At 55.0% G+C, this 69,173-nt stretch overlaps 3 protein-coding genes across 5 annotated transcripts in view; 1 reads left to right on the plus strand and 2 right to left on the minus strand.

Annotated features, from left to right (window-relative positions):
• Positions 1 to 224: 224 nt before the first annotated feature.
• Positions 225 to 31,892, minus strand: COLEC11 (collectin subfamily member 11). Of its 2 annotated transcripts, none has more exons than XM_001507415.5 (7): positions 31,694 to 31,892; positions 22,631 to 22,786; positions 18,241 to 18,312; positions 10,792 to 10,863; positions 3,525 to 3,578; positions 854 to 949; positions 225 to 645 (listed from the first exon to the last, which is right to left on the minus strand). In XM_001507415.5, exons 2-7 carry the CDS (start codon positions 22,758 to 22,760, stop codon positions 254 to 256), a joined length of 816 nt encoding a protein of 271 aa, XP_001507465.1. In that variant the 5' UTR covers positions 22,761 to 22,786; positions 31,694 to 31,892; the 3' UTR covers positions 225 to 253. The 2 variants fall into 2 exon arrangements, with proteins under 2 accessions (XP_001507465.1, XP_007671080.1); XM_007672890.3 differs by having other exon boundaries at positions 225 to 663.
• Positions 31,893 to 45,105: 13,213 nt separating this feature from the next.
• On the minus strand, positions 45,106 to 53,681 carry RPS7 (ribosomal protein S7). The gene is made up of 7 exons (XM_029051972.2): positions 53,591 to 53,681; positions 51,772 to 51,854; positions 49,851 to 49,922; positions 48,642 to 48,785; positions 48,073 to 48,137; positions 45,580 to 45,730; positions 45,106 to 45,222 (listed from the first exon to the last, which is right to left on the minus strand). Exons 2-7 carry the CDS (start codon positions 51,844 to 51,846, stop codon positions 45,145 to 45,147), a joined length of 585 nt encoding a protein of 194 aa, XP_028907805.1. The 5' UTR covers positions 51,847 to 51,854; positions 53,591 to 53,681; the 3' UTR covers positions 45,106 to 45,144.
• Positions 53,682 to 57,382: 3,701 nt separating this feature from the next.
• Positions 57,383 to 69,173, plus strand: part of RNASEH1 (ribonuclease H1) — a 12,103-nt gene continuing 312 nt past the window's right edge. The window contains exons 1-8 of one of the 2 annotated variants that reach the window (XM_029051396.2): positions 57,383 to 57,742; positions 58,968 to 59,074; positions 61,133 to 61,294; positions 62,240 to 62,339; positions 63,857 to 63,911; positions 64,497 to 64,581; positions 66,565 to 66,689; positions 68,523 to 69,173. The exon at positions 68,523 to 69,173 is cut by the window's right edge and continues 312 nt beyond it. In XM_029051396.2, coding sequence (XP_028907229.1) covers positions 57,693 to 57,742; positions 58,968 to 59,074; positions 61,133 to 61,294; positions 62,240 to 62,339; positions 63,857 to 63,911; positions 64,497 to 64,581; positions 66,565 to 66,689; positions 68,523 to 68,615 — 777 coding nt within the window. In that variant the 5' untranslated portion in view covers positions 57,383 to 57,692 and the 3' untranslated portion in view covers positions 68,616 to 69,173. The remainder of the gene's footprint in view (positions 57,743 to 58,967; positions 59,075 to 61,132; positions 61,295 to 62,239; positions 62,340 to 63,856; positions 63,912 to 64,496; positions 64,582 to 66,564; positions 66,690 to 68,522) is intronic. The other variant, XM_029051395.2, reaches the window with a different exon arrangement.

The raw sequence follows: 69,173 nt of genomic DNA on the forward strand, positions 1-69,173 counted from the left end.
GAGAGCGCTAACGCTTTTCCGGCCTCTAAATACCGAAGGTCGACCGGAGCGTGGGCCGACGAGGTCTCGTTTCCCGGAAGCCCTGCCCTCCCGAAGGGCGGAGGCCCTCGTCGGGAAGACCTCTCCCGCTGGCGGCCCCGCGACGTCCCGGGGGCTCCGGAGGGAGGCCGGCCGGCCCCGCCGTCGGCCGGATGAGCGGCGGGGCTCGCCGGCGGGCGCCCGGGGCCCGGCCCGGCGGAGGCCGCGGCGTCGCTCAGACGTTCTCCTTGTCGAATTCGCAGACGAAATACATGGTGATGTGACAGGACACGTCGTTCCAACCGCCCGAGGCGACCATTTCCACACAGTCCTCCTCGTCGTGAGAGTTATTGGGCTCCCCGCTTCGCCACTTGTTGAAGGTCTGCATGGGGGAACAGTCCGAGTAGACGAAACTCCCTTCCTTCTCCAGGTCGTTGAGGCCGATGAACACTCTGCTGAGCCCGGCTTGGTTGACGTAGGAGGCGATGAGGCCGTTGGTGGCCTCGTCCTTGGGCATGCAGAGGTTCCCGCCTCTCCCTTGGCAGTACAGCTGGGCGTCGACGAACCTCTTCTCTTCCTTCACCAGCAGGTAAATCTTATTATCTGTCTCACGCACACCAGCAATAGCTGCGGGGGAGGGCAGTGCTGAAAAGTGAGCACTCGCATTTCTATAAACAAACTTAATGCACACCACACAAAATAGACACACATCGAACAGGACAACACGGCAGCATTACTGAAGAGCAGACCGACCGTCGGTTAAATTCAAACGTGCGGCCCGGGGGCCGGGGGGGACGGCGGGGACCGGGGGGGCCCGGCGGGGGGGGGCACCTACCATTTTTGAGGAATCTTAACTCGGAGGTTAATTGGGTCACTTGGTTGTCCATCTCCCCGATGGCCTTCCGTAGCTGACTGCACTCGCAGGGGATGCCTGTGGGAAATACCGCCGACCGGTCGATCGCTTCGATGGGAGGACGACGGAAGCCCGGGGGCGACGAGAGCGAGGGAGCCGAGGAGGCCTTGGGATCGGAATGCCTTTCCCCGTGGCCCTCGGGAACGGGGGCAACGCGGCCCAGCGAACGGAGCCCGGGCCTGGGAGTCGGAAGGGCCTGGGTTCTAATCCCGGCTCCGCCACCTGTCTGCTGTGGGACCTCGGTCAACTCGCTTCGCTTCTCTGGGCCTCAGCTCCCTGTGTGACCCTGGGAAAGTCACTTCGCTTCTCTGGGCCTCAGTTACCTCATCTGTAAAAAATGGGGATTAAGAGGGTGAGCCCAAGGAAGGACGGGGACTGTGTACTGCCCCAGCGCTTAGAACAGTGCTTGGCACATAATAAGCGCTTAACAAGTGTCATTATTATTATTATCATTATTATTACCTCATCTGTATAACGGGGATTGAGACTGTAAAACCATGGCCCACCTGATTACCTTGTATCTATCCCAGGGTATAGAACAGTGCTTGGCACATAGTAAGAGCTTAACAGATACCATAAAAAAACAGCGTTGCCCAGTGGAAAGAACACGGGCCCAGGAGTCAGAGAACCTGTAAACTCACTGTGGACGGGTAACGTGCCTTCCAACTCTGTTGTTACTGCACTCTCCCAAGCGTCTAGTACAGTGCTTTATACATAGTAAGCACTCAACGGATACCATTGATTGATAATCCCCGCTTTGCCACTAGCCTGCTGTGTGACCTTGGGTAAGTCACTTGCCTTCTCTGCGCCTTAGTTCCCTCATCCGCAAAACGGGGATGCACTGCCCGCTCTCCTTCCTACTTGGACTGGGAGCCCCATGCGGGACCTAATGATCTGGTATCTAACCCAGTGCTTAGTACAGTGCTTGACATGTTCATATCTGTAATATATTTATATCATTTCTATTAAAAGTCTGTCTCCCCCTCTAGACCGTAAACTCACCGTGGGCGGGGAAAGGGTCCGTTTATGGTGGTATCGTCCTCTCCCCACCGCTTAGTACGGTGCTCTGCACGCGGTAAGCGCCCAGTAGAGACGATCGAAGTGAAATAAGCGCTTCGGCGATACCAAAAAAAGTGGCCGAATTCCGTCCTGAAATATGCCTACCGGAATTTGCATTCCGGATTAGACCGTAAGCCCGTCGGACGGCAGGGACCGTCTCTATCTGTTGCCGACTTGTTCGTTCCGAGCGCTTAGTACAGTGCTCTGCGCATAGTAAGCGTTCGATAAATACTATTGAACCTAAACAATGCGACGGAGCTAACGGAAGGAAACCTCTTTCCCTCTAAAGCCATCTGTAGGCCGAATCGTCTGAGGGGGTTTCGGACTGTCCCATAAATAATTCTGACTTCTAAAGCGTTTTGCGATATCCACAAGAATATGATGATGATGGTATTTGTTAAGCGATTACTATGTGCCAAGCACTGTTCTGAGCACTGGGGCAGATGATACAAGGCAATCAGGTTGTCCCCCGTGGGGCTCACGGTCTTAATCCCCATGTTACAGATGAGGGAACTGAGGCACAGAGAAGTTAAGCGGCTCGTCCAAGGTCGCCCAGCTGACAAGCGGCGGAGCCGGGATTAGGACCCATGACCTCTGACTCCCAAGCCCGGGCTCTTTCCACTGAGCCACGCTGCCTCTCTAATAATAATGGTAATTATTAAGCGCTTATTATGTGCTGAGCACTGTTCTAAGCGCTGGGGTAGATACAAGATAATCAGGTTGTCCCCCGTGGGGCTCATGGTCTTAGTCCCCGTTTTACAGAGGAGGTCACTGAGGCACAGAGAAGTTAAGTGATTTGCCCAAAGTCCCACAGCTGGCAAGTGGCAGAGTTGGGACTCGAACCCACAACCTCTGACTCCCAAGCCCGGGCTCTTGCCACTGAGCCATGACTGTAAGCCCGTCAGTGGACAGGGATTGTTTCTATCTGTTGCCGAATTGTACATTCCAAGCGCTTAGTCCATTGCTCTGCACATCGTAAGCGCTCAATAAATACTATTGAATTTCCAACGACTGGCACATCTCAGAGACGCCGGAGGGAACCTCAACAAAGGAAGTATTGTGGAGCCAAAAAGATTTCACAAGTCAGTAGGTTCTCCGGGTTCACTTTGCTCTTCATCTGCCTGCTGGAGGACTTTTTGAACTAGGACGGAAGGAAGGAAGGAAGGAAGGAAGGAAGGAAGGAAGGAAGGAAGGAAGGAAGGAAGGAAGGAAGGAAGGAAGGAAGGAAGGAAGGAAGGAAGGAAGGAAGGAAGGAAGGAAGGAAGGAAGGAAGGAAGGAAGGAAGGAAGGAAGGAAGGAAGGAAATGGAAGGAAGGGAATGGAATGGAAGGGAATGGAATGGAAGGGAAGGGAATGGAAGGGAAGGGAATGGAAGGGAAGGGAATGGAAGGGAAGGGAATGGAAGGGAAGGGAATGGAATGGAATGGAAGGAAGGGAATGGAATGGAATGGAATGGAATGGAAGGAAGGGAATGGAAAGGAAGGTAGGATTCTAAATGAAATTCTGCAGATCCTCGGCATTTTTGCGGTTTTACCTGGTTCTCCGTTTGGCCCGGTCGGCCCCACATCCCCCGGATCTCCCTTCTCACCTGGGAAAGGAAATACAGAGCTCAGCAAGGCCTCGCAGCAGCCCGCCACTTCCATCTCCTAAGGAAATCTCCGGGATGGAGTTTTTCTCGGTTCTTTAAGGCCCTCAAGTTTCTCTGGGCTCTGAGTTACATTCCCCATTTCACCCGAGGCAACTGGTGCGGGCCAGAGAAACTTCAGCTTCAAGTGCACTGGGAGAAGAAGCGGCTCCTTCGGTGGGTTTCAAACCTTGTGGCCCTGAGGTTGGGGGGCTGGATGAGCATCGACTCTCTGCTCCCCCGCTCTGCTCCTTCCACGATTTTTGGAGTATCAATCCTGGCCCCTCTCGGCTCTCTTTTTTTCCAGACTGAAGCGTCCCACTCTAACTTAGTGCTGCTCCTGAGCTTGTTGACCATGAGCCTCCTTAGCCCAAAATCTGACAGGGCCAGGCACGGGGCCAACCTTCCAGTCAATCGATCGGTCGGATTTACTGAGCGCTTACTGTGTGCAGAGCACCGTATTGAACGCTCGGGAGAGGACGATAGAACAGACGCATTCCCTGCCCGCAGCGAGCTTACCGTCTAGAGGGGGAAGACAGACATCAATAGAAATAAATAAATGATGGTTATGGACCCAAGTGCTGTGCGAAAGGACTCCGAGGAGTGGATGCTGTATTGAGCAGCGGGGGGACGGTACTCATTCATCCGATCGTATTTATTGAAGCGCTGTACTAAACGTTTGGGAGAGTACAGTACGCGCCTCCCACCAATCCGTGCAATGACTAATGGCCGGAGGATCGTAGTCCAGTCCGCCAGCCTGTAAGCTTGTGGTGGACAGGAGATGTGTCTGTTATATTGTTACGGTGTCCTCTCCCAAGCGCTTAGCACAGTGTCCTGCACACAGTAAACGCTCAATAAATATCACTGACTCATTACCAGCGTGGCGCAGTGGAAAGAGGCTTGGGAGTCCGAGGTCATGGGTTCGAAAGCCGCCTCTGCCACTTGTCAGCTGGGTGACCGCGGGCGAGTCACTTCACTTCTCGGTGCCTCAGTTACCTCATCTGTAAAATGGGGACTAACTGTGAGCCTCACGTGGGACGACCTGACGACCTCGTATCTCCCCCAGCGCTTAGAACGGTGCTCTGCACATAGTGAGCGCTTAACAGATACCAACATTATTATTACCAGCAGCAAAGGAGACAGGTCTGGGGTGGCTCTAGGAAGAGCAGTAACCCTTTTGTTAACTCTAGAGGTCCGTAATTCTAATAATAATTATTATAAGGAGGGTACGTGTTAAGCAATCACGATGTGCCAAGCCCTGTTTTAAGCACTGGAGTAGGTAGAAGTTAATCAGGTTGGACACAGTCCCCGTCCCACATGGGGCTCACGGTCTTAATCCCCATTTTACGGAAGAGGGAACTGAGGCACAGAGACGTGACTTGCCCAAGATCGCTCGGCAGACAAGTGGCGGAGCCGGGATTAGAACCCAGGTCCTTCTGGCTCCCAGGGCGGTGCTCTATCCCCTATGCGACCCCGCCGTCACGTGTATTCCTGCGGGATGATCAAAAGGAAGGCAGCAAGCCGAAGGCAGATAGTGGTCAAAGAAAGTAAATATTCCTCTCAGAGATCCCAGCTTCTTACCAGGTAGTGATTTAAGGATGGGGCAAAATAAAAACAGTGAGAAGCGAAATGTCACCGAGGGAGGACGGTAGGAAGGATAGAAAAAAATCTCCTGAGTTTTGGTCCCCTTTTTGATTCGATCCCACCCTCATGAATTTGGGAGCAGTCCGGCCTGAGCTTCTATAAGAGTACCAGCGTGGCTCAGTGGAAAGAGGCCAGGCTTCGGAGTCAGAGGTCATGGGTTCGACTCCCGGCTCCTCCACTTGTCAGCTGTGTGACTGCGGGCGAGTCACTTCACTTCTCTGGGCCTCAGTTACCTCATCTGTAAAATGGGGATTAACTGTGAGCCTCACGTGGGACCGCCTGATGACCCTGTATCTCTCCCAGCGCTTAGAACAGTGTTCTGCACATAGTAAGCGCTTAACAAATACCAACATTATTATTACCGATATTTTTTTTCTTATTCATTCAATAGCATTTATTGAGCGCTTACTATGTGCAGAGCGCTGTACTAAGCGCTCGGAATGTACAAATCGGCAACATTTCTTGTGGTAATTATTAAGCGCTTACTACACAGCCAACACTGTGTTCTACACCAGCCGGGTGGAGAAGGGTCCCCCTCCTCTAGCATTTGCACAGAACTCAAGTGTTTCCAGTTATATCAGTTGGTAATCGTGCTTCCTGATTTTCTTTTTAATGAGCGAGTGCCCCCAGAATGTCCAAAATTCTCGTTTGCTAAAAAAAGATTATGTTTCATTCCTCCTTAATTTATGGAAATCTGATTTTTAAAAATTGTATTCTTTCTAAGCCATTTCTCCTCTTGAAGGTCAGAGCAAAATCAGGAAACCAAATAAAGGTTTTCCCTCCTATTTAAAGACCCATGCCTCTGACTTGATTAACCTGCATCTATCCCAGGACTTTAGAACAGCGCTTAGCACATAGTGAGTGCTTAATAGTATCAAAATAACTTTTAAACGTTATTATCATTTAAATCTCCAGTCTGAAATAAAGTCCTTTTCTATCTTTATTAAATTCAAGGAGAGTGAATGTGTTAAAACTATTTGAAAAGGAGATGTGTTTTTCTTGCTGCGAAAGATAGGGAAGAAGGGATTTTAGGAAAATTCCTAGGTATACCCTGAGAGAAACAAACCTAAGAACAATCTAAGTTGGTTTCTATTTTGGGGGAGGAAAAAGAAGGTTTTTTTAAGATTCAGAGAAATCACAAAACGCAGATCTCTCACGGTTTGAATCGTTAGTATTCTCAATACTATCAAGATAATAGCGGAAGATATTAATGATCCCTTTGCTCTTTCGCTATGCACAGAAATCTCCAATTCTACAGTAAAATCCACTCGGTTGTTTCCGTGAAAATGCCGTTTTTTAAAACCTCTCACTAAAGGTGGAATAAATTGCCCAAATGCAGAAGTGATTCGAGATTTATATCTCACTAAAATTCATAAATATCCTCTCAGACGATATTAATAATAGAAAAGAATCGTCCGTCCGCTTGCCGGTGCAGTATCTGGGGAGAGAAGCCGCGTGACCTAATGGGTAGAGCACCGGCCTGGGAGGCAATAGGACCTGGGTTCTAATTCCGACTTTGCTACGACTCTGCCGGGTGACCTCGGGCGAGTCGCTTTGCTTCTCTGTGCCTCGGTGACCTCATCTGTAAAATGGGGATTGAGACTGTGAACCCTATGTGGGACAGGGACTGTGTCCAACCTGAATATCTTGTATCTACCCCAGCGCTTAGAAGACTCACTCATTCAACTGAATTTATTGAGCGCTTACTGTGTGCAGAGCACTGTACTAAGCGCTTGGAAAGTACAATCCGAACAGTGCCTGGTAGTAAGGGCTTAACAAATACCAGAAAAACAAGACAGAGGGTTTACCTGAGGACACATGGATCAAGTGGAGGCCAAACCCAGTCCTCTATGAGCACTGGGAGATTAGGAGGTTTCTAGTGAACATGTTCCAGCTCAAATAGTAATGATAATAATAATAGCGGTAATTCCACAGATGAAAAAACTGAGGCACACAGAAGTGAAGTGACTCACCAAAGGTGACACAGCGGGTAAGTAGCGGAGCCGGGATTAGAACGCAGGTGTCCCGACCGCTAATCCTGCGCACTCCCCATTAGGCCACACTGCTCCTCTGGCACCGTGATGGGATTCAGAAGTCTCGGAGTTTGAAGTGTCCATTCCACTCCCTGCCTCTTCTCCTCCCTCCCTCCGCCGGCATGAAAAACGCCCAAAGGGGAAACCCACAGTTGGGAAATAACAATAATGATAATAATAATAATAATAATAGTATTTGTTAAGCGCTTACTATGCCCCATGCTTACCAAGTGGGAGCAAGAAGCCGTACGGATCCTGAGGCTCAGCTGTATCCACACGTGTCCCAACGCTCCCCCTTAGCAAGGATTTATGGATCCATTTATGACATAGTCGTATCCCATATCTCCATGAATTTATTCTCTTTTCCACACCCCTGGCGGATACCGGGATTTCTGTGTTTTTCCTCCCACCCTCTGTATGTACGTGTTGGTGTGTGTGTGTGTGTGTATATACGTACACAGGTATTATATATAGTGTAGAGATATATACACACTCAAATTTTATACATAATGTATCTATAGTGTATACATACACACACATATATATACGTGTGTTTGTGTGTTAGAGAAGCAGCGCGGCTCAGTGGAAAGAGCCCGGGCTTGGGAGTCAGAGGTCATGGGTCGAATCCCATTTCTGCCACTTGTCAGCTGTGGGACTGTGGGCGAGTCATTTCACTTCTCTGGGCCTCAGTTACCTCATCTGGAAAATGGGGATTAACCGTGAACCTCATGTGGGACAACCTGATTACCCTGTATCTACCCCAGCGTTCAGAACAGTGTTCTGCACCTAGTAAGCGCTTAACGCATACCAACATTACTATACTGTCAGCTTGTATCTCCCATTAGACTGTCAGCTCTCCAAGGGCGGGGAATGAGATCTTTTATTTTTATTGTGCTCTCCCAAGCCTCAAGTTTAGTGATTTCTATAAGCTGGGTGCTCAGTAGATACTATCGAATGCTTACTGACTACCCACTGGGTAGAGAGCAAGGTACCCATGGGTTGGGAGGACACGGCCGGCTAAAATAAAAATGGCCCCAAGTGAAATAAACTGAGAGCGCTCACTCCACGTGGCTGTTCTGGTGGTTTGGGGGTAACCCCCGTCCGTCCTCTGAGCCCAGGCGGAGGCTCGCTATCCCCGAAAGAGCCAACCGTGCCTCTGCCCGGCACTGTGAGAAGCACTGTGGCCCAGTGGAAAGAGCAAAGGCCAGGGAATCGGGAGATAAGCCTTCGAATCTCGGCTCCTCCGCTTATCGGCTGATGACGGGGGGCAAGTGGCTAACATCTCTGGGGCTCATCTGTAAAATAGATCAGGAAAGATCTATTCCTATGGGCTCCGTCCCTCCTATTTTGTGAGCCCTGTGTGGGATGAGGACTGTGTCCGATCCGTTTTGCTTCTAGCGCAGTGCTTGTCGGATAGTAAGTGTTCACCACGTCAGTATTATTACTCAGTCACTCCCTTTCGGTAAGCACCAAAATTTATCCAGAGCGAACGAATCATAAAATGGAAGTCCAAGGAAAGGGGGAACTCGAGATCTTCAAAGAGAAAACTAAAAGTTGGACATGTATAGAGCCAAATAATTGAATATTTCCATCTCGCTGGTCTTAATGATGATCTCTTTACCAAACACGGAGAATGAAACCGACGATAATCTCGAACGAGGGAGGGAAACGGTGTTTGTTCTTTTTAGGCGGCATTTAATATGACGGAGAGCCCCCTTCCAATTTCAGAATCTCGGGGGAAATTGCGACTAGGGACTCAGCGGAAAGATATCTCGTGAAGACGGTCCGGTGGTTGACTCAATCGCATTTTAAACGTGTAGATTTGTAAAAAGGAGGCCGTACTTGATAAGAGGACACTCTGCCTTGACCACAAAAGGAGTTTTTTAAAAGATCAGACTCCCCGAAGCAGCACGGCCCAGTGGACAGAGTCCAGGCCGGGGAGTCAGAAGGACCTGGGTTCTAATTCTGCCACTTGTCTGCCGGGTGACCTACGACAAGTCACTTCACTTCCCTGTGCCTCGGTTACTCCATCTGCAAAATGGGGATTAAGAGCCCCGTGAGAGTCAGGCTCTGTGTCCGAGCTGATTTCTTTGTATGTACCCCAGGGTTTAGAACAGTGCCTGGCACATAGTAAGTGCTTAACAAATACCATGCGCAGAAGGGACTTTCAAAAGTCTAACACGGAAAGCTCGGGAGATACCGAGGTGTTCGATCTGGCCGGATTTCCCAGTTGTGTCTAAGTAGCGCGGATCTATTCGCTATAGCCACCCGAAGTCTTCAAACATCTGATGCTTAAATCCTCCAGACTTTAAGCTTGGCTCAGTGGAAAGAGCATGGGCTTTGAGTTCGAATCCCAGCTCTGCCACTTGTCGGCTGTGTGACTGTGGGCAAGTCACTTAACTTCTCTGTGCCTCAGTTGCCTCATCTGTAAAATGGGGAGTAAGACTGTGAGCCCCACGTGGGACAACCCGATTCCCCTACGTCTCCCCCAGCGCTTAGAACAGTGCTCGGCACATAGTAAGCGCTTAACAAATACCAACATTATTATTATTATTATTAAGCTCCTTATGGGCAGGGAACGCGTCTGCTCATTCTATTGTACTGTACTCTCCCGAGCACCCAGTAAAATAACAACGGCATTTGTTAAGCGCTTACTATGTGCCAAGCACTGTTCTAAGAGCTGGGGGAGATGCAGAGTAATCAGGTGGTCCCACGTGGGGCTCATCGTCTTAATCCCCATTTTACAGATGCTGTAACTCAGGCACAGAGAAGTTAAGTGACTTGCCCCAGGTCAACACAGCTGACAAGTGGTGGAGGAGCGGGGATTAGAACCCACGACCTCTGACTCCCAAGCCCGGGCTCTTGCCACTGAGCCACGCTGCTTCTCTAGTACGTGCTCAATAAATACAGAGAAGCAGCCTGGCGTAGTAGCGAGAGCCCGGGCTTGGGAGTCAGAGGTCATGGGTTCTAATTCCGGCTCCGCCACTTGTCAGCTGTGTGACCTTGGACAGGTCACTTTGCTTCTCTGGGCCTCAGTGACCTCTTCCGTGAAATGGGGATTAAGAACTGTGAGCCCTACGCGGGACAACCTCGTTACCTTGCATCTCTCCCAGCGCCGAGAACAATGGTTGGCACATAGTAAGCGCTTAACAAATACCAACGTTATTATTATTATTAAATGCCACTGATTGATTGACAAGTACAGGACGGCAAATTCTACCCTTCAGGATGGACCAAAACAGAAAGTGTTCCAAGTCTCCCCCGATTGGACCGTACGCCCATCAGTGGGCAGGGATTGTCTCTATCTGTTACCCATTTGTCCATTCCAAGCGCTTAGTACAGTGCTCTGCACATAGTAAGCGCTCAATAAATACTATTAAATGAATGAATGAATTTCAGCAGCAACTGCTGCACTCATCTCGAAGAACCGAAGCGGCGGTTTTCCCCGTAGCCCCTCGAAGGGGGGAAGCGAGAGGGGAACAAAATGGAACCGAGAATACCTTTCGACCCAATGGGACCGATCTTTCCATGGCGACCCACGGTGCCCTTCTGTCCTTGGTCTCCCATATCTCCTGGGCAAAGCAAGACAATGACAGGCATTTAGAAGATTATCCCACCCTTGAAAAGAGAATCACAATCCCGAGAAGCAGCACGGCGAAGTGGCTAGAGCCCGGGCCTGGGAGTCGCGGGTTCCAATGCCGGATCGGCCGCTTGTCTGCTGTGCGACCTTGGGTAAGTCATTTTACTTCTCCGGGCCTCAGTTACCTCATCTGGCAAAGGGGGGTGGAGACTGTGAGCCCCACATGGGACAGGGACTGTGTCCAACTCGATTTGCTGGTGTCCACCCCAGCGCTCAGTACGGTGTCTGGCACGCAGAAAGCGCTTAACAAAATACCATCATTAATAATAATAATAGTAAAAATAGTAAGAGCATTTGTTAAGCGCTTGCAACATGCCAAGCACGGTACTATGTGCCCGGGGTGGATCCAAGATGTCTCCAGCATCTTTTCAGTGGCAAGATTGAGAAAAACCGGCAGTCCACATCCCAATCATTCATTCATTCATTCAATCGTATTTATTGAGTACTTACTGCGCGCAGAGCCCTGTACTAAGCACTTGGGAGAGTCCAATATTACAATTAATAGGCATACTCCCTGTCCACCGAAAGCTCACAGTCTAGAAGGGGAGACAGACAGTAACGGAAATAAATAAATGACGGATGTCTACGGAAATGCCGTGGGGTTGGGAAGGGAGATGAATGAAGGGGACGAGTCAGGGCGAAGCAGAAGGGAGGGGGAGAAGAGGAGAGGAGGGAAAGGAGTCCGGGAAGGCCTCTTGGAGGAGATGGGCCTTCGATAAGGCTTTGAAGCAGGGGGAGAAACCGGATATCGATTTCTTTATGGTATCCAACAGAAGGAAGAGGAAAAGTGTCAGTGGACGGAGCCGGGCTTGGGAGTCAGAGGTCATGGGTTCGAATCCCGGCTCTGCCACTTAGCTGGCTGACTGTGGGCAAGTCACTTCCCTTCTCTGTGCCTCAGTTACCTCCTCTCTGAAGTGGGGATTAAGACTGTGAGCCTCACATGGGACAACCTGATCACCCTGTATCTCCCCCCAGAGCTTAAGAACAGTGCTCGGCACATAGTAAGCGCTTAACAAATACCGACATTACATTATTTATTATAGACAGGCACTGAGTCCAACCCCGTTTGCTCGTATCCACCCCATCCCGGCTTAGTACAATGGCTGGTACACAGTAAGCGCCTAACAGATACCATAATTATTATTATTATTATTATAATGGACGTAAGGTCATTATTGCTCCTGTCGGTACTTACATTATGAGATCCCCAGGTGGAACAGAGACTGCGTCTTGTATCTACCCCAGCACTTAGTACAGTCCCTGGCACCTAGTAGACCGTAAGCTAGTTGTCGTCAGGGAATGTGTCTGTTATATCGATCTAATGTACTCTCCCAAGTTCTTAGTACTGTGCTCTGAACACCGTAAGCGCTCAATAAATCAGATTGACTGACATCATAGTAAGCGCCTAAAAAAATCACGATTATTATAATTACTCTCTCATCTCCGCTTATTATTCAGTACGACCCTAAGCAGTGTCTCCGTAAACTCCTCGAGAGCAGAGATCATTTCTACCAACTGTATTGTATCCAATATCTTACATCTACCCCAGCGCTTAGAATAGTGCTTGGCACATAGTAAGTGCTTAACAAATACCATCGTCATCATCGTATGGTAAACGCTCAATAGATACCATTGGTTGATGCCCTTCTTCCAACCTAAGGCATGGTTGGGGATGTAGTTTAGAATATTCATCCATTCAGTCGTGTTTGTTGAGCGCTTACTGCGTGCAGAGCACTGGACTAAGCGCTGGGAAAGTACAATTCAGCACCAGAGAGAGAGAATCCCTGCCCACAACGGGCTCACGGTCTAGAAGGGGGGAGACAGACATCAAAACGAGTAAACAGGCATCAGTAGCATCAGTAGAAATAAATAGACTTATAGATTACCCAGTGCACCCTCCCGTGCCCTTATTCATTCATTCAATCATATTTATTGAGTTCTTACTGTGTGCAGAGCACTGTACTAAACGCTTGTGTGGGGGGCTGGGAGCCGGGGAAGAGCACAGGGAGCAAGACAGTTGAACTTCCCCTCAGCATTCAAACTTAAATAACTTTTCCTCTAAATATTTCTCTCATTTCTCATTTCTATCGGTGTTTTCTGCCTCCAATTTCAGGGGAGAACTAGTGCCTTAGACCGTGAGCCCCATGTTGGACACGGGCCGTGTGACCTCGGGCACGTCGTCTCACCTCTGCGGGCCTCAGTTTCCTCATCTGGGCACTCCATGTATCTACCCAGCGCTTAGCCCAAAGTGAGTGCTCGATCAATGCCGTAATCAAGACGCCTCTTCTACAGAGAAGATGTGTCAGAGTGCAGACAGATAAGCCGAGATCATTAGGCTCTAGGGGATTCGCTCTAGAAGAAACCCGTAGAATGATAAATGTAAATGGACTTTTCTCCACATAAATTTTCCCACCTTAACTGAGAGATTAATTAATGCTTTCTTTCACCAGTTGATGTATTCAAGGAGTAGAGAACTCATGCCGGCATCGTACGTAAATTATAGCCGGAGGAGGATTTAAAAGCCTTTCGCTGTTAGCCCGCCTCAAGAGATTTGGCAGTTAATGCTCTCCTTGAATGATTTGGGGATATTTACGTGCTGATTCTTTCTCATAAATCATCCGGACTCCTTTAAGACAGGCTTGGGGGTGCGGACGAGACCCTCTCAGTGCTGCCCGGTCCAGGATCTGGTGGTCTGAAGGAAACGCTGATTAGTGCCCGTCGAGGCTCTCTGGCTCTCTGGGTCATTCCTTCATTCGGTAGTACTTATTGAGCGCTTACTATGTGCAGAGCACTGTACTAAGTGGGTTGTGTGACCTTTTGTGGTTGGCAGGGACAGAACCCTCTCCTTTAGCCTTTCTCCCAGCCCCTGCTTTGCCAGCCACTGGGCCTGGGGGCATCAGAGTCAGCTGGGCCCTGGCCAGAGGTTGAGGGAGAGAGAAGGAGAGAGGGAGAGGGAGAAGGAGAGGAAGAGAGAGAGAAAGGGAGAGAGAAAGGAAGAGAGTGGGAGAGAGGAAGAGGAAAAGGAAAGGGGTGAGGGAGGAGAGGGAGAGAAAGGGAGAAGGGGGGGGCGAAGGAGAGAGAGGGAGGGAGAGAGAGAGAAGGAAGGAGAGAGAGGGAGAGGGAGGGAGAGGGGAAGAGGAAAAGAAAAAGGGTGAGGGAGAAGGAGAGGGAGAAAAAGGGAGAAGGGGTGAAGGAGAAGAGGGGGGAGGGAGAGAGAGGAAGAGAGAGAGAAAAAGAGAGGGAGAGAGAGGAGGAAAGGAGAAGAGAGGGAGAGAGAGAGAAAGGGAGAGAGTGGGAGAGGGAGGGAGAGAGGAAGAGGGAAAGGAAGGGGTGAGGGAGGAGAGGGAGAAAAAGGGACAAGGGGGGAAGGAGAAGGGGGGGGGGGAGAGAGAGGAAGAGAGAGAGAAAAAGAGAGGGAGAGAGAAGAGGAAAAGAGAAGAGAGGGAGAGAGAGAGAAAGGGAGAGAGTGGGAGAGGGAGGGAGAGAGGAAGAGGGAAAGGAAGGGGTGAGGGAGGAGAGGGAGAAAAAGGGACAAGGGGGGAAGGAGAAGGGGGGAGGGAGAGAGAGAGGAAGAGAGAGAGAAAAAGAGAGGGAGCGAGAGGAGGAAAAGAGAAGAGAGGGAGAGAGAGAGAGAGAGAGAAAGGGAGAGAGTGGGAGAGGGAGGGAGAGAGGAAGAGGGAAAGGAAGGGGTGAGGGAGAAGGAGAGGGAGAGAAAGGGAGAAGGGGGGGGACGAAGGAGATAGAGGGAGGGAGAGAGAGAGAAGGAAGGAGAGAGAGGGAGAGGGACGGAGAGGGGAAGAGGAAAAGAAAGAGGGTGAGGGAGAAGGAGAGGGAGAAAAAGGGAGAAGGGGGGAAGGAGAAGAGGGGGGAGGGAGGGAGAGAGAGGAAGAGAGAGAGAAAAAGAGAGGGAGAGAGAGGAGGAAAGGAGAAGAGAGGGAGAGTGAGAAAGGGAGAGAGTGGGAGAGGGAGGGAGAGAGGAAGAGGGAAAGGAAGGGGGTGAGGGAGGAGAGAAGGGAGAGAAAGGGAGAACAGAGGGAAGGAGGGAAGGAGAAGAGAGACGGAGGGAAAAAGAGATGGAGGGAGGGAGAGAGGAGAAGAGGGAGAGGGAGTAGAAAGGGAGAGAGAGGGGGAGAGAGTGGGAATCAACAGTATATATTGAGCACTTGCTATAATAATAATAATAATAATGATAATGATGACAGTATTTGTTAAGCGCTTACTATGTGCCAAGCACTGTTATAAGTAATGGGGTAGATGCAAGTGATGCCTGCCTACTTGTTTTGTTTTCTTGTCTATCTCCCCCTCCTAGACTGTAAGCCCATTGTTGGGTAGGGATTGCCTCTATCTGTTGTCCACTTGTACTTTCCGAGCGCTCAGCACAGTGCTCTGCACACAGTAAGCGCTCGATAGGAATGAATGAATGAATGAATGAATGAATGAATGTCCATCGGCCCAACCTGTGCTTCCTTTGGGTTGGTTTCTTGCTCCTTCCTTCCCTGCCCCCCCCCACCCTTCCACACTCCCACCCCGGCCACGCTCCTCTGGCCAGCACCACCTTCCCCACAAAGAGGAAGAGGAAAATATTTCCTTCGTCCCCACCACGGAGTCCCCCCCGCCCCCAACCGCTCGCTCCCAAACCGGGGATTGGGAACCCTGGAGGCCATAGAAAGAGCACAGGCTCGAGAGCCGGGGGCTCCGGGTTCTAATCCCGACTCTGCCACTTGCCTGCTGGGTGACTTTAAGCAAGTTAGCCAACCCCTCCTTACCTCAGCTGTAAAACGGGGAATAAATGACTATTCTCTCTTCCCTTTAGACTGTGAGCCTCTCGTGGGACGGGGACTGGGTCCAAGCCGACGATCTTGTATCTAGCCTCCGGTGATCGAGACGGTGCGTGGCCCATAAGGAGCCCTCAACCAATATCGTTATTATTACTACTATATGAACTCTGCCTCCCACAGTCAGAAGGAGAATCTTTCACCCTCAGGCTTTAACCTTCTGAAGAGAATGAAGGCCTCGCGCTATCCCCATCCTTCCACGGCAGAGACCTGAGATCACGCTGGAGAGAATCCTCTCCCGCTGGCCGCAGGATTGCAGGCCAACAGCTGGAAATCACCCTGCCTTAGTGAAAGGGGTAAGAGTAGGAGAAGTCCAAGTACTTCACTTCTCTGTGCCTCAGTGACCTCATCTGGAAAATGGGGATGGAGCCTGTGAGCCCCACGTGGGACAACCTCATTCCCTTGTATCTTCCCCAGAGCTTAGAACAGTGCTTGGCACCTAGTAAGCACTTAACGGAAGTAAAGCTCATTGTGGGCCGGAAACTTAATAATAATAATAATGATGTTGGCATCTGTTAAGCGCTTACTATGTGCCAGCACCGTTCTAAGCGCCGCGGTAGACACAGGGCATTCAGGTTTGTCCCACGTGGGGCTCACAGTCTTAATCCCCATTTTACAGATGAGGTAACTGAGGCACCGAGAAGTGAAGTGACTTGCCCAAAGTCACACAGCTGACAGGTGGCCGAGCCGGGATTCGAACCCATGACCTCTGACCCCAAAGCCCGTGCTCTTTCCACTGAGCCACGCTGCTTCGCTACCAACTTGTCTACCAACGCTATTCGATTGTACTCTCCCAAGCGCTTAGTACAGTGCTCAATAAATACTTGTTGATATCACCCCACTCTCAGCTCCTCAGCACTTAGGTAGAGGACCCTACGCTCCTCCATTTCCCTTATATGTCATTGAATTCAATGTCCACCTCTCCTTGAGAAGCACCGTGGCCGAGTGCAAAGAGGCCGGGCTTGGGAGTCAGAGGTGGTGGCTTCTTATCCCGGCTCTGCCAGTTATCGGCTGCGTGACTTTAGTCAAGTCACTTCACTTCTCTAGACCTCAGTGACCTCATCTGTAAAATAAGGGTTAATAAGACTGGGAGCCCCACGTGGGACAACCTCATTCCTTTGCATCTTCCCCAGAGCTTAGAACAGTGCCTGGCACCTAGTAAGCGCTTAACAAATACCGTTATTATTGTTATTATAGATTGCAAGCCCTCGTGGGCAGGGATCATGTCTACCGAGTCCACTGTATTGTTTTCTCCCGAGCTCATCGTTCAGGGTTCCGCGCACAGCGAGTGCTCAGTCGATACCACCGATTGATTGATTTGATATATGCAAAGAGAGTCATCGAAATAAATAATTGAATGTACAGTTGAATGCTGAGGGTGAGTCCAGATGCATTCCCAAGAGCTAGGCATGTCTGATGGGTTTAGGATGACGGGAATAAATTAGGAAGGCCTCCGAATGCGGAAGACTCCTCAAACATTCCTTAGCTCTGTTCCCTCTGCAGGCAAAAGTGATGTTTCTGCTGGAGTCTAGTGAATGTAAATGCCCAGTTGAGATTCATTCATTCATTCAATGGTATTTATTGAACATTTACCGTGTGCAGAGCCCTGTATTAAGCGCTTGGGAAGTGCAATTCGGCAGCAGATAGAGACAATCCCTACCCAACAACGGCTTCACAGTCTAGAAGGGGAGATGGGTTTTCCCAGTGCGTCCAAAATGCTTCAGATAACGAAAGCCTCCGAAACTTTATGCGGCTGACCAGCGAGCCTGGTGGCGGTAATTGGACTCTAAGATACGACGGGGTTATTAAAGATTACACCAGGAGGCTGAACCGGGCTTCTAGCGGTCCTTAGCGATCCATTTTTGAAATTAAACAGACATAAATGTACTCCGTAAATATAACGTGATACATAAACACATTACATTTGCTCCTGGTGACCTCATGTCCCTTGGAATAAACATGGCCCAGGACACAGCAGTTATCAATAAGAGACAGGGGGACGAAGATGGCATTTATTATTCAGAAATACAAGTTTAAGTTCTCTCTCCCCCCCTCCCCCGCAAGCATTCAGCTGAATCAGCCTCATTTTTGGAGATGATCTCTGACTTTCTTCTATAAAAAGAGGAAAGAAGAGGGACCTTGACCTACCAACTCCGTTACGGTGTTCTCTCCCCAGTGCTTAGTAATGATAATAATAATAATAACGACGCTAATAACTGTGGTATTGGTTAAGCGCTATGTGCCGGGCATCGTACTAAGCGCCGGGGTGGATACGAGCAAATTAGATTGGACAGAGTCCCTGTCCCACGTGGGGCTCCCAGTCTTAACCCCCATTTTAGGTGACTGAGGCCCAGAGAAGCGAAGTGACTTGTCCAAGGTCACGCAGCAGACCAGCGGACAAGCAGAGAAGTGAACGATTTAGGTCGCTCTTGGGGTCGGCGAGCCTTTCAGGACCGTCAACTCGGGGACGTTACCTTTGTCTCCCGGCGGGCCGACTCTCCCGGGCCGTCCCGGAGCCCCTTTCTCTCCTTTGTCTCCGACCTCCCCTGGAAAAGAAACCACACACGTTCAGGACCGTTTCGAGAAACCGCCAGTTGTCGGGAACCTATTGGAAGCCACCGATTCTTCAAACGCTTAATAGTCACCCTATTTTCAGGACCATTTCAAGAACCCGCCCGTTGCCAGGGACGCTTCGGAAGCCACTCGTTCTTCAAACGCTTCATATTCGTCCTACCCTGCCGCCCCGCCACACTTACGTACGTATCCGTCGTTTATTTATTTTCACACCTGTCTGCCCCTCTAGACCGTGAGCTCCTTGTGGGCAGGGAACGTGGCCGCCCACTCTACTGTACTGCACTCTCCCCAACGCTTAGTACAGCGCTCTGTACACAGTAAGCGCTCGGCTCCGCCACTTGTCTGCTGTGTGACTTTGGGCAAGTCGCTTAAATTCTCCGTGACTCGGTGACCTCATCTGTAAAATGGGGATTGAGACCGTGAGCCCCACGTGGGACAAGCTGATTACCTTGTATCCCCCGCAGTGCTTAGAACAGTGCTTGGCACATAGTAAGCGCTTAACAAATACCTTTACTATTATTATTATTGTTATTAATGAATGCCTTCGCTCGATTGATCAGCGGAAACGAGGGAAACGATAAGGGATAATGTCAAGATCCAATTACAGAGTCAGTGGGAACGAGAAGCAGCGTGGATTAGTGGCAAAAGCACGGGCTTGGGAGTCAGAGGACCTGGGTTCTAATCCCGACTCCGCCACTTGTCTGCTGTGTGACCTTGGGTAAGCCGCTTAACTTCTCTGTGCCTCAGTTCCCTCATCTGTAAAATAGGGATTGAGATTGTGAGCCCCACGTGAAACAACCTGATTATCTTGTATCCGCCCCCCCAGCGCTTAGAACAGCGCTTGGCACATTGTAAGCATTTAACAAATACCATTATTATTATTAATGGGGCAAAGGGGGAAATAATAATAATAATTGTGGTATTTTCTAAGTGCTTATTACAGTGCCAAGCACTGTACCAAACAACGGGGTAGATGCAGGAAAATCGGGTCTCATATGGGGCTCACAATCTAAGTAGGAGGGAGCCCGGGAGGCGAATCCCCATTTTAGAGATGAAGAAATGTAGGCACAGAGAAGTTAAGTGACCAGCCCGCAGTAGCTGGGTGGTGGATCCAGGATTAGAATCCAGGTCCCCCGACTCGCAGGCCCGTGCTCTTTCCCCTAGGTCATGCTGCCTCCCTGGAAAAAAAAAAAAACAGGGAATGGGGGGAAAACACATAAAAAAAGGAAAACAAAATAATATGGGAATGAAAAGTAGAAGTTTCACCCTAAGTCGACAACATCATACAGGACTCTGACTTACCAGCGTGAACATTATTAGCTAGATTTGAAGATTTCTGGGGTTCTTTTCCTAGATTAGCGATGGCCCTCAGTAAGCTTTTTAAAGTAATCTCATTATTAATAATAATAATGCCATTACCGAGCACTTACTACTTGTCGAGAAGTGTGGTAGATGCGAGATCAGCATATCGGACGCGGTCCCTGCCCCAAAACTCCAAGAAGGAGACTATTTTATCCCCATTTTAGCAATGTAGACCCAGGCAGAGAGCGGGGAAGTGATCGCCCCATTCCTCGCGGCCACACTGCCTCCCTTGAAAACTAGCTCTTATAAACACGGGATCGAATGGTGCGGCACAGCTACTCTGCTCCATTGGCCCGAAGCCCTATTTAACCTGGCTCCTTTCAGGAGCTCCGAACACCATTTAAGTCTCGTGGCAGGTCGCACTACATTGCTCAATTTTTATGTGGTTGTGGGTGGTGTTTTTTTAGGGTATTTTTGAAGTGCCTACTACGTGCCGAACACTTCATCAGGTGCCGGGGTAGATACGAGAGAATCGGGTTGGACACAGGGTCCTATGTGGGGCTCGCGGTCTTAATCCCCATTTTACAGAAGAGGTCACCGAGGCCCAGAGAAGTGAAGTGACTTGTCCAAGGTCACACGGCAGACGAGTAAGCGGTGGAGCCGGGATCAGACCAGAGTACGAGCGAACGGCTAGTGGAAAGAGTGATGGTGAACAAGCTGACGACCTAGTTTCTTCACAGATGTTCAAACCTTTTCGAAAGGTTACAGTGCGGCATCTACTCTGAGTGGGTGACGTGGAGGTGCTCAAGGAGGACTTAATAATCGCGGCATTTATTAAGCACTTTTCTATGTGCCTCGCACTGTACTAAGCGCTGGGGAAGACACGACATCATCAGGTCGCCCTTGGGGCTCACGGTCTAATAATAATAATAATGTTGGTATTCGTTAAGCGCTCACTATGTGCAGAGCACCGTTCTAAGCGCTGGGGTAGACACAGGGGAATCAGGTCGTCCCACGGGGGGCTCACAGTCTCAATCCCCATTTTACAGATGAGGTAACTGAGGCACAGAAAAGTGAAGTGGCTCGCCCAAAGTCGCACAGCTGACAAGTGGCAGAGCCGGGATTCGAACCGATGAGCGCTGACTCCAAAGCCCGTGCTTTTTCCACGGAGCCGCGCTGCTTCTCTAAGTAGGAGGGAGAACAGGTACTCAATCTCCTTTTGCAGACGAGGGAACTGAGGCCCAGAGAAGTAAAGTGACTTGCCCAAGTTCACACAGCAGGTATGTGAAGGAGTCAGGATTAGAACCCAGATCCTCTGACTCCAAGGCCCGGGCTCTTTCCTTTAGGCCCCGCTGCTTCCTAATGCTCTACGCTGCTGAACTAGAGATCGGCAGCACTAGCTGCACGAATCTAATAATAATAATAATAATTATGGTGTTTATTAAGCATTTACTATGCTTACTACGCACTTACTAGGCTTCTAGAGAAGCAGCGTGGAAAGAGCCCGGGCTTGGGAGTCAGAGGTCGTGGGTTCTAATCCCGGCTCCGCCGCTTGTCCGCTGTGTGACCTTGGGCGAGTCACTTCACTGCTGGGTGCCTCAGTTCCCTCATCTGTAAAATGGGGATGAAGACGGTGAGCCTCACGTGGGACAACCGCATTACCTTGTATCTACCCCAGCGCTTAGAAAAGTGCTCGGCACATAGTAAGCGCTTAAATCCCAACATTATTATTATGTGCCGAGCAGTGTACTAAGCGCTGAGGTAGATGTAAACAAATCGGGTAGGACACAGTCCCTTGTCCCACGTGGGGCTCACGGTCTCAATCCCCATTTTACAGATGAGGTCACCGAGGCCCAGAGAATAATAATAGTAATAATAACGGCATTTGTTAAGCGCTGCCTATATGCCAAGCCAAGTGCTGGGGTAGATACAAGGTGATCAGCTTGTCCCACGTGGGGCTCAGAGTCTTAATCCCCACTTTGCGGATGAGGTCACTGAGGCCCAGAGAAGTTAAATGACTTGCCCAAAGTCACACAGCAGAAAAGTGGCGGAACAAGGATTAGAACCCATGACCCCCCGACTCCCAGGCCCGGGCTCTAGCCACTATGCCGTGCCCCAGCTGTTTGCAGAGCACCGTAGCGGGTGCGAAGGGACCCCGAGTCTGCCTCCAGGAGCTTTTACATTCAAAGATCCAGACAGTCCCTTCAGGAATGCCTCCCCCCACCCGTTTCCTCCACTCTCATTCCCATTCCGCTCGACAAACCTGGGATGGAAGGGGCGAGACCCAGCGGGAAGAGCCCGGGGCCTGGGAGTCAGAGGACGCGGGTTCTAATCTCGCTCCGCCACCTGTCTGCTCCGTGACCTTGAGCAAGCCACCTAACTCCCCTGTGCCTCAGTTGCCTCATCTGGAAATCGGGGATCAAGACTGTGAGCCCCACGGGGAACAACCTGATTACCCCGTATCCACCCCAGTGCTTAGAACAGAGCTTGACACACAGTAAGCGCTTCACAAATACCATAATTATTATTATAATTCTAGCACTTAGTACAGAGAAAACACTTAACAAATGCCACAGTTTTAATTATGAACGAATTGTCTCCCCCAGCGCTTGGAGCCGTCGAAAGACTTTAACTCCGGCGGGGACATCCATAAAGGGAGTCCCTGGGTGAAGGGGCGAGAAGTAGCGTTGCTTAGTGGAAAGAGCCCGGGCTTGGGAGTCAGAGGTCGTGAGTTCTAATCCCGGTTCCGCCACTTGTCTGCTGTGGGACTCTGGGCAAGTCACTTCACTTCTCTGTGCCTCAGTTCCCTCATCTGTAAAATGGGGATTAAGGACTGTGAGCCCTACGCGGGACAACCTGATGACCCTGTATCACCCCAGCCCTTAGAACTGCGCTTGGCACACAGTAAGCGCTTACCAAATGCCCACATGAATTAATTAAGCGTCCAAGAAAGCAGCGCGGGCTGCGGGTGAGAGGGAGGAACTTTACCTTTGAGGCCTGGAACAAGAATCTGGACAGAACAGGACTCTTCCGCAATATGTTGAGGATATCCAGATCTTAGCAAAGACAGGAAGGCGAGGCTAATTGGAGTCATTAAGAAAACCAGATCTCTCTTCATAATGAGGGCCTGCGGGTCACCGACTCCTGAATAAAAGAATGAATAAACAGTTACGGGAATTCTAAAGCCTCTGAACCCCGCTCCGGACAGTGTGCAGCGTAGTAAACTGTAGCTGCCCTCTCTCCCGGCCGCCAGTTCGAATGCTGAGCGGAAAAACGACGCTAATTGTCCGGCAGTGGATTAGGCGCCTTTTCTCCTCTTATCTTCCTAATGAGTCCCTGGGAAACACCAGTTGAGTATCTAAGAAATGCTCTCTGCTGGCTTTTAGGGTCACGGGGGCGTTTCGGTTACATGTGTTTGATATGTGATATCAAACACGGAGGGGCCTGGGACTCAGAAGGACCTGGGTTCTGATTCCGGCTCCGCCGCCCGTCTCGTGGGTGACCTTGGGCGAGTCCTTTAACATCCCCGTGCCTCATTTACCTCATCTGTAAAGTGGGGATTAAGACGGAGCTCCATGTGGGACAGGGAGCCTGTCCAACTTCATTTGTTTGGAGAGAAACAGCCTGGCTTAGTGGAAGGAGGCCGGGCTTGGGAGTCAGAGGTCGTGGGCTCTAATCCCGGTTCCGCCACTCGTCTGCTGTGTGACCTCGGGCAAGTCGCTTCACTTCTCTGGGCCTCAGTGACCTCCTCTGTAAAATGGGGATGAAGACTGTGAGCCCCACGTGGGACAACCTGATCACCTTGTATGGACCCCGGCGCTTAGAACAGTGCTTGGCACCTAGTAAGCGCTTAACAGATACCATTATTATTACTATTAAATACTTGGCACTTAATACAGTGCCTGACACATAGCAAGTGCCTAACGAATACCATTCCCCAAAAAAAGATTTGACTGGGTCAGGGAGAAGGGAGATTAAGAGCGAATGTTTCATATTGTCTTCACTGATTTCATTTTTTTAAGCGCTTGCTACGTGTCAAGCACTGTTCGGAGGTGCAAGTTAAAGGGTGGGACGCAGTCCCTGGCCCTCATGGGGCTCACAGTCTGAGTCGGAGGGAGAACGGATATTAAATCCCCATCGTACGGATGAAGAAACGGAGGTGCAGAGAAGTGAAGCGATTTACCCGAGGTCACACAGCAGGCAAGTGGCGGGGCCGGGATTAGAACCCGGGACCAGGGCCCTTCCCCCAAGGTCGCGCTCCTTCTCTACTGTCTCCCCGGCTCATCTGCGGCGCCCAGATGTCTGACTTGCTCATGGCTCTTATAAAGTGCTTTGTGATCATTAGTCAAAGTCCCCATAACACCTCGAGAAGCAGCGTGGCCTAGTGGGTAGAGCGCAGGCCTGCACGTCAGCAGGACCTGAGTGCTAATCCCACCTCCACCACTGGATCTGCTGTGGGACCTTGGGCAAGTCGCTTCACTTCTCGGTTTCTCATTTCCCTCATCTGGAAAACGGAGATTAAGACTGTGAGTCCCAGGTGAGACACGGACTGCGTCCCACCCGATTAGCTCCTACCTACCCCGGCGCTTGGAACAGTGCCTGGCACAGAGTAAGTGTTTAAGAAATACCCCGCCTAGGCCCCCCTCCGCCTCACACATGCTGCCCTCCGCCCACCCATTCGCTCATCACACTCCACGTCACCGCGTTAACCTGACCCGACAGGGAGAGAGCCCCAACCACTGATGTTATATCATCGATTCCTCCACCCGAGGTCATTCATTCACTCATTCATTCGTTCCGCCGCCTTTATTGAGCCCTTACCGTGTGCGGAGCACTCCACTGAGCGCTTGGGGGAGTGGAATCTAACAAGTAAACCGACACATTCCCCGCCCACAACGAGGTCAGGCCCGAAGGTCACCCGGCGACACGCCATCACGAACGGTGACGGGCCCGTCGAGGGGAAGCCGAACCCAAAACGTGCCTCCGAATCCCATTTTCTCCCGATAAAACATTTGGGACACTGAAAAAGCCATTTTACAATTAGTTCTTGTTAATCAGCCCCAAAGAACCGGAGAGATCACGGTGGCTACAAACTTCCTTCTCAGAAGCACTACGAACGTGACTATGAACACGACGAACGTCACTGTGACTATGAACACGTAGGACGTTTTAGTTGTTAGATTTGACACGTTCGTCTCCAGAAAACAGGATCGTCTCTCACTGACTCTAAAACAGAAAAAGGAAAATGGACCTCAAGGCGTTCCACCTAGAAAGACCTTCCTCCTTTCTCTCCTCATTGCATCTCTCTCTCTCTTTCCCTCCCCACGTCTCTCTGTCTCTCTCTCCCTCTCTCACCAAATACTAAAATGCATCCCTTTCCCATCCAAGCCCTGTGAGCTTGGAAGTCGGAAAGCACCATCACCCGCAGAACCTTTTTCTGACAAAAACAAGGTCTCAGAACGGCCTAACCTCTGGATTTACGCCCGGGAAACCCGTCCAGGTGAAGGGTCACATTCCTCCTGCCGTGCTTCCCCAGAGGTGGAAGCTCTACAGCCGGTTTCCAGTGGAGAATTCCAGCTGTCTTCAAACATCCTCCCTCATCTTACTTTTCCTGGTCTAAACGTTGGCTCTCCGTTGCGATCAGTAATTGAATCGGTTAATCAATCACCCCTCCCTCGGCCCCACACGCACTTATGTACATATCCATAATTTATTTATTTATATTAGGGTCTGTCTCTCCCCGTGGACTGTAAGTTTGGTGTGGGCAGGGACCGCGTCTGTTTATTATTGTATCGTGCCCTCCCCGCACACGGTGAGCTCGCAATAAATACGATTGATTATAGAAGACGGCTGAGCAACCACTGCTTAGTAGAGAGCTTTGCACACAATAGATACTTAATAAATCTTGCCATTAGCGTACGCTTTCTAGGCTATGTATTTTCCAAGGTTTCAAATGTTAAAAATGTTTCATTTCTAGGTACGGTAACCGAAAGGTCATCACGGTTCGACAGTGTAGATGGGTGATGAAAATCTGGTGTCCCCCCGCACTGATAAGCACACAATAAATAATAATAATAATAATAATAACGTCGGTATTTAAGCGCTTACTATGTGCCGAGCACTCTCCTAAGCGCTGGGGTAGATACAGGGTCATCAGGTTGTCCCACGTGAGGCTCACAGTTAATCCCCATTTTACAGATGAGGTAACTGAGGCACAGAGAAATTAAGTGACTCGCCCACAGCCACCCAGCTGACAAGTGGCAGAGCCGGGATTCGAACCCATGACCTCTGACTCCCAAGCCTGTGCTCTTTCCACCGAGCCACGCTGCTTCTCAATACTTGCTGACTAGCGGAATGGCCGCTGTTGATTGGCTCCGGAAAGCCCACAGTCTGTTGTGCTTTTTTAGAACGAAATGAAAAGCTGTGAAATTTAGTAAAGTTGACCCGGGAATCCCCTTCCTAGGAAGAAAAAACAAAATCCGTCAGGCAACGCGGTCAACACCAATAGAGAAGGAAAACTTCCCAGGGCCCACCGTCGGGAGATCTGAACAGGGGCTGGGAGAGAGTAAAAGGTTCTTGTCGTGGAAGATCGGTGAGGGAGGGAAAAGGCAACGGAAAATAATTTAAGGATGTGATCGTTATGGGGGAGAGGGAAAGAAAGGCAAATGTGGGCTGGAACATTGAGCGGCTTTCCTCGCTTTTTCCCAGACATTTATCCTAGGGTGGGGCCTCCCCACGACAGGTTAACAAAAATCCAATCCTACATTTAAAACGTTTTTTTTTTCTGATAAGGGATGTGTCCCTAGAGCCTGAGAAGGTGGGGGACGGGGGCGTGGAGGGATTGTAAAAGTGGAAACGTTTCTGGAAAGGAGGTGACGCCTGTTTTCTAAATCCCCACCCAGATCTGTAGCGAGAACAAAAGTGGGCCGTGCCAGGTTTGGAAGGCTCAGGGCCTGGTGGGTTTTCTCTTCCCCCTCAGTCTTCCTGGTCCCAGGGGCACCACGCGCAAAGATGCCAGACACAGTTAAAAGATGAGTTTAACATTTTGCTAGAAGCCCCCGAATTGTTCTTGGAACAAAACTCTCCTTCCAGTGGCCATCATTATCACCATCGGCGGTATTTACCGAGCACCTACTCTGGTCTAGGCACAAAATTAGCTTCGGGGAGGAATTAGAGAGGATGAATAAATCACCCTCCCTGCCCTTGAGGACTCGGTGGTGAAAAAACAGGACAACATTAAGACACCGTATTTGGGGATTCAAAGTTGGGAGACCCCGTCTCGTATGGGTGAATTTAGTGATACGGAATCTGCAGTGGCCCCAGAGCCATTCGGGAAGCAGCGTAGCTCAGTGGAAAGAGCGCGGGCTGGGGAGTCAGAGGTCATGGGTTCGAATCTTGGCTCTGCCACTTGGCGGCTGTGTGACCGTGGGCGAGTCACTTGACTTCTCTGTGCCTCAGTGACCTCATCTGTAAAATGGGGAGGGACTGTGAGCCGCATGTGGGACAACCTGATCACCCTGTATCTAACCCAGCGCTTAGAACGGTGCTCTGCACATAGTAAGCGCTTAACGGATACCAACATTATTATTATATTCAAAAAAACATTGAGTTTAACTAAAGGTTTTATGCAGCAACTGAATGGAAAGGTAAGAGCGTTTTTCCAAACACATTTTCCGGCTCCAAATAGCTAGGGATCCATTTGCTGACATTCCCCCAGCTGTAATTTCCTTTTTAATGTTGGTATTTTTAATGGTGGTATCTGTTAAGCGCTTACTATGTGCAGAGCACTGTTCTAAGCGCTGGGTAGACCCCATTTTACAGATGAGGATTTACAAGGACTTACTCCATTAACGTCTCTGAGCACCGGGTTTCTCCTCCTCCTCTTAGGTTTTTTACCCTATCCATAATCCCCGTTTTCTGAATAGATACGTGTGTCCGCGTTTCTACTCCCCACTGGTTTTTCACCCGGGCATTTGGAGCTTCTAAATTATCTAATAGTCCTGGGTTCTCTTCCGGCTCCCTTTACCAGCTAGGGCTGCCTCCAGAAGAAAACCGAGTTCCCTCCCCTTCGGCTTTGGGATGCTTCGACCCGCTCCTGTTTCCCACCGCTGACTCCCGGGTCTCCCTGGAAAGAGGGGAACGGAGATGGAAACTGTGCTCGAGTTGGGATTTCGATCGATTCAGTCGACTCGAAGGGGAGGAGAAGAGCGAGAGCCAAACTAAACTAATCCCAATTCCACACGTAGAAGGGAGCCAATAGCCGGAGACCCCAAGGCAGAACCAATGTTCTTTCCCCAAACGGAATCCTCGAACACTCTCCCCACCTTCAAAGCCTTATTAAGAGTAAGAATAATAATAATAATGTTGGTATTTGTTAAGCGCTTACTATGTGCAGAGCACCGTTCTAAGCGCTGGGGTAGATACAGGGTCATCAGGTGGTCCCACGTGGGGCTCACAGTCTTCATCCCCATTTTACAGATGAGGTCACTGAGGCACAGAGAAGTGAAGCGACTTGCCCACAGTCACACAGCTGACAAGTGGCAGAACCGGGAAGGCACGTCTCCTCCGAGGGGCCTTCGCCGATTAAACCCTCATCTCCTCTTCCCCCGCTACCTTCTGGGTCGCTCTTGCGCTTGAATTTACCCCCTTTATTCACCCCTCGCTCCGCCCCACAGCGCTTACGATCGTATCCACGATATATTTATTTATATGAATGTCGGTCTGCCCCTCTAGACCGTATGAGCTCACTGTGGGCAGGGAACGTGTCTATCAACTCCATTATATCATACCCTCCGGAGTGTTTAGTACGGTGCCCCGCACGTGGTAAGTGCTCGATAAATCTGATGGATTGATTGATTGAAAACCCACGCAGCACACGGTAACGGGCTCAGTAAATGCGCTCGATTGACCTCCCGGTGCGTCCGTTTTTCCAGTCCAACCCAGAGGGGGATTTTCTTCCAGGAATTCTGGATTGACGGAGCAATTCGGAGGCCAAGCGGACCCAGACGGTCGGCCGTGAGGCCATCGGTCGATCGATCGATCGATCGATCGATCGGCCTTATTTGCCGGGCGCTTCCTGACAGAGCACCGTACTAAGTGCTTGGAAGAGTGCGATACAAAGGAGTTGGAAGTCGCATTCTCTGCTCCCCACGAGCTTACTCGGAAGGCCTCCTGTCGGGTCTGACGGTCAGTCGGATGGAAGAAGGGGAGGAAGGGGAGAAAGGGGAGACATTCTGGGCGGTGCTGGCATGAGCCTCTCTCCTTGGGGTGGCCCCTGGAGGAATAATACAATCTGCCTCAGTTACCTCATCTGTAAAATGGGGATTAACTGTGAGCCTCACGGGGGACAACCTGATTCCCCTGTGTCTACCCCAGCACTTAGAACAGTGCTCGGCACAAAGTAAGCGCTTAACAAATACCAACATTATTATTATTATTATTATTTATTATGTGCTTAGTGCGGAGGGACACCAGATTTTCATCACCCATCTACACTATCGAACCGTGATGACCTTTTGGTTACCGTACCTAGAAATGAAACATTTTGAACATTTAAACCTTGGAAAATACGTACATAGTAAGCGCTAAACAAATACCAACATTATTATTATTATTATTATTATCTGTCAATCAGGAGGCTCCCAAGAGGGCCAGCGAGGATGTAAGCTTACTGCGGGCAAGGAATAATAATAATAATGGTATTTGGTAAGTGCTTACTGTGTGCCAAGCACCGTTCTCAGCGCTAATCAGGGTGTCCCACGTGAGGCCCACAGTCATCATCCCCATTTGCCAGATGAGGTCACTGAGGCACAGAGAAGTTCAGTTTGCCCCCAGGTCACAGAGCAAACAAGTGGTAGAGCCGGGATTAAAACCCACGACCTCTGACTCTCGAGCCCGGGCTCTTGCCACTAGGCCATGCTAGCGTCTATACCAACTTTGTCATGTTGTGTTCTCCCAAACATTTAGGACTCGGTACACCGGAAACACTCCATAAATACCACTCATTGATTGATTGATGGGCTGAAATGTGTCTCCAAAAGCAGTGGTCTCGTCTAAAAAGACACTCAGACCAATTTTTAAAATAGAAACAGGGGGGCCCAGTAGAAAGAATAATAATGTTGGTATTTGTTAAGCACTTACTATGTGCAGAGCACTGTTCTAAGTGCTGGGGTAGATTCAGGGTCATCGGGTTGTCCCATGTGGGGCTCACAGTCTTCATCCCCATTTTCCAGATGAGGTCACTGAGGCACAGAGAAGTCAAGTGACTCGCCCACAGTCACACAGCTGACCAGTGGCAGAGCGGGGATTCGAACCCATGACCTCTGGCTCCCCGGCCGGGCTCTTTCCGCTGAGCCACACCGCTTCTCCACACAAGACTGGAAGTCAGGAGATCTGGGTTCTAATCCCAGCTCTTCCACTCAACCGCTAGGCTACTTTGGGCAAATCACTTGGACTTCTCTGCGCCTCAGTTTCTTCAGCTGTAAAATGGAGAACGGATATCTCCTCTTTCCCCCTCTTAGATCGTGGGACACGACTGAGTCTGATTTGATTGTATTGCGTTATATTGTAATAGAGAAGCAGCGTGGTCCAGTGGAAAGAGCCCGGGCTGGGGAGTCAGAGATCATGGGTTCAAATCCGGGCCCCGCCGCTTGTCAGCTGTGTGACTTTGGGCAAGTCACTTGACTTCTCCGGGCCTCAGTGACCTCATCTGGAAAATGGGGATGAAGAGACTGGGAGCCCCACGTGGGACAACCTGATCACCTTGTATCCTCCCCGGCGCTTAGAACAGTGCTTGGCACATAGGAGGCGCTTAACAAATTATTATTCCTATTATTGGAATTATCTACTTGTTAAGCGCTTATGATCTGCTAAGCACTGTATGTACTAAGCACTGCTAGGGCAGATAGAGGATAACGGGGTTGGACACGATCCCTGTCCCACGTGGGAACTCACCGTCTAAGAGAGCGGAAAATCAGACGTTGAATGCCCATTTTAGAGATGAGGAAGCTGAGGCAAAGAGAAACTGAGCGATTTGCCCGAGGTCACGTGACAGGCTAGTGTCAGAGCTGGAATTCAAACCCCGGCCCCTCAACTCCCAAGCTCACATTCTTTTCACGAGGCCATATGGCTTTCAGAGCTTAGCATAGTATCCGCCCCTAGAGCTTAGCACAGTGCCTGGCACGCAGTGTTTAACAACGATTAATAATAATAATGGTATTTGGTCAGCGCTTACTATGTGCACAGCCCTGTGCTAAGCACTGGGGTAGATATAGAGTGATCAAGTTGTCCCACGTGGGGCTCACAGTCTTAATCCCCATTGTTACAGATGCGGTAACTGAGGCCCAGAGAAGTGAAGTGACTTGCCCAAGATCACCCAGCAGACAAATGACGGAGCCGGGTCGTTACATTGTTAAAATAGTTTTGCGCTTCAGGTTTGGTCTGTTCTTCTCAGATTAGGGTCTGAAAGAAGATCTACCGCTAATAAACCCTTCGCAAAATGGGCAAAAACAGGCTCATTATGAAGAAATGGCCATTTCGTTTCGGACCTCCCTTCCGATGAATGGGCCCCGCTTTTCACCCAGGCACAGAAGTCACTAATCATTAGCTCACTGGACTGTAGAAGGACACCTACCCTCGATCCATCAATAGTATTTATGAGCGTGCGTGGAAAGCACCGTACTAAACGCTTGGGAGGGTTCGATTTAACAGAGTTGGCCTCATCAAGCCGTCGCCCTTACTGGTGGGCTTTGTCTCGTTACAAAATAACCAGTGTCTCGCTCCTTCTACTTCTTTTTCTTGCACAGGTTGTCCTGGGGTGTCCCCATTTAGCTCCCGGAATGAGGCAAGTTCTTGGCAAGTCCAAAACGCACCCGAGGTCGGAGAAGACACTTCGTCTCCGCCGATGATTTTCCCGCCACCTCTCCTCTCCTATTCCCGCCCTGAATACGTCTCTCTCTCCCCCCTCCGCTTTTTAGAACAGAGCTCTCGGACACTGATCTTTTGTTCCTTTCAGGCCCAGGAACGGGGACTGCGACAAGTTGTTTTTCCTACCTTGGGATCTCTGAGAGAAGAAGGTCGTCTTCACATCCTCTGCTTGCGGGAACCCTGGCCGGATGAGATCCTCATGGCTGCCGTTTGCAGAAACCTGAAGGTCTGTCACTGGGAACCTCTGATGCCTTTCCCTTTCTGACAGTTTGGACAGATCTGGCAGGAGAGTTGCCAGCGTTATCTGGAGACGGCTTCCTGTTTGAAATAGATCAGCTGTCCTGCAGGATAATAATTAGGAGGGAAGTGTGGGAAAGTCGAGAACTCCGTGACGTCAGCTTCTCCCCGTGGAATGTGCGGCCTTCCGTAGACAATCCCTTTTTAACCCAAGAGGGGGAAATGGGGCTCTCTGCCCCCGGGGAAACCAAAGATTCCCCATTCGAGCCGGCGGTTTCCCAAGCGTCGCTTCCAGACCCTTGGCTCGTTACGGGCGGGGAACGTGTCTGCTAATTCCGTCGTCTCTTTCGGGCGCTTGGCACGCTGCTCCGCACGCGGTAAGCGCTCAGTAAATACCACTGATCGAAGGGAGACGGAGGGAGGCCTCGAACTCATGACGGGGGAGGGGGAATGGAGAATACTACCTAGAAAACGGAGGTAGCCCACAGATCGCATCGAGATAGACTAAATGGGGCCCCGGGGGTGAAAAACTAAGGAATCCTTTCTCTAGAAAGAAGCTGGGAGTCAGAAAATCCCATTCGCGTCTCTGGTTTCCCGCTAACGTTCACCCGGGGCCGGTGATTTATCTTGTTTATTCTTGCGGCGGCCCTCCGAGCAACGGGGGAAACGGGATGTTTGGAGAGTGGAAGCACTGTACTGAGCGCTTGGGGGGGTACACTATAATAGAGTCGGTAGACGGGTCTCCCTGTCCACAACAAGTTAAGTTACCTCAGAAACACTCCTCGGAAGGAAGCTGACTTTCTAGGATGGATTCGTTATTAGGATATTGGATTAAGATGGTAGGATTGATACTAAGGTACAGGGCTGAGGTATAATAATAATAATAATGGTGGCGTTTGTTAAGCGCTCATTATGTGCAAAGCACTGTTCTAAGCACTGGGGGGATACAAGGTGATTAGGTTGTCCCTTGTGGGGCTCACAGTTCTAATCCCCATTTTACAGATGAGGTGACTGAGGCACAGAGAAGTCAAGCGACTTGCCCAAGGTCACACAGGCTGGCAAGTGGCGGAGCCGGGATTCGAACCTATGACCTCGGACTCCCGGGCCCGGGCTCTTTCCACTGAGCCGCGCTGCTTCTCCCATAATAATAGTAATAATAATGATGATGGCATCTGTTGAGTGCTTACTATGAGGTAGGCACTGTTCTGAGCATTAGGTTAGATACAAGATAATCAGGTTGGACAAAGGCCCTGTCCCATACGGGGCTCGCAGTGTGTCAATCCCCATCTTACAGATGAGGGAGGCATGGAGAAGTGAGGTGATGATGATGGCATTCGTCAAGCGCTTACTATGTGCAAAGCACTGTTCTGAGCCCCGCGGGGATACAAGGTGATCAAGTCGTCCCGCGTGGGGCTCACAGTCTTAATAACGTTGGTAGTCGTTAAGCGCTTCCCACGTGCAGAGCACTGTTCTGAGCGCTGGGGTAGATACAGGGTAATCAGGTTGCCCCACGTGGGGCTCACGGTCTTCATCCCCATTTCACAGATGAGGTCACGGGGGCCCAGAGAAGTGAAGTGACCCGCCCACAGTCACCCAGCTGACAAGCGGCAGAGGCGGGAGTCGAACCCGTGACCTCCCACTCCGAAGCCCAGGCTCTTTCCACTGAGCCGCGCTGCTTCCCCATTTTAATCCCCATTTTCTTAATCCCCATTTTCCAGATGAGGTCACTGAGGCACAGAGAAGGCAAGTGCCTTGCCCAAAGTCACACAGCTGACAAGTGGCAGAGCTGGGATTAGAACCCATGACCTTCTGACGCCCAAGCCTGTGCTCTATCCACTAGGCCGTGCTGCTGATTGGTGTGGGGAGGGAACGTGTCTACCTCCTCTGGTATACAATCTGAGTACCTCTCTCTCTCTCTCTCTCTCTCTCTCACTCCCCCCCCCTGCCATTTAGAACAGAGACTTGGGAACTTTTGGGATTAGGAATGGGAAATGTTAAAAGTTTTTCCTCCTTTAGGGCTACAGGGCTGAGGTATTAGGATGGATCTTCTTGGGCAGGGATCGTGTCTACCAACTCTGCTGGATCGTACACTCGGAAGAGCTTAGTACAGTGCCTTGCACACAGTAAGCGCTCCGTAAATACTACTGATCGACCTAAGGCGCGGGGCTGAGGTTCGAGGGGATTGATACCACAGTACAAGCGATCAATCGATCGTATTCATGGAGTGTTTACAGCGCAGAGCGCTGTACTGAGCACTTGGGAGGGTGCAGTAGAACAGAGTTGGTAAACGTGTTCCCCGCCCAAAAGAAGCTTACAGTCTAGAGTGAAAAATTCATGCGCATTCAATGTGTTCCAACGGGAGGATGTTATTTTTTATTTTTCCCTCGCCGCCTCCCCGCCGTCTCTCCTGCCCCCCGTTCCTTACCGTTATATCCTCTCCCCGCCGCCTCATTTTGGAAATCGTCCCATTTCTTCGCCCCTTTCCGCAGGCTCTCCTGGACCTGGAGATGAATTCTGACTTAAAGGCTCAGTTGAGAGAGCTGAACATCACAGCAGCTAAGGTAAATTCATCCATCCCTTCGTTCAATAGCATTTATCGAGCGCTTACTGTGCGCAGAGCGCTGGACTGAGCGCTTGGAACGGACAACTCCTGTATGCGCATTCGGCCTGTTCCAGCGGGAGGGTGTTATCCGTTACCACATCGAATGCTTCCGTGTACGTGCCGTGAAGTGGGCTCGAAGGGGATTACGAGTGAGTTCCAGTGTCCCGAGTGGAGGATTGGAAAGGAAAAACGCCCGAATTAATTACGTGGCCCGTGTTTCGATTAGTTACGTGGCCCGCGTTTCGGCGGTCAGCTTAATCGTGGACGGGGAATGTGCCTGCCACCTCTGCTGCCTCACACGCAGTGAGAACTCGGCAACGCCGCCGTCGATGAAGTGCACGGCATAGAGGTGGCTCTTCCCGAACTCCTGTGTGGGGCCGTGTATGATGAAGCGAGTTTTCAAAAGGTGCAAAGAGCCTGGGTCTTGTCGCTTTTGAGAAGGGTCTCGCTTACGCAGCCTATCGATGTTAGCGAAACCGGATCTCGGGTCCTTCCGATAAATCTCCCCTCCCGAGTTCCCCTCACCGAGTTTTCGTTTCATTCCCCCCGATAAGTGAATCCCTGATGGTGCCTGCAAGCAGAAGGGATTCGGGAGCCGCCCCCAGACTGCGAGCCCACTGTGGGCAGGGATCGTCTCTCTTTATCGCTGCGCCGTACTTTCCGAGCGCTCAGTACAGCGCTCTGCGCACAGTAAGCGCTCGATAAATACGAACGAGTGGAAGGGGAGACGGACGTTAATACAAATAAATGAATGACAGATCTGTCCGTAGGTTTCGTGGGGATGAGAGAAGTACAGATCTGAGACACTAGGCTCGATACCAAGGAACGGGGCTGAGGAACTGGGGTCGATACTAATTAATAATCATGACGATGGTATTTGTTAAGCGCTTACTCTGGGCCAAGCACCGTTCTAAGCTCTGGGGTGGATACAGGGTGATCAGGTTGCGGGGCTCACAGTCTTAATCCCCATTTTATAGATGAGGGAACTGAGGCCCAGAAAAGTTAAGTGGCTTGCCCGATGTCTCACAGCCGACAAGTGGCGGAGCCGGGATTAGAACCCACGACCTCTGACTCCCAAGCCCGGGCTCCTTCCCCTGAGCCGCGCCGCTTCTCGTAAATACGATTGATTGAATAAATGAATGAATACTAGGCTATGGGGCTGAGATACTAAAGTTAATACCATGGTACCGACCTGAGGTATTAGGATTGACTATAGGGTACCCGGCTGAGATACTAGGTAACCTTCCAATATCTCACCCCTATAGACGGCCCTGTGCTGAGGCACGGAGAAGTGAAATGACTCGCCCAGGGTCACACAGCCGACAAGTGGCAGAGTCAGAAATAGAACCCAGGTCCTTCGGACTCCCAGGCCCCTAACTCTCTCCACTAGGCCGGGCTTCTTCCTCGTCGTTTCATTCGATCTAGGTGAGAAATTAAACCAATTGCTACCTACAGTTCCAAATCTTTTCAACGGAGATTTTCTTTAGGAATAATAATAATAATGTTGGTATTTGTTAAGCGCCCACCATGTGCCGAGCACTCTTCTAAGCACTGGGGTAGATACAAGGTCATCGGGTTGTCCCACGTGGGGCTCACAGTCTTCATCCCCATTTTACAGGTGAGGGAACTGAGGCACCGAGAAGTCAAGTGACTTGCCCCAAGTCACACAGCTGACAGGTGGCGGAGCCGGGATTAGAACCCACGACCTCTGACTCCTAAGCCCGGGCTCTTTCCACTGAGACCCGCCGCTTCTCTACAAAAGCTGTGGGACACGCTTCGGTGATTAAGGGTGCAAACTATCGACTGCCGAAGTTTTCCAGGTTGCATTCCACTGGCCATGTGAAGTTCCTGTTTCCTGTATAGTGAAGAGTGTCCGGCAGAATTTATTCTCCATCTGAAAAATCAATCATAAAGAGATGCAGCGTGGCTCAGGGGAAAGAGCCCGGGCTTGGGAGTCAGAGGTCATGGGTTCAAATCCCCGCTCTGCCACGCGTCAGCTGTGTGACCGCGGGCGAGTCGCTTCACTTCTCTGTGCCTCAGTGACCTCATCTGTAAAATGGGGATTAACTGGGAGCCTCACGTGGGACGACCTGATTCCCCTCTATCTACCCCAGCGCTTACAACGGTGCTCGGCACATAGTGAGCGCTTAACAAATACCACCATTATTAGTAGTAGTAAGTATTAATATATAGTGAGGGCTATTTATTAAGCACTTGCCGCACGCAGAGCACTGTACTACCTGCTCGGGAGAGCACTGTATACCAACATCGCAGACACATTCCTGGCCCACAACCAGCTTCGTCTAGACTTGGCCCAGGTCACCCAGCAGACAAGAGGCGGAGCCGGGATTAGAACCCAGGTCCCTCGGGTTCCCCCAGGTCCCTCCCCCTTCCCCCCTTTACCTCCCCCCAGCTAAGCCCCCTTTCCCCCCTTTTCCTCTGCTCCTCCCCCTCTTCCTTTCCCTCCCCTCAGCGCTGGGTTCATTTGGATAGATTTTTATGACCCTATTTTGGGAATGAGGTGTCCATCCCCTTCCATTTATCGTGATTAAGTTGTCTTGTTTTTGTCCATCTGTCTCCCCCAACTGCCAGCCCGTCGATGGGCAGGGACGGTCTCTGTCTGTTGCCGAATTGTCCATTCCAAGCGCTTAGTACGGTGCTCTGCGCAGAGTAAGTGCTCAATAGATAGCACTTACATTTAAGTGCTTATATTTATATTTAAGCACTTATATTTAAATAAATAAATAATAGGAGAAGCAGCGTGGCTCAGTGGAAAGAGCCCGGGCTTTGGAGTCGGGGCTCGTGAGTTCGAATCCCGGCTCGGCCACTTGTCGGCTGTGTGACCGTGGGCGAGTCACTTCACTTCTCTGGGCCTCAGTTCCCTCATCTGTAAAATGGGGACGAAGACCGTGAGCCCCACGCGGGACGACCCGATTCCCCTGTGTCTACCCCAAGCGCTTAGAACGGTGCTCGGCACATAGGAAGCGCTTAACAGATACCAACATTATCATTAAATACTATTGACTGAATGAACAGGGTCCTCTGACTCCCAGGGCCGTGGCCTTTCCACTAGGTTTGGCTGCTCCACGGAGCCGTTGGAATTCCAAAGGCCCCATTTCTTTCCCTGGGATATTTTGGGCCTTCTCACCGAGCCCTAGACAAATCCCTGAAGAAACGCACACCCACCCGAGGCGTCCATCACTTAGCGGCTTTGGGCAGCGACTGAAAACATTGCTGAGGTCTGCCACGTTGGTAAAACGACACCCTCCTCCGCACCCGCCCCTCGAGGAACCAGACCTAAAACAAGCCCCGCGCCCCCCAGTAGAGACACCATTTTGACATTCCCCTACACTGGACCGATTTAGGGAGAACTCGGGAAGTTGGCAGAGTTACTAAAGGTGACGGGGTCGGACGGCAAACGGAGGAGATGATCGCTTTGTCGATGAGACGGGCTGTATTCTCTCAAATAGCGATTAAAACTAAATAAGGAGTGACGGGTTTCAGTTTTAAGGGGACGGTTAGGCGAGTCTGAAGAGCAAGCGATAAGCACACTAGTGAAACGGGAGGCTCATTTTACTATATCGTCCCGGAGCACCAACTTCATTCTTTTCTACGGGATTGGAATAAAAATGTAATTCCCACGGCATTCACATTAAGCTTCGTCATTACCGCTCGCCCACTGTCGTACGTCAGTACTGATTAGGGCGATCGTTCAACTGCTCTAAAGGCGTTAATTTATTTTTTTTAAGGGGGCTGGCGTGGCGTTAATCAGCTCCTTGAGAACGGGGCAGGTGGCCGTTCAGTCATTTCACACGTGATACAAATTCCCATAAATGTCAATCGCCCGATCCTCATTTGAAATAGCCGAGAGCTTCAATTTCCCAAGCGAGGCTAAATAATCACAACGAGGAATGCCATTTATCCGTATCAACGTCTAGCTCCTCTCCAGACCTCAGGCTCGTCGTGGGCAGGGAACGCGTCTACCGCCGCGCCGCGCTGGACGCCCCCCAGAACGTGCAGCGCCGTGCTCTGCTCCCGGGGGAGGGAGGCGTTCGGGAAGTACCGCCGATGATGATCCTGCCTCATCAGGTCAATTGAAACCAAATTCCACGCGTGCCCGGGAATAAAATGGACAAAAACATATACTCACCTACAAAGGGATAAAGAAATGCCTAAATATTTTTCCCTTGTGGTTTTGAGGTGCATATTTTTATTACCCTGTACCTCCCCCAGCGCTTAGAACGGTGGTCTGCACATCGTAAGCGCTTAACAAATACCAACATTATTATTTATTTTGGTCAGTTTTAGATCCCAGAATAAAATGACAGGGATGTAATAATAATGATGATGGTGTTTGCTCATTCGTTCATTCAATTGTATTTATGGAGCGCTTACTGTGTGCAGAGCACTGGACTAAGCGCTTGGAAAGTCCAAGTCGGCAACAGCTAGAGACGATCCCAGCCCGAAACGGGCTCACAGTCCAGAAGGGGGGAGAAAGATAATAAAACAAAAAAAGGTAGACGGGCATCGATAGCGTCAAAATAGATTAATAGAACCATAGATAAATGCCTATCATTATTAATAATAATAATGATGGTATTTGTTAAGCGCCTCCTATGTGCCAAGCACCGTTCTAAGCGCTGGGGTAGATACAAGGTGATCAGGTTGTCCCACGTGGGGCTCACAGTCGTCACCCCCATTTTCCAGATGAGGTCACTGAGGCCCAGAGAAGTGACTCGCCCAGTCACCCGGCTGACAAGTGGCCGAGCCGGGATTTGAACCCATGGCCTCTGACTCCCGAGCCCGGGCTCTTTCCACTGAGCCACGCTGCTTCTCTATTAATAAAATAGAGCAGTAAATATGTGCCATGGGGCGGGGAAGGGGGTAGAGCAGAGGGAGGGAGTTGGGGTGATGGGGCAGGGAGGAGGAGCAGAGGGAAAGGGAGGGCTCAGTCCGGGAGGGTGTTCAGTGCTCGCTATGTGCCAAGCACTGTTTTAAGCGCTGGGGTAGGTACACGATGATCAGCTTGTCCCACATGGGACTCACGGGCTTCGGGTTTCAGTCACTTAACTTTGCTGGGCCTCAGTTCCCTCGTCTGTAAAATGGGGATTCAAACCGTGAGCTCCACGTGGGACAACCCGATGACCTTGTATCCCCTCCCGCCCCCCCCCCCCGGCGCTTAGAACAGTGCTTTGCACAGAGTAAGCGCTTAACGGATGCCATCGTCATCATCCCCGTTTTCCAGATGAGGTAACTGAGGGCCAGAGAAGTGAAGCGAGTGGCCCAAAGCCACCCAGCCGACAGGAGGCCCCCAGCAGAGGCGGAATTAGAACCCAAGCCCGGGCCCCTTCCGCCGCGCCGCTTCTTCGGGTGAACGCCGAGGTCACGGCGGCCTTGATCGAACACATCGATTTTTCAAATCGGGGCATTTTATACGGGTTTCAAAGCCCGATGACCGGACCGAGATGCTCCCGGCTTCGCACGCCGAGAGGAACTGATTGACCAAAAAGGGGATGCGTGGGGAAGGGGAGGAAATCGGCTTCGACTGTGCCAAAACGGACATGCCGGCCGACCCGCGCCGCCGCCGCCAGCATCTCTTTAGCGCTTACGGGCCAAGCGCTGTGCTCCGCACTGAGGAAGATGATGGGATTGGGCCCAGTCACGGGGGGTTCAAAATCATAGGGAGGGAAAAGGACGGCATTTTTCTGAAGCAGCGCGACTTGGCGGAAAGAGCCCGACTTTGGGAGTCGGAGGACGTGAGTTCTAATGGTTCGAATCCCGGCTCTGCCCCTCGTCAGCTGCGCGACTGTGGGCGAGTCACTTTTCTGGGCCTCGGTGATCTCTGAAAAATGGGGATGAAGACCGTGAGCCTCACGTGGGACGACCCGACGCCGCCGTATCTCCCCCAGCGCTTAGAACAGTGCTCTGTACGTAGTATGCGCTTAATAAATACCGACATTATCATCCCAGCTCTGCCACTTGTCAGCCGTGTGACCGTGGGCGAGTCACTTCACTTCTCTGGGCCTCAGTTCCCTCATCTGGAAAATGGGGATCAACCGTGAGCCTCACGTGGGACGACCCGATGGCCCCGTGTCTACCCCGGCGCTCGGAACGGGGCTCTGCACATAGTAAGCGCTTGACAGATACCATCGTTACTGTCATTAGCCCCATTTTCCGGGTGAGAAAACTGGAGCCCATAGAAGTTCGGTAACTTGCCCCAAGTCCCACGGAGGACAAGTGGAGAGGGAGGATTAGAACCCAGGTCTCTTGCCTTCCAGTCCTGGGTTATTTCCTCTAGGCGGGGGCCTGTGCTCATCGAGGGAGAAGAGGCGGAGAGAGGGAGAGGGCAGTGGACGTTGGCTGTTCACCCCAACCCCCCAACGTTTATGTACCTAGCTCTCCATTTTATTTTAATTCTTCATTCATATCCTTGTCTCTCTCCCCCTCTGGACTGCAAGCTCATTATGGGCTGGGAACGCGGCTGCTGACTTTCTTGTATTTTACTCTCCGAGTGCTTAGGATTAGCAGCGTGGCTCGGTGGAAGGAGCTCGGGCTTGGCAGTCGGAGGTCGTGGGTTCGAATCCCGGCTCCGCCACTTGTCTGCCGCGCGACCGCGGGCAAGTGGCTTCACTTCTCCGTGCCTCAGTGACCTCATCTGGAAAGACGGGGATTAAAAAATGTGAGCCCCACGGGGGACCACCTGACGACCCCGTATCTACCCCAGCGCTTACAACAGTGTCCTGTACCTAGTAAACGCTTAACGGATACCATCATTAGCGTATTAGCAGTAGTACAGTGCTCTGCACGTAGCAAGAGCTCGATAAATAGCACTGATTACGGGAAGCGGCGTGGCCTAGCGGGAAGAGCACGGGCGCGGGAGACGGGGGGGCCGCGCCTCTAATCCCCCGCCTTGTCCGCCGCGTGACCTTAGGCAAGTCACTTTACTCCTCTGTGCTTCAGTTCCCTCCTCTGTAAAGAAGGGATGAAGACTGCGCGCCCCACGTGGGGCAGGGACCGCGTCCAACCCGACTGACTTGGATCTACCCCAGCGCTTAGAACAGCGCCGGGTTTAGAACCCAGGTCCTCCGCCTCCTCGGCCCGGGCTCCCCCCCCCCCCCCCCGGGCCGTGAAACCTCTCAATAGACGGAGAGGTGCGGGGAGTCGGTCCGGCCTATTTATTGAGCGCTTAGTGAGTGTAGAGCCCCGTGCTACGCGCCTAGGAGAGGATAACGTGAAAAGAGACACGTTCCCGGCCCATGACAAGCTTACGGTCTAGAGGGGGAGACAGACATTAATATAAATTAAATTACAGATACGGATCTTATAATGTTGGTATTTGTTAAGCGCTTACTATGTGCAGAGCGCTAAGCGCCGGGGTGGATTACAGGGTCATCAGGTTGTCCCACGTGAGGCTCAGTCTTCATCCCCATTTTACAGATGAGGGAACCGAGGCCCAGAGAAGCGACTCGCCCACAGTCCCACAGCTGACGAGTGGCAGAGCGGGAATTCGAACTCATGACCCCTAGCTCCCAAGCCCGGGCTCTTCCCGCTGAGCCCCGCTGCTTAATAATAATAATGTCGGTACTAAGCGCTTGCTATGTGCCGAGCACTGTTCTAAGCGCTGGGGGAGATACAGGGGAATCAGGATGGCCCACGTGGGGCTCGCAGTCTTGATCCCCATTTTCCAGATGAGGTCACTGAGGCCCAGAGAAGTGAAGTGACTCGCCCCCAGTCACCCAGCCGACGAGGGGCAGAGCCGGGATTCGAACTCATGACCTCTGACTCCAAAGCCCGTGCTTTTTTCCACTGAGCCACGCCGCTTCTCATAAGTGCTGGAGGGAAGAGGATATAAGTGCTGGAAGGATGAATAAAGGGAGCAAGTTGAGTAGAAGAAAAGCAAAGAGAGGAGGCGGCTTGCCGGCGGCTTCCCGATTTCCTTGTTCTTTCCTCCAGGCTCCTGCGCTCATTGTGAGAAGCCACGTGGCTCAGTGGCAAGAGCCCGGGCTCGGGAGTCAGAGGTCCCGAGTTCTAATCCCGGCTCCGCCACTCGTCAGCGGTGTGACTTCGGGCCAGTCGTCGCTTCACTTCCCTGTCTCAGTCCCCTCACCTGGAAAATGGGGATAATAATGTTGGTATTTGTTCACCGTCATCATGTTGATATTTGTTAAGCGCTTACTACGTGCAGAGCACCGTTCTAAGCGCCGGGGTAGACACAGGGGAATCAGGTCGTCCCACGTGGGGCTCACGGTCTTCATCCCCATTATACAGATGAGGTCACTGAGGCGCAGAGAAGTGAAGTGACTTGCCCAAAGTCACACAGCCGACAAATGGCAGAGCTGGGAATCGAACTCATGACCTCTGACTCCAAAGCCCGTGCTCTTTCCACTGAGCCACGCTGCTTCTCTGAAAATGGGGATAATAATGTTGGGATTTGTTCATCATCATCATCATCATCATCATCATCATCATCACGTTGGTATTTGTTAAGCGCTTACTATGTGCAGAGCACTGTTCTAAGCGCTGGGGGGAAGATACAGAGTCATCGGGTTGTCCCACGTGAGGCTCCCAGTCTTCATCCCCATTTTCCAGATGAGGGAACTGAGCCCCAGAGAAGTGAAGCGACTCGCCCACGGTCACCCAGCTGACAAGGGGCAGAGGCGACATTCGAACCCATGACCTCCGACTCCCAAGCCCGGGCTCTTGCCACTGAGTCACGCTGCTTCTCAGGGGATGAAGGCTGTGAGCCCCACGTGGGCACACTGATGACCTCGTAATTACCCCAGCGCTTAGAACAGTGCTTGGCGCATAGGAACCCCTAACAAATACCATCACTATTATTATTATTATTACTACTATTATTACAATTATACCTGCGGGGCCAGGGACCTTATGTGGGGTTCTGAGAAATGATCTGTTTGGTAAAATCTAGAGGCAGCGGGGCTCAGCGGGAAGAGCCCGGGCTTGGGAGTCGGAGGTCGCGGGTTCGAATTCCCGCTCCGCCGCCTGTCGGCTGTGTGGCTTTGGGCAAGTGGCTTCACTTCTCTGGGCCTCAGTTACCTCGTCTGGAAAGTGGGGATTAAAACTGTGGGCCCCACACGGGACCACCTGATGACCTTGCATCTGCCCCGGCGCTTGGCACGTAGTAAGCGCTTAACCAAGACCATCACTACTAGTGCTATTTAGACAGGACCCCCTTCCGCACCTCCCCCGTTCGTTCTCTCCAGGGCAGGACGTCGCCCGGTAATTTGGCCCGTTGCCGAGTTTTCCTTAAAGGTAAGGGCTTGTTCCGGGCTGCTGACGGAGAGACTTTTCTGGTTGCAGCGGATTCTCTGCCCACCCCGGGCCAAATGCGGGCAGAAGGAAGCCCCGGCGCCGACCTGCATCACCGCGTCCCCGGGGACGCGGCGGCCGGGATCGAGGTTCATTCATCCGATCCTATCTATTGAGCGCTCACTAGGGGCAGAGCGCTGTGCTAAGCGCTGGGAACGGACAGTTCGGCAACGGAGAGAGGCCGTCCCGCCACTCTCGACCACGGGGACGTCGCCGTCAGCCGGCCAGCGGCGTGGAGTAAGGGAGGTAGTGATGATAACCGAGGTCTCGTCAATCACTTACGAGGCGCCGGCACTGTCCCGAGCGCCCGGGTGGATACGAGGTCATCGGGTCGGACCCGGTCCCCGGCCCACACGGGGCTCACGCTCTTCATCCCCATCTTACAGGAGAGGGAACGGAGGCCCAGGAGCGAAGCGGCGGCGAGACGGGCGGCAGAGGCGGGACGGGCACGGCCCCGTTATCCCCAGTCACTCTCTCATCTCCCCGTGGCTCTCGCGTCCCCGCTTTCTACCGCAGCCCCTCCCTCCGTCCCTCGGGGCCAGCTGCCTCTAGCCCGCCGTTCCGCGGACCCCGGGCACTTCGGCCCCCAAGCTCCGTGAATGGCGGCCCGCCGTTCCCCTCCCCACCGCTGGCATTGAACCGGCGGACACCCGGTGGAGGGAGCCCGGGGGTCCCGATCCCGCTCGTCCGCTGCGTGACCCGGGCGAGCCACTTCACCTTTCTGCGCCTCAGTTCCCTCATCTGTAAAATGGGGATTGAGCCTCCGAGCGACGGACCTCCACGAATGGCGGCCCACCGTTTCCCCTCCCCAGCGCTGGCACGAGACCGGCAGGTCGGTCACCTTTCCTCCCTCCTCTTTACGCCCCGGGTACTTCCTTCTTTTCACACTAACCCATTCACTGGCCTCATCCTCGCCTCTCATCACCAACCTTTCTTAGACTTTCCTCCCCTTCCCTGCCTGAAACCCCCCCGCTTCCTTCGCATCTGACAGACGACTCCTCTCCCCCGCCCCGGTCAGTGACTTCCTTCTTTCTGAAATCCCACGTCCCGGAGGCCTTCCCCGTTTAATCTCTCGTCTCCTCCTCCGCCTTACCATCGCCTTCTGGTCGCTTTGGGGGCCGGGGGGGGGGGGGGGGGGGACTCCCGCCACCCTGCAGCGTTTACATCCGTGTATCTAATCCCTCTCCGGGTCCGCTATCCCGGGGTCAGTCGCTCCTGCACTTGACGGTGACGTTCCTCGAGGGCCGGGAACATCACGCGTGCTAAATTCCAAACCCTCCCCGAGCGCTTGGTGTCGTCCTCCGCCCCACGGAGGCGCTCCGCAAGCGCCGCCGATTTACCGGATCCTTGAGAACGAAGACGAAAGGGATGGACGACGGACTTTTTTTTTATTTAGTCATCGTGGCCTTTACAGTTGGAACTCGGGGAACTCGAAGTTAACATCTTTGCCCGTGAGCTTCTTGTACACGCCAGAGAACGTTTCCACCTGCAAGAGAAGTGGGATTTGGGCCATCGGTCTCCCGGGCGGCACCCTCCCGGCCCCTCCCCGACACCCGCAGCTCTCGGGGAGAGGCGCCCGGCGCGGTACGGCCCGTCTCCTCGGCCGCGGCAGGCTGAGGTGGTTCGGGAACGTACGGGGCCGCTCCCCCGCGGTAAACCGGCCCTCCAAATGGGGTGGAGGAGGACGCGCCGCACGCGTCCGCTAGTGACGGCCAGTAAGTTTGGCATCTGCTTAAGCGCTTACCGGGTCCTCCATTAATGCTAAAGAAGCTTCAGCATTAAGAACCTTCGGCGTTAAGTCCGCGGGAGGGCAAGCCGAACCGACGCGGAGCCGGCCCCTCACCTTGTGTTCTACGTTGTTCTGCTGCGCTTTGTCCAGGTGCACCTTGATGAGCCTGCTGCCGTCCAGTTTCACCCGGATCCTCTTGCCCACGATCTCGCTGGGGAAGACCAAGTCTTCCAGGATCGCGTCGTGCACCGCGGTCAGCGTACGGCTGGAACGAGAAGGTCACCCGTCGACCGGTCGTCTTCAGAGGACCGGCCCTCGCCGACTCGCCGGCCCCAAGCCTGGCCACCGCCGAAGCTGTTCTCGTTGGGAGGGACCCTTCGGGAGCGGGTCAATCCCCTTACGGGCGGGGAACGCGTTCAGTTCTGCTGCATCCCAACCGCTCGGCACGCTGCTCTGCACGCGGCGGGCCCCCGGTAACTACCACTGATGGTTCTGAATCGCCCCGAGACTAATCCCGATCCCGCGCGAGGGAGGTTTAGGCGGGCCGGGCTCGGCCCCGGCCCGCCTAAACCCGGACGGGTTAAACGCTCACGTTAACGCTAGCTGCCCAGTTTCACTCCGGAGGAGAGTCCGAGTGGTCTGCGCCCCAGATGGAATCACCCATTCCCTTCCTATTTCCTTGCGACGCCTCACGAGGCGATTCTTGGGTGCCTTCCACTCCCACGGTGGTGGTTTTCTTAAGGAAAACGTTATTTACGGCCTAGGAGATCTGATTTTTTTTTTAACGCATTTCGATAATGAAAAAGTTACCCCTGTGTTTTATAGGGTTTTTCCGTGCCAGTGGGCGTTTCAGTACCTATGCGCAGTTTCCTTGGAACGGTTAAGCACCTCACACCCTATTAACTTTGAGGGATCATCCCTTCTCCCAAACCCACTTGACATTTCAGAAACGAGACGCCTGGATGATAAAATTTAACCGACAGAGGCTACCCCCCACCCCGACGAACGGACGAGTCTTTAAGCCAGGCGACGTGACGTTAAGTCACTATCGACGGGTTTCCTCGGGGCTCCGGAGAGGAAAGGGGAACGAGAGGCCGACTCCGGAGAGGCGAAGAAGAAAGAGGGAGGGCGGGCTTTAGAGGTCGGCCCGGGAACTAACTAGAAACCCCTCCCGGGACAGCGGGAATGGGACGAGGCACTGGAACCCGCTCCCACCCGAGGCCACCGTAAAGGTCGCGATGGAGAATCCCGTCTCCCATCCCGTCGACCCTCGACCCGGACGCCCATTGGGACCCGCCTGGCTTCTCTCTCTCTCTCTCTCTGCTTGCCCCGGAAACCGTCCCAAAACTCGCCACAGCTTCACGACTCCCTAGGGCGCCGCGAGGGGGGAATCCTCTCCCGCCGGGTGGGAGTCCGCCGACTGGCTTCCGATCCCAGAGCTCTGCCCGAATCTGGGAAGCGGGGAGGTGAGGACCCCCGCCGGCCCACTGGCTCGTCCCGCGGCATCTCGGTCGTATCTATCGAGCGCTCGCTGTGCGCGGAGCCCTGTACCAAGCCCTCGGAACGGACAATTCGGCCACAGATGGAGACGATCCCCGCCCAAGTCCTCGGCACCGTCGCCGAGGCGGAGCTCAGGACCAAGGTCGGCCCCTCCGGGTGGACCCGGCAGCCCCCGCGCCGGCTCGGTCGGAGGCGTTCGCGTCCGAGGCCCCCAGTCTGGAAGCGGCGAATGACTTTCTCGGGCTGGGGATGGCATCGCCAGAAGGGCCGGGTGATCGACGCTCCGGCCAGCTGAGCCTCACGTGGGACGGCCCGATGACCCTGCATCTCCCCCAGCGCTTAGATCAGTGCTCGGCACGTAGTAGGCGCTTAACGGATACCAGCGTCGTCGTCAGTATTACCCACGGCACCCGGCACCGTCCCCAGAGGCCAAACACCGGGCTGAAGCCTCAAGTCTGAGCGCCGGGGCGGACCAACCGTGCCCCCCCCGCTCTTCCCAGTCACCGCCTTAACCCAAGGCGGCGGCTCCCGAGGAGCGTCTCGAGTCACCCATCCCCTCCCGGCCCCGCTCCACGCAGCCCGGAGACCCCACCTGGAAAAACCCCCGCCGCAGGCCTCGCAACCCACTACGGAAATCCGGCCTCTCGACTGTCCCCGTGAAAACGCTCCAAGGGTTCTCCGTTACCGACAGGCTCTCGGGGTGGAAGACTCAACGAGTCTGGGGCAAGGTACTCTCCGGAGGCGCAGTTAATCCCCATTTTCCAGATGAGGTAACTGAAGTCCAGAGAAGTGACCTGCCCACAGTCACACGGCTGACAGGCGGCAGAGCCGGGATTCGAGCCCGCGACCTCTGACTCCCAAGCCCGGGCTCTTGCCACCGAGCCACGCTGCTTCTCGGCAGTAGTGAGCGCCGAATGAATACCGTAATTATTAAATAGCGGAGCCGGGATTAGAACCCGGGTCCACACAGTAAGCGCGTAACAAACACCAACATCTAGGTCGCCGACCCGCGGCAGATCCACGGGGCCACGGCGCTTCTCGGGGCAACTGCGCTTAACCCCCTTCTCGCGCCAGGTCGGCCGCCGCTCCACCGCCGGGCACACGTACCTTCTCGGGCGCTTTTGCTTGTTCTTGGTGCGGCTTTTTCTCGTCGGCTTAGGCAGGATTCTCCTCTGTAATAATAACAATAATGATAATAATGTCGGTATTTGTTAAGCGCTTACTACGTGCAGAGCACCGTTCTAAGCGCTGGGGTAGACACAGGGGAATCAGGTCGTCCCACGTGGCGCTCACAGTCTTCATCCCCATTTTACAGATGAGGAAACTGAGGCACCGAGAGGCTAAGTGACTCGCCCACGGTCACACAGCCGACAAGTGGCAGAGCTGGGATTTGAACCCACGACCCCTGACTCCCAAGCCCGGGCTCTTTCCACTAGAGCCACGCTGCTTCTATGTAAAGAGAGGGTCAGACCTCCTTCAGAGGAGGGAAACTCCACCCGGCTCCGTACCGTCGCCCGGTCGGCGGGGTCCCAAGCGTCCGATAAATAGCCGGGAGAGGCGGGAGAGGCACGCGGGGGGGGGGACTCCGGCCGCGGGCGACGCCCCCCGAAGCCCGAGACCCGCCGGGGCGACCGCGACCCCCGGGGGATCCCCCCCCCCCGGCCGGGGCCACTCGCCTGAGCGATGAAGACCACGTGTTTGCCGCTGAATTTCTTCTCCAGCTCCCGTACTAGCCGCACCTGGATCTTCTGGAAAGATTTCAGCTGAGGGACCGGAACGAAGATGATGATGGCTTTCCTGCCGCCCCCGACTTCAATCTCCTGCCGAGGGGAAAGGGGGGAAGCGTGTCGCCCAGCTCCGCCGCGACCATCCGGGGAGCGCCGAGCCCCTCCCTCCGCCTTCCCCAACGGGTGTCTGCCCGAAGCCAACCGAACGGGGGGGGGGGGGGGGGTCCCGCCGCTCTGTACTGAGATCTCCCGCCGGGAGACGACTTACGTCCCGCCAACTTCCAACGGGTCTATTTCGCTTGCGCCACCCGAGGGCTTCGACGTACGGTCCGCTTGTCGACTCTCAAAAAACGAGCGGGAGCCAACTCCGCTCACGTCAGTTGTACAGAAGCCGACCGCGATCGTTCGTTCGTATTTACCGAGGCGCTTACCGGGGGCGGAAGGTACGGCGCAGCGATAAAGAGAGACGATCCCTGCCCGCAGCGGGCTCCCAGTCTAGGGGGGGGGGCTCCCGATTCCCTTCTACTTGCAGGCACCATCAGGGATTCACTTATCGGGGGGAATGAAACGAAAACCCGGTGAGGAACGGAGACCAGGGGAACTCGGGAGGGGGGGATTTATCGGAAGGACCCGAGATCCGGTTTCGCTAACATCGATAGGCTGCGTAAGCGAGACCCTTCTCAAAAGCGACAAGACCCAGGCTCTTTGCACCTTTTGAAAACTCGCTTCATCATACACGGCCCCACACAGGAGTTCGGGAAGAGCCACCTCTATGCCGTGCACTTCATCGACGGCGGCGTTGCCGAGTTCTCACTGCGTGTGAGGCAGCAGAGGTGGCAGGCACATTCCCCGTCCACGATTAAGCTGACCGCCGAAACGCGGGCCACGTAACTAATCGAAACACGGGCCACGTAATTCATTCGGGCGTTTTTCCTTTCCAATCCTCCACTCGGGACACTGGAACTCACTCGTAATCCCCTTCGAGCCCACTTCACGGCACGTACACGGAAGCATTCGATGTGGTAACGGATAACACCCTCCCGCTGGAACAGGCCGAATGCGCATACAGGAGTTGTCCGTTCCAAGCGCTCAGCCCAGCGCTCTGCGCACAGTAAGCGCTCGATAAATGCTATTGAACGAAGGGATGGATGAATTTACCTTAGCTGCTGTGATGTTCAGCTCTCTCAACTGAGCCTTTAAGTCAGAGTTCATCTCCAGCTCCAGGAGAGCCTGCGGAAAGGGGACGAGGAAATGGGACGATTTCCAAAATGAGGCGGCGGGGAGAGGATATAACGGAGACGGCGGGGAAGGACGGACGGAAGCCTAGGCCGAGCACCTACGGGGCACCCGAACACGGGCCGCGGAGAACCAGAAAGCCCCCCGGCCCCCGTCAGCCACTCGCTCAATTCATTCAACCACGTTTAGCGAGCGCTCACCGTGTGCAGAGCACTGTACTAAGCCCTCGGGCGGGGGGGGTACGAGAGAAGCGGCACGGCTGAGCGGACAGAGCACGGACCCGGAGCCCAGAAGGACCCGAGTTCGTTCATTCGATAGTATTTACTGAGCGCTGACTACGTGCAGAGCGCCGTACTAGGCGCTCGGAAGGTACAATGTCGTCTGCTGGGTGACCTGGGGCAAGTCACCTCACTTCTCTGTCGCTCAGCTTCCGCACCTGCAAAACGGGGATTAAGAGCGGGAGTCCCACGCGGGACCGGGACTGTGTCCGACCTGACGGACTCGTACCTACCCCAGTGCTAGGCACACAGGAAGCGCTTAACCAGTCTCGACATTGTCCTCATCTGTATTACAATAGATTCCCGGCCCCGGGGGACTAAAGAAAAGCTGACTTTCCGTGGGGTGGGGCAGACCCCTTTCAGCCCCAACACAGTCCTAAACGCCCATTTTACACTCACTCCCTCATTCGATTGTATTTATCGAGTGCTTAAGGGGCGCAGAGCCCTGTTCTAAGCGCTCGGGAAAGTATAACACGGCATTTAAGAGTGACGATCCCTGCCCACGACGAGTTCACGGTCTGGAAGCTGGGGGGGGGGGGGGGGGAGACGGACATAATAATAATAACGTTGGTATTTGTTAAGCTCTTACTATGTGCAGAGCACCACTGTAAGCGCTGGGGGAGATACAGGGTCATCAGGAGGCTCACCGTCTTCACCCCCATTTTCCAGATGAGGGGACTGAGGCACAGAGAAGCGACTCGCCCACAGACACCCAGCTGCCAAGCGGCAGAGCCGGGATCGGAACCCGTGACCTCTGACTCCCCAGCCCGGGCTCTTTCCACCGAGCCCCGCTGCTTCCCAATACGTCGACGTAAATAAACGGGTATCGACTGAGATGAGTAAAATCAACCCAGGTGCCGGGGGGCGGGGAGTGGGAGGGAAGAGCCGAGGGAGGCCGGCAGGGGTGGGGGAGGAAGGGAGGGAGGGAAGGGGAGATGAGGAGAAGCGGGGCTTAGTCTGGGAGGGCCTCTGGGAGGAGGCGGGCCTTCCGCAGGAGGGCTCTGAAGGCGCGCAGAGTCATCGTCCGTGGGATCTGAGGAGGGAAGGTTTTCGGGGCCAGAGGCGGGACGCGGGCCGGGCCGGCCGGAGGCCCGGGGAGGAGGCTAGAGGCAGCAGACCACTCGATTCAATTCGATCGTATTTATCGGGCGCTTACCGCGCGCGCGGCACTGTCCTAAAGCGCCCGGAACGGACAGCAGAGAGACGCCATCCCCGCCCAACGACGGGTTCACGGTCTCAGAGCAGCGTGGCTCAGTGGAAAGAGGCCGGGCGTTGGGAGTCAGAGGCCATGGGTCCCGATCCCGGCACCGCCGCGCGTCGGCCGGGTGACCGCGGGCGAGTCGCTTCGCTTCTCTGGGCCTCGGCGACCTCATCCGTGAAATGGGGATGAAGACCGGGAGCCTCACGGGGGACGACCCGATGACCCTGTATCTCCCCCGGCGCTTAGAACCGGTGCTCTGCACAGTGTAAGCGCTTAACAAACACCCGTATTCTCATTATTATTTGGGGGAGAGTGGGCGGGCTGGGCCGGAGGAGGAGAGAAGCGACGGGTCAGGCCCCCTCACCTGGGAGATGCCCGACTCGAACTCGTCCGGCTTCTCGCCATTGGGCTTCACGATCTTGGCGCTGGAGCTGAACATGGCACGTTCTGCAAGGCAACGGACACGAGGGGCTTCGGCGAGGGCCGGGCGGCGCGTGGGGCACCGCGCGAGGTCCCGCGCGCCGGCGGCCGGTTCGTTCGTTCCATCGCATTTACTGAGCGCTTACCGTGTGCGCGGCACCGTCCGAAGCGCTGGGAAAGTGCGATCGGGCAACAGAGAGAAACCACCCATTCGTCCCATCGTATCTGTTGAGCGCTCACCGTGTGCAGAGCACTGTCCTAAGCGCTGGGGAAGTACGATTGGGCAACAGATAGAAACCATTCATTCATTCCGCCCTATTTATTGAGCGCTTACTGCCCCACGTGGGACAACCTGATGCCCCTGTATCTCCCCCAATGCTCAGAACGGCGCTCTGCACATAGTGCTTAACAAATACCACCGTAGTACAGTGCTCTGCGCATAGTAAGCGCTTAACAAATACCATAATTATTACTATTACTGTATGCAGAGCACTGTCCTAAGCGCTGAGAAAGTGCAATTCGGGAACAGAGACCATTCATTCCTTCCATCGCATTTGCTGAGCGCTTACTGTGTGCAGAGCACTGTCCTAAGCGCTGGGAAAATGCAATTTGGCAACAGATAGAAACCATTCATTCACTCCATCGTATTTATTGAGCGCTTACCGTGTGCAGAGCACTGTCCTAAGCGCTGGGAAAGTGCAATTCGGCAACAGAGAGCAACCATTCATTCGGGGGTATGTACTGAGCGCTTACTCTGTGCAGAGCACTGGACTAAGCGCTGGGAAAGTACAATTCGGCAAGAGAGTGACCATTCATTCCTTCCATCGCATGTGCTGAGCGCTTACTATGTGCAGAGCACTGTCCTAAGCGCTGGGAAAGTACGATTGGGCAACAGATAGAAACCATTCATTCACTCCATCGTATTTATTGAGCGCTTACCGTGTGCAGAGCACTGTCCTAAGCGCTGGGAAAGTGCAATTCGGCAACAGAGAGCAACCATTCATTCGGGGGTATGGACTGAGCGCTTACTCTGTGCAGAGCACTGGACTAAACGCTTGGAATATACAATTCTGCAACAGCCAGAGCGCATCCCTGCCCGACGGCGGGCTCACAGTCTAGAAGGGGGTTCGGGGGGGGTCAGTTATAACCATTATAATAATTCGATGTCGTCGGAGTGAGCCGCTGCTGTGTGCAGAGCACTGCGCTAAGCGCTGGGGAGAGGACAGCGCAGCGAGAGAGAGTGAATCCCTGCCCACGGCCGGCTGGCACCACGATGCCATTCGTTGGGCGCCTCCCGCCTGCCGTGCACTGTGCTGAGCGCCGTGACCCCCTGGGGCTCAGGCTCTGAACCCCCACTTCCCGGAGGGGGAACCCGAGGCCTGGCCGAGGTGGGGATTAGAAGCCGGGTCCTCCCGGGCGGGGGGGTGCAAGCACTCTCTGCTAAACGATGGGGCGAGGATGATGGGGCCGGGCTGGTCCCCCTCCCCGCAAAGGCCTACGGGAGCGAACCAAAGTGCGCCCCGGCCCCCCGGCCGCCGCCTCGGGAGCCCCCGGGACGGGAGACCGCGGCGCCATCGAGGCCCCCCGCCCGGCTCGCCCGCTCCCTCCGGCCCCCGCCTCCGACCCCCGCCGCCCGGGAGCCGGCGCCGAGCGTCCGACGGCGCGGATGGCGGCGGATGGCGGCGGATGGCGGCGGATGGCGGCGGATGGCGGCGGCCGCCACTGCCCCCCCCCGCCCCCAACACCGCCCGCCGGCGTCCTACCTCGCTCCGAGCCGGCCGAGGAAGAGGGACGGGTCTCGCGAGACCGTCACGAGGCGCCGAGCGGGCGGAAGTGGGAGGGGGAGAGCGGGAAGGGCGGGCGGAAGTGGGAGGGGCGGAAGCGGAAGTCCGGCCGGGCCGCCGCGTGCAGGGGGAAGACCCGGAGGCGGCCATTGCCGCCGGCGCGCAGGCGCGCTGCAGCCCCCAGGCCCGCCCGGGGAGGCTGACGGGAAAAGGGGCCCAGGCCTCGCGTTGACCACAGTAATTGTAGTAATAACAGTGGCCTCTGTTCAGCGCTCACCACGGGCCAGACACCGTAATCATAATAATGTTGCTATTTGTTAAGCCCTTACTAGGTGCAGAGCACTGTTCTAAGCGCTGGGGGAGATACAGGCTCAGTTTGTCCATTCCAAGCGCTCAGTACAGTGCTCTGCACGGCGTGAGCGCTCCATAAATACTATTGAAGGAATCGGGTTGGCCCACGTGAGGCTCACGGGCTTAAATCCCATTTTCCAGATGAGGTCACTGAGGCCCAGAGAAGCGAAGTGACATGCCCACAGTCAGCCGGCTGACCAGGGGCAGAGCCGGGATGCGAACCCGTGACCTCTGACTCCCAAGCCCGGGCTCTTTCCACAGAGCCACGCTGCTTCTCTAGTGCTAATCATCACCACGATAATAACAATAATAGTGGTCTATGTTCAGCGCTTACTATGTACGCTGTACTAAGCGCTGGGGTAGATCCAAGCCAATTGGGCTGGACCCAGTCCCTGCCTCCCAGTCTCCTCAGGTCACTGAGGCCCAGAGGAGTGAAGTGACTTACCCACAGTCACACAGATGACAAGGGGCAGAGCCAGGATTCGAACCCATGATCTCTGCCTCCCCAGCCGGGGCTCTTTCCACTGAGCCACGCGGCTTCTGTAATAGTGCTCAGGGGAAAGAGCACGGGCTTTGGAGTCAGGGCTCGTGAGTTCGAATCCCGGCTCGGCCACTCGTCGGCTGTGGGACCGGGGGCGAGTCACTTCACTTCTCTGTGCCTCAGTGACCTCATCTGTAAAATGGGGATGAAGACTGTGAGCCCCACGTGGGACGACCCGATTCCCCTGTGTCTACCCCGGCGCTTAGAACAGTGCTCGGCACATAGTAAGCGCTTAACGAATACCAACGTTATTATTAATAGTGGCCTCTGTTAAGCACTTAGTAATAATGTTGGTATTTGTTAAGCGCTTACTATGTGCCGTGCACTGTTCTAAGCGCCGGGGGAGATACAGGATAATCAGGTGGTCCCACGTGGGGCTCACCGTCTTCATCCCCATTTTCCAGGTGAGGGAACTGAGCCCCAGGGAAGTGAAGTGACTCGCCCACAGTCACACCTGCTGACAAGTGGCAGAGCCGGGATTCGAACCCACGACCTCTGACTGCCAAGCCCGGCCTCTTTCTACTCAGCCACGCTGCTTCTCTAACTCATGACCTTCTGACTCCCAGGCCCGGGCTCTCTCCCCTCCACCATGTTGTTTCCACTGATTCCTCTTTCGAAACTTGAGAGTAGACATTTGCTGGAAGTTTTTTTTTTAGTGGTATTTGTTAAGCGTTTACTAAATCAAATCAAAACCGCACCTGTAAAAATGGGGATTAAAAAATGTGAGCCCCACGTGGGACAATCTGATGACCCTGTATCTCCCCCAGCGCTTAGAACAGTGCTCGGCACAAAGGAGGCGCTTCACAAATACCATCATCATTATTATTAGAGAAGCAGCGTGGCTCAGTGGAAAGAGCACTGTAAAAAGCACTGAAGTAGATCACCCCAGCTCTTAGAACAGCGGGTGACCTTCATTCATTCACTCAGTCGTATTTATGGAGCGCTTACTATGTGCAGAGCACTGGACTAAGCGCTTGGAAAGCAGCGTGGCTCCGGGGAAAGAGGGAGGGCCGGGGAGTCAGAGGTGGTGGGTTCTAATCGCGGCTCTGCCACCTGTCAGCTGGGTGACTTTGGGCAAGCCACTTCACTTTTCTGTGCCTCAGTGACCTCAGCTGGAAAGTGGGAATGAAGACTCTGAGCCCCACGTGGGGCAACCTGATGACCTTGTATGTATCCCAGCTCTTAGAACAGTGCTCGGCACATAGTAAGCGCTTAACAAGCACCATCATTATTTTAAAGCTCACCTCCTCCAAGAGGCCTTCCCAGACTGAGCTCCCCTTTTCCCTCTGCTCCCCCTACCCCCCCCCCTTCACCTCTCTCCCAGCGAAACCCTAATAATGTTGGTATTTGTTAAGCGCTTCCTCTGTGCGGAGCACCGTTCTAAGCACTGGGGGAGACACGGGGGAATCGGATTGTCCCACGGGGGGGGCCCACGGTCTTCATCCCCATTTTCCAGATGAGGGAACTGAGGCCCAGAGAAGTGAAGTGACTCGCCCCCGGTCCCACAGCCGACGAGTGGCGGAGCCGGGATTCGAACTCACGAGCCCTGACTCCAAAGCCCGTGCTCTTGCCACTGCACCACCCTCTCCTCCCCCCTTTCCCTCCGCTCCTCCCCCTCTCCCGTCCCCCCCACCTCGGCACCGTGCTCGTCCGCTCGACTGTCTGGATCTTCATCACCCTCTTTATTTTGTTTAATGAGATGGACATCGCCCTGATTCTATTTATCTGCTCTTGTTTCAATGAGACGTCCTTCCCCTCGACTCTATTCATCGCCCTCGTTCTCGCCCGTCCGTCTCCCCCGATGGGACCGTGCGCCCGTCAGACGGCGGGCCCCGTCTCTATCTGTTGCCCATTTGTCCGTTCCGAGCGCTTCGTACGATCAGGCCTGATTGCCCTGTATCTCCCTCATTGCTTAGAACGGCGCTTGGCACATAGTAAGCGCTCAACAAATACCGTCATCATCATTATTAGTAACGATAACAAATACGATTGAACGAGTGAAGGAATGACTGAGTGGATGAGTGAGTGGATGAGTGAGTGAATGAGTGAGTGAATGAATGACTGAGTGGATGAGTGAGTGGATGAGTGGATGAGTGTGAATGAATGAATGAGTGAGTGGATGAGTGAGTGGATGAGTGAGTGAGTGAGTGAATGAATGAATGAGTGAGTGAGTGGATGAGTGAGTGGATGAGTGAGTGAATGAATGAGTGAGTGGATGGGTGAGTGAATGAATGAATGAGTGAGTGGATGAGTGAGTGAATGAATGAGTGGATGGGTGAGTGAATGAATGACTGAGTGGATGAGAGAATGAATGAATGAGTGAGTGGATGAGTGAGTGAATGAATGAGTGAGTGGATGAGTGAATGAGTGAGTGGATGAGTGAGTGAATGAGTGATGAATGAATGAATGAATGAGTGATGAAGGCGGGGAAGAGGCGGGCCCCGCCCCCGCCCGGCCCGGAAGTCCGGCGGCGCGTGGCGGCGCGCGGGGCAGCGACGGGCGGCGCGGCCAATGAGAGGCGGCCTCCCGGGCCCGGGGGCGGAGCCCAAGGCGCCCCTGCCCCTCCCCCTGCCCCTGCCCCTCCCCCTCCCCTTCCCTCCCCCCCTCCCCTCCCCGGCGCCGGGCGACCCCCAAAGCCCGGAGCGCGGAGCCATGGCCGCGGTCCGACTGCTGCTGCTGCCGCTGGCCGCCCGGGCCCCGCTCCGCTCCGGCCTCCGCGCCGCCGCCCAATCTTACTTCCGCTTTGGCTCCGGCTCCGGCTCCGGCTCCGGCTCCGGCTCTTGCTCCGGCTCCATTTCCGGCTCCGGCTCCGGCTCCGGCTCCAGTTCCGGCTCTTGCACCGGCTCCGGCTCCAGCTCCAGCTCCAGCTCCTGCTCCTTTTCCGGCTCCTGCACCGGCTCCGGCTCCGGCTCCTTTTCCAGCTCCCGCACCGGCTCCGGCTCCTTCTCCAGCTCCTTTTCCAGCTCCCGCACCGGCTCCGGCTCCTTCTCCAGCTCCACTTCCAGCTCCGGCTCCTGCCCCAGCTCCTGCATCAGCTCCTTTCCCAGCTGCGGCTCCAGCTCTCGCCCCGGCTCCTTTTCCGGCTCCCTTTCCAGCTCCCGCAGCGGCTCCGGCTCCTTCTTCTCCAGCTCCCGCAGCGGCTCCGGCTCCTGCTCCAGCTCCTCTTCCAGCTCCAGCTGCGGCGTCTCCATGTTGTACGCCGTCCGGCGCGGCCGCAGGCCCGGCGTCTATCACACCTGGTCCGACCCTCTTGACCCCCGACCCCCTCCCCCCCCGGGCCCTGCCGAGGTGCCGAGCCCCGCGCTGGCCGCCGGGCTGGGGCCGGCCCGGCCTCCGGAGTCCGAGGGCCTGGGTTCGAATCCCGCCCGCCGGCGGCAGGGCGACCGGGGGGCCGGTCACTCCACCGGGCCTCAGTGACCCCGTCTGCGAGGTGGGGGTGAAGACTGGGAGCCCCACGCGACCACCTTCTGTTCATTCATCCAGTACTATTTATTGGGCGCTTACTCTGTGCAGAACACTGTACCGAGCGCTTGGAACGGACGAGTCGGCAACAGATAGGGACGGTCCTTGCCCACTGTCCGTCCGTCCGTCCGTCCGTCCATCCATCCATCCATCCATCCGTCCATTCCGTCCATCCCGGCGCTTAGAACAGTGCTCCGCACCTAGGAAGCGCTTCAATAGCATTATTATTGTATTTCCCCTCCCCCCCTCAGCGCCTAGCACGACGCTTGGCACTTGAGGAGCGCCTAACAAACACCATTGTTATAATAACGTTGTATCTGTTAAGCGCGTACTACGTACTGAGCAATAATAATGACGTTGGTATCTGTTAAGCGCTCCCTAAGTGCCGAGCGCCGGGGGAGACGCACGGGGGAATCGGGTGGTCCCACGTGGGGCTCACCGTCTTCATCCCCGTTTTCCGGATGAGGTCACCGAGGCCCAGAGAGGCCAAGGGACTGGCCCCCAGTCCCACGGCCGACGAGTGGCCGAGCCGGGATTCGAACTCACGATCTCTGACTCCAAAGCCCGGGCTCTTTCCGCTGAGCCACGCTGCTCAGGACTCAGAACGGTGTTGGGCGCCTAGTAAGCTCCTAACAGATACTATCGGGATTGTCACCTCGGCGCTTAGAACGGCGCTCGGCACCTCGTAAACGCCTACAAAACTACCCCCGTGATGATCGTCGCCTCGGCGCTTAGAACGGCGCTCGGCACCTAGTGAGGGCTTCCCCGCTAGCGTCACGAGGGTGATGATCCGAGCGCTTAGAACGGTGCCCTTGTAGACGGGGCGGGGATGGCGCCTCTCCCTCCCTCCCTCCCTCCCTCCCTCCCTCCCTCCCTCCGTTGCCCGACGCTGCTCTCCGAGCGCCGCGTCCGGCGCTCTGCGCACGGTGAGCGCTCGGTGCACAGGCCGTGCTTTTCCGGGATCGGCGGGCGGGAGGAACGGGCCGGCGTCCTCTCTTTCAGGAAGGAGTGTAAAGACGAGGTGAACGGCTTCCCCGCCGCCCGCTTCAAGAAGTTCGCCACGGAGGAGGAGGCCTGGGCCTTTGTCCGCGGGCGGGACGGCCCCGCAGGTACCCGCCCGGCCCCCCGGGGCTCACCGCGACGCTCCGCACGCAGTCGGCGCTCTACCTCTCCCCCCATGCCGCCTTCCAAGCGCCTAGCACGGCGTTCGGCCCAGAGTGAGCGCTCTGTCGCCGGATTCTACCTTCCGAGCGCCTAGCACGGCGCTCGGCCCAGACTGAGCCCTCTATCTGTCGCCGAATTGCACCTTCCGAGCGTCTAGTACGGCGTTCGGCCCAGAGTGAGGGCTCTATCTGTCGCCGAATTCTACCTTCCAAGCGTCTAGTGCGGCGTTCGGCCCAGAGTGAGAGCTCTGTGGCCGGGTTTCTACCTTCCGAGCGCCTAGCACGGCGCTCGGCCCAGACTGAGCCCTCTATCTGTCGCCGAATTGCACCTTCCGAGCGTCTAGTACGGCGTTCGGCCCAGAGTGAGCGCTCTGTCGCCGAGTTCTACCTTCCGAGCGTCTAGTACGGCGCCCTGCGCAGAGCGAGCGCTCGGTAAATACAATTGAATGAACAGTTACAGAAGCAGCGCGGCTCAATGGACAGAGCCCGGGCTTGGGAGTCAGAGGTCACGGGTTCTAATCCCGTCTCTGCCGCCTGTCAGCTGGGTGACCTTGGGCAAGTCCCTTCGCTTCTCCGGGCCTCAGTCGCCTCATCCGTAAAAGAGGGGTGAAGACTGTGAGCCCCACGTGGGGCAACCCGATGACCTTGGATCTCCCCCAGTGCTTAGAACGGTGCTCGGCACATAGGAAGCGCTCAATAAATAGCGTTATTATTATAGTGGAAAGAGCACGGGCGTGGGAATCAGAGGGTAGCGTGGCTTAGCGGAAAGTCTTGATTCTATTTATCGCCATCGTCCTCGTCCGGCCGTCTCCCCCGATTAGACCGGGAGCCCGTCAGAGGGCGGGGACCGTCTCTGTCTGTTGCCGATCTGTCCATTCCAAGCGCTTAGTACAGCGCTCTGCACGTAGTAAGCGCTCGATAAATACTGTTGAATGAATGAATGAACGGAAAGAGCCCGGGCTCTGTCGGTGGAGTCCCGGTCCTATGTTGGGCTCCCAGTCTTCGTCCCCATTTTCCGGAGGAGGGAACCGAGGTCAGAGAAACGACTGGCCCAAGGTCACCCGGCGGACAAGGGGCGGAGCGGGGATTCGAACCCACGACCTTCCGACTGCCCGGCCTCTAGCCGCCGGGCCACGCCGCCTCTCATCTTAACCCGCCCCGTCAAGCGGGACAGCGGTGCCGCCGGGCCCCGGTTTTCCCTCGATCGAGTTCCTCGACCGTTCGAACGGACGCTCCTCCTTCGGAGTTGTCACCGCTCCCGTAGGAACGGGGATCTGGGGATCTCCCGCCGCTCCCGTAGGAAGGGGAATCTGGGGATCTCTCGCAGGAACGGGAATCTGGGGATCTCTCGCCGCCCCCGTAGGAACGGGAATCTGGGCGTTTCTCGCCGCTCCCGTAGGAACGGGAATCTGGGGGTCTCTCGCCGCTCCCGTAGGAACGGGAATCTGGGCATTTCTCGCCGCTCCCGTAGGAACGGGAATCTGGGGGTCTCTCGCCGCTCCCGTAGGAACGGGAATCTGGGGATCTCTCGCCGCCCCCGTAGGAACGGGAATCTGGGCGTTTCTCGCCGCTCCCGTAGGAACGGGAATCTGGGGATCTCTCGCAGGAACGGGAATCTGGGGATCTCTCGCCGCTCCCGTAGGAACGGGAATCTGGGCGTTTCTCGCCGCTCCCGTAGGAACGGGAATCTGGGGGTCTCTCGCCGCTCCCGTAGGAACGGGAATCTGGGGGTCTCTCGCCGCTCCCGTAGGAACGGGAATCTGGGGATCTCTCGCCGCCCCCTAGGGAGGGGAATCTGGGGATCTCTCACCATTTCTGTAGGAATGGGAATCTGGAGGTCTCTCGCCGCTCCCGTAGAAAGGGGAATCTGGGGATCTCTCGCCGCTCCCGTAGGAACGGGAATCTGGGGATCGCTCACCATTTCTGTAGGAATGGGAATCTGGGGGTCTCTCGCCGCTCCCGTAGGAAGGGGAATCCGGGGACTTCCGTTCTCCGTCTTTTCAGGCCAGAAGAGCGTCGGCGAGAGCGAGGCGGGGCCGGGCAGCCCGGCGGAGAAGAGGGGCCGGGAACCGTCCTCCCCTGACCGCGACGAGCCCCCGGCCAAACACCCCAAGCCCCAGCCCGGCCCGGAGCCTCTCGTCAGCAGAGACGAGTTCTCTTACGTGGGTAGGTGGCCCCCGGCGCTTCGCACGTAGTGGGCGCTTAATAAATGCCATTATTATGATGACTTCGGGGAGGGGGAGGGATCCTTTTCTTTTTTTGTGGTCTCTCCCCCTCCCCGGGGCTCTCTCCTCCTTTCCTCCTCCTGCTTTCTCCGCCCCCGACCCTTGCTTCTGCTCTGTCTCCCCCCTTCCCGGCCTCCCCGCGGCTCTCTTCTCCTCCGTCCTTCTCTCCCTCCCCCTTCTTCCCCCGCAGACCCCCGACCCCCGACCCCCCCCCCGGTCTCTCCTCTCCCCCCCGCCGGTGTCTCCCCCGATCTCTGTCTCTCCCTTCCCCTGCGCTCTCTCTCTCTCCCCACCCCCAGTCTCTGTCTTACCCGCCCCCCCGTCTCTGCCTCTGGTCTGTCTCTCCCCCGATCTCTCTCTGTCTCACCCCCCCGGTCTCTCTCAGGTCTCTCTCCGCCCCCCGCAGTCTCTGCCTCACCCCCCGGTCTCTCCCTCCGGTCTCTCTCTCCCCTCAGTCTCTCTCCCCTCCAGTCTCTGTCTCTCCCCACCGCTCCCTCTCTCCCGCTCCACCGAGTCTCTGTCTCACCCCCCGTCTCTCTCTCCGCCCCCCCCCCCCCCCCCCCGGTCCACGTCTCTCCCCCGTCTCTCTCTTTCCCCCCGGTCTCTCTCTCTCCCCTACCGATCTCTGTCTCCCCTACCGGTGTCTATCCCCCCCGGGTCTCTCTCTCTCCCCCTCCCCAGCCTCTCTCCCGTGCCGGCGTCTCCCCCATCCCACCGTCCCCGCTCTCTCTCTGACCCTAGCCCGCAATCGGGTCGGGGCCGGGGAGCGCGTCTTCCGAGCCCGCGGTATCCGTGCCTTCCCGAGCGCTCCGCGCGGTGCTCCGCTCCCGGGCCGCCGATCGCTTTGGGCCGGATGACCCAGAGTCGGCGTCCCTCTGTCGGACAGGCGAGTCCGCCGTCGTGTACACCGACGGCTGCTGCTGGAGTAACGGGCGGAGACGGGCGCGGGCCGGCATCGGCATCTACTGGGGGCCCGGCCATCCTCTGTAAGTGCTGGGCGGACCAACGGGGGGCTGCTCCGGGGCTCGTCCGGGGCGTCCGTCCGGGGCGTCCGTCCGGGGCGTCCGTCCGGGGCTCGTCCGGGGCGTCCGTCCGGGGCTCGTCCGGGGCGTCCGTCCGGGGCTCGTCCGGGGCGTCCGTCCGGGGCTCGTCCGGGGCGTCCGTCCGGGGCTCGTCCGGGGCGTCTGCCTGGGGCTCGCCCGGGGCATCCACCCGGGGCTCCCCCAGGCCCCTTCTCTAGCGGCAATTCACTCCCGCCCTGGCCGGGCGTCAGAAGAATCCGAAACCCGACCGGGATCCGGTCAGCGTCGTCATCCGGCCGATCGGTTGTATTCATTAAGCGCTTAATAATAATAATAATAATAATTATGGTATGTGTTAGGCGCTTACTGTGTTGGTATTTAAGTGCTTACTACGCGCAGAGCATTTAAGCCCTTACTGTGTTGGTATTTAAGCGCTTACTATGTGCGGAGCAACTGTTCCAAGCGCTGGGGGGCAGATTAAAGGGTCATCGGGTCGTCCCACCTGGGGCTCAAAGTCTTCATCCCCGTTTTACAGATGCGGGAACCGAGGCCCAGAGAAGTGAAGTGACTCGCCCACGGTCCCACGGCTGACGAGTGGCGGATCCGGGATCCGCACCCGTGACCTCCGACTCCCGAGCCCGGGCTCTTGCCACTGAGCCACACTGCTTCTCACGCTGCCACTATGTGCGGAGCACCGTTCTGAGCGCTGGAGTAGGTACAGGTTAATCAGATAGTCCCACGGGGGGCTCACGTTGTTTAATCCCCATTTTTGCAGATGAGACCACTGAGGCCCGGGAAGTGAGGCGACTCGCCCGGGGTCACGCAGCAGACAGGTGGTGGAGCCGGGATTAGAACCCATGACCTGTGACTCCCAAGCCCGGGCTCTTTCCACCGAGCCGCGCTGACTGTGAGCCCCACGTGGGACAACCTCATGACCTTGTATCTCCCCCAGCGCTTAGAACAGTGCTTGGCCCACAGCGAGCGCTTAACAAATACCGTTATTATTGTTATTGATTATTGTTGTTATTGTTAGAGAAGCAGCGTGGCTCAGTGGAAAGAGCCTGCGCTTTGGAGTCAGAGGTCATGAGTTCGAATCCCGGCTTTGCCACCCGTCAGCCGTGTGACTGCGGGCGAGTCACTTCACTTCTCTGGGCCTCAGTTGCCTCCTCTGCGAAATGGGGATGAAGCCCGTGAGCCCCGCGTGGGACATCCTGATTCCGCCGCGTCTACCCCAGCGCTTAGAACAGTGCTGGGCACGTAGTAAGCGCTTAACAAATACCAACGTTATCATTATTATTATTATCATTATTATCACTTAATGATAGCCACTAGTGGCTGTAGCCACTGTAGCCACTAGGCCACGCTGCTTCTCTTTCAGCGGGGGCCTAATTTGCCTTCTCCCTCTGGAGAGAGAAGGCTTCTCAGTTTCTGCGGTGCTTTTTGAAAACCTAAAAGCTGGCTTCCGATGATCTTTACAACAGAAATGTCGGCGACAGGCTCCCCGGACGTCAGACGAATCAAAGAGCGGAAATCCACGTAAGTCGGAGCCCGCTCCGTCCCGTACTGTTTCGTAAATAAAAAGGGAAAAACGAACCACGCGTCTTTATCCACCGTCGGATTTCCTCTCCGTAAGGGCCAAACCGGGTATTTTTATAACGTCTGGGGAGCCCACGTGTCGGGACCTGCAGAATAGACGCCTCTGGGGTTCCTTCGTTGCTTCAGTAGTATTTATCGAGCGCTTACTAGGTGCGGAGCACTGTTCTGAGCGCTTGGAACGGACAATTGGGCAACAGAATAGAGACCGTCCCCGCCGTCTAATGGGGGGAGAGAGACGGACAAAAACGAGACGACGACATCGCGATAAATAGAGTCAAGGGGACGGACACCTCGTTCACGAAATAAATAGGGGACTGAATGACGCTTTGCGCCCGTTGGCTGGGGCCGAATCATCAGCTCCTCCTCATTTAGGAAGGGGGTGACTCGACCGGCCGTAGCTCAGTCGAAGAGGAATGGCGGCCGCCCCGCCCTCCCCCCCCCCCCCCCCCCCCCCCCCAAAACCTCACGGCGAGGATTTTGAAAACGGAACCTTTTTCGAGAGCTTTCGAAACTTTTCCCTTGAAGGCGGCCTGCAGGGCCATCGAGCAGGCGAAGAATCAGAACATCGACAAACTGGTCCTCTACACGGACAGCATGTTCACCATAAACGGTGAGCCGCCTCGGCCGGTTTGTTTCGGGAGACTCGGGCCGGGGAGGGAGGGGTGTTGCCCCGCCGGACTTTCCGAGCGCTCGGCACAGTGGGCCGCACGCGGTAGGCGCCCGGTGAACGCGGGCGAGCGGCCGGGCGAGCGCCCGGCGTCGCTCGGACCGTCGTCACGCCCACGGGGACCCGCCGGGGCCCCGAGGGTCCGGGGTGGACCGGGGGCGCCGGCCGGGTGCCCCGGGGCCGAGTGCGGCGCTCTGCGCGTAGTCGGCGCCCGGGAATGGACGGGGACCGAGTGGTCGCCCTTTTCCCGCGCGATGTCCGGCAGGCCGTCTTCGGTTCGGAACACTGTACCGAGCGCCGGGGAGAGGAGCGCGCGCCGTCACTGGCTCGTCACCGCCTTCCAGAACCGGGGGTCGGGTGGGAGACACGACGATGATGATGATGATGGTATTTAGGCGCTTACTATGTGCCAAGCTATCAGGTGGGTCGGTGGGCTCCAGGGGTCGCACGCGTGGAAAACGCCGTACGTCTTCTGAGAGCTTGGGAGGAAGAAACATTTCAGGCCTTCGGTTGTATTTACTGAGCGCTTACTGCGTGCAGAGCACTGTACTGAGCGCTTGGGAGAGGACGGTAACGCAGACGCGTTCCCTGCCCACAGCGAGCTCCCCGTCGCGGTCACGGGTTCAAATCCCGGCTCCGCCGCTTGTCAGCTGTGTGACTTCGGGCAGGTCACTCCCACGTGGGACAACCCGATCGCCTTGTGTCTCCCCCAGCGCTTAGAACGGTGCTTTGCACCTGGTGAGGGTTTAACCAATCCCGTCATTATTATAAACAACTCCTCCGGGCCTCAGCAACCTCATCTGGAAAATGGGGATGAAGACCGTGAGCCCCACGTGGGACGACCTCCTGACCTTGCATCTACCCCGGCGCTTAGAACAGTGCTGCGCACATAGGAAGCACTTAACAAATATCACCTTCGTCATTATTATTGATGAATGACTTAGGGCATGGGATGTAAATATTCCATCTCGGAAGCACAGCGAGAGGTCAGTCGATCGTTAGCCTGTGTCCAGCCCGATTAACTCGTATCTACCCCAGTGCTCGGAACGGTGCTTGGCGCAGAGTAAGCGCTTAACAGACATCGCCATCATCGTTATTATTATTATAATTGATAAATGACCTGGGCCATGGGATTCAAATATTCCGTCTCGGAAGCAGAGCGAGAAGTCAGTCGATCGTTAGGCCGCGTCCAACCCGGTTAACTCGCATCTACCCCAGTGCTCGGAACGGTGCTTGGCACAGAGTAAGCGCTTAACAGACATCGCCATCATCGTCATCGTTATTATTATTATAATTGATAAATGACCTGGGGCATGGGGTTTAAATATTCCGTCTCGGAAGCAGAGCGAGAAGTCAGTCGATCGTTAGGCCGCGTCCAACCCGGTTAACTCGCATCTCCCCCAGTGCTCGGAACAGAGTAAGCGCTTAACAGACATGGCCGTCATCATCGTCGTCATTATTATGATTGATAAATGACCTGGGGCATGGGGTTTAAATATTCCGTCTTGGAAGCGAAGCGAGAAGTCAGTCGATGGTTAGACCGCGGCCAAGCCGATTAAGTCGTATCTACCCCGGTGCTTGCCACAGAGTAGGCGCTTAACGAGTACAGTGGTCATTATTACTTACTGAGCACCTACTGTGCGCAGAGCACCGTCCGAAGCGCCCGGGGGAGTAGGACGTAGCGATACACCGACAAGGCAACGGCTAGTTAGACGCCTAGCGCTTCCGGTCCTTCCCGCGGTTCCCGTTAATTCCCGGGCCCCGCGCGGGAGGGTTTGGCGAAGGAGGCTTTCCTGGAAATCCCGGGCAGAGCCCCGGAGACGCGGACGCCCCGGGCCGAGTCTGGACGTCCCCGCGGCTCGAGGCCGGCGTCTCAGCGTGGCCCCGGAGAAGGCGGGGACTTCATTCTGTGTTTTTCCGCCTCAGGCATCACCAGCTGGGTTAAGGGCTGGAAGGAAAACGGCTGGAAGACCAGCACCGGGAAGGACGTCATCAACAAAGAAGACTTCATCAAGCTAGACGAGCTTACGCGGGGAATGGATATTCAGTGGGTCAGTGACGGGCTTATTTTTCTCCCGTTTCATTTCGTGTCATAACGATCCTGACGACGCTGGCGGTGTCCGCTCGGCGCTTACTCTGGGCCGGGCACCGGTCTCGGCGCCGGGGCGGATGCGGGGTCAACGGGCGGTCCCGCGTGGGGCTCCCGGTCGCCATCCCCATCTTACGGAGGAGGGAACTGAGGCGCAGAGAGAGGTTCGGCGCTCTCTGGGAAAGCTTTGGGAAGCTGCGTGGCTCAGCGGCAAGGGCCCGGGCTTCGGAGTCAGAGGTCATGGGTTCGACTCCCGGCTCTGCCCCTTGGCAGCCGGGTGACCGTGGGCGAGTCGCTTCGCTTCTCGGCGCCTCAGCGACCTCATCTGGAAAATGGGGATTAACCGCGAGCCTCACGTGGGACGACCCGATTCCCCCGTATCTCCCCCGGCGCTTAGAACGGCGCTCTGCACAGAGTAAGCGCTTAACGGATACCGACGTTATTACTGTTAAGCGGCTTGCCCGAGGTCACGCAGCCGACAAGGGGCGGAGGCGGGATTGGAACCCACGACCTCCGACTCCCGAGCCCAAGCGGTGTGGCTTAGTGGAAGACCCCCGGGCTGAGGGGTCAGACGCCGTGAGTTCTGATCTCGGCTCCGCCCCCTGTCGGCTGCGTGACTCTGGGCAAGTCGCTTCACTTCTCTTTGCCTCGGTGCTCTCATCTGTAAAGTGGGGACGGAGCCCGTGGGCCCCACCTGGGACAACCTGATCGCCTCGTCTCCCCAGTGCTGGGCACACAGTGAGCGCTTAACGGACAGCGCCGTTGTCGTCGTCGCAAGCAAACGGGGTGGGACGCGGTCCCCGTCCCCCGTGGGGCGGGCCGGGCTCAGTCCCCGTTTTACAGCTGAGCCAGCTGAGGCCGGGATCAGCGAAGCGGTTCGGCCCGGGTCCCACAGAAGGCCGGCGGCAGAGCCGGGATTAGAACCCGGGTGCCCCGACCGGTCGGGCGAAGCGCGGAGGCAGCCCTGCTTCTTTTCGGCTTAGGAGGGCCGAGCCGCGAGGAGCCTGAAACTCCGCCCTCCCCGCCGCCTCGTAGGGTTTCGCCTCCTCGCGGCTCGGCCCTCCTAAGCCGAAAAGAAGCAGGGCTGCCTCCGCGCTTCGCCCGACCGGTCGGGGGACCTGGGTTCTAACCCCGGCGCTCGGTAAACAGCAATGACGGCGGGGTCCGTTAAGCGCTCCCTACGCGCCGAGCACCGTTCTAAGCGCCGGCGGAGATGCGGGCTCATCGGGTCGTCCCACGCGGGGCTCGTGGTTAATCCCCGTTCTGCAGACGAGGGAACCGAGGCCCAGAGGAGCGAAGCGACTCGCCCACGGTCACCCGGCGGACGAGTGGCAGAGCCGGGAGTCGAACTCACGACCTCCGACTCCCAAGCCCGGGCTCTCTTCCACCGAGCCACGCCGCCTCCCGGCCCGGCGTCCGGCACCCAGTTAAGCGCTTGACGCGGGCCGCGGTCGCCGCTTCCCCCCTCCGGGTATCTGCCCGGCGCTTACCGATACTCTTTAATGACGACGTTGGTGTCGGTCAAGCGCTCACTAGGGGCAGAGCACCGTGCTGAGCGCTTCTCCGGGGCCCCCTCCCGAGGCGTCCACCCCACTGATGTGAGATGGAGACCCGAGTCGGAGGCGAGCGCCGTCACCCGGCGACGTTTGTCCCGGACATCCGCTCTCCCTCGCCGGCCTCCCGGCGGGGTCCGGCGGGAGAGGGGCCTCGGAACCCGATCCCTGGACGTCTCCGGGTGGGCGAGGCTTCCCGGATCGGGTCTCCGACCCCTCTCCCCGACCTCTAAACTCCGCAGGTGCACGTTCCCGGACACGCGGGATTCGTCGGCAACGAAGAGGCCGACCGGCTGGCGAGAGAGGGGGCCCGGAAAGCGGAAGACTCGTCGTAGCGTCCCGCGGTCTCCCGGGAGAGCCCCGAGGCCCTCGGGACCCCGCGTGGGGATGACGGCTCGCCCGCGGGACGGACCCCCGCGGCGGACCGGTGGAACCGCTCTTCCCTCCTCCGTCGGTCGGCCGTCATTTGGAACGGTTGGTCCCGTCCCGTCCCGTCCCGTGTCCCGTCCCGTCCCCCCCCCCCCCGCTAGCCCGGAGATATCGGGCGGCGGCTGACCGGTGCGGATCCCGGGACCCGAAGAAGGGATTTCGAGCCCGTCGGAGCTCCGCGTGGTAGATCCCCTTCCCGGCGAGCGGCACCGTTCGGCGGGGGAGCGCGAAGGAGGAGATGCCTGTTCCGGTTTGCTCCCGAGGCAGATCCTCCCTGCCCCGGCGGACGCCCTCGGGACCGTCGAAGTCGGCGGTTTCCCGTCGGGAGCGGGTTCGTCGCGAGAGCCGGATGCGCGGGATGCCGCGGGCGGGTGACGGAACTGAAATCCGCCTTCTAGTAGGCGACGAGGGCGAGCGCGGCCGGCCGGAAGTGAAAAACCGAAACCGGGAACCGTCATCCGGCT

This window comes from Ornithorhynchus anatinus, chromosome X1 (assembly GCF_004115215.2).
Source record: "Ornithorhynchus anatinus isolate Pmale09 chromosome X1, mOrnAna1.pri.v4, whole genome shotgun sequence".
In the NCBI taxonomy this organism is placed as follows: domain Eukaryota; kingdom Metazoa; phylum Chordata; class Mammalia; order Monotremata; family Ornithorhynchidae; genus Ornithorhynchus; species Ornithorhynchus anatinus.

What these genes read in the sequence shown, in the direction of transcription:
- COLEC11 (XM_007672890.3), bottom strand. Translation starts at nt 22,760, where the DNA reads ATGAAGAGAGATCTGGTTTTCTTAATGACTCCAATTAGCCTCGCCTTC. An exon ending in TCTTGTTCCAGGCCTCAAAG is followed by an intron (nt 18,313 to 22,630) that starts GTAAAGTTCCTC and finishes TTTCTTTTCCAG; the next exon opens with GGGAGGTCGGAGACAAAGGA. An exon ending in CGGGCCAAACGGAGAACCAG is followed by an intron (nt 950 to 3,524) that starts GTAAAACCGCAA and finishes TATTTCCCACAG; the next exon opens with GCATCCCCTGCGAGTGCAGT.
- RPS7 (XM_029051972.2), bottom strand. Translation starts at nt 51,846, where the DNA reads ATGTTCAGCTCCAGCGCCAAGATCGTGAAGCCCAATGGCGAGAAGCCG. An exon ending in ACGTGGTCTTCATCGCTCAG is followed by an intron (nt 48,138 to 48,641) that starts GCGAGTGGCCCC and finishes TTATTATTACAG; the next exon opens with AGGAGAATCCTGCCTAAGCC. An exon ending in AAGCAAAAGCGCCCGAGAAG is followed by an intron (nt 45,731 to 48,072) that starts GTACGTGTGCCC and finishes TTCTCGTTCCAG; the next exon opens with CCGTACGCTGACCGCGGTGC.